Source organism: Medicago sativa, chromosome 2 (assembly GCF_051527215.1).
Source record: "Medicago sativa cultivar Bolivia chromosome 2, Bolivia_mono, whole genome shotgun sequence".
Taxonomy (NCBI): Eukaryota; Viridiplantae; Streptophyta; class Magnoliopsida; order Fabales; family Fabaceae; genus Medicago; species Medicago sativa.
Window position 1 is genome coordinate 80,859,137 of NC_140750.1, and position 64,156 is coordinate 80,923,292.

Genomic DNA, 64,156 nt, shown 5'->3' on the forward strand with positions numbered 1-64,156 from the left:
AAAGAGAGAAGACAGAAAAATGTCACGTGAGTCACTAAAAGCCAACATTTAATCACAGCCATCTATCTAATCCAATGGTCACGGTTTAATCCTCTCACGCTCTCATTTAAAAAGTCCTCTCATCTGAAACATCCCCTATATATATATATAAAAGGGCAACCCGGTGCACTGAAGCTCCCGCATATGCAGGGTCCGGGAAGGGGTCCCACCATTTGGTGTATTGTACGCAACCTTACCCTGTTTTTACACAAGAGGCTGTTTCCAGGACTTGAACCCGTGACCTTACGGTCACATGACAACAACTTTACCAGTTGCGCCAAGGTTACCCCTCCCTATATATATATATATATATATATATATATATATATATATATATATATATATATATAAGAGGAGAATGATATAATTTTATCAAAATCTAACTAATTTCAATTAATTCTTAAAAACAACAAGTTTAAATTAAAATCTAAATGTTGTAAATTTTTTTTTTTTATAATTTGCACAAGTTGACGCAATAAAAAGAGTAGTCTGATGGGCAGAAAGTGTCTATATAACTAGGGGTGTAAGTGGTTTGGACAAAACTGATGAAACAGAAAATCCAAACCGAACCAAACCTAAAAAAATATCCGACCTTGTTTGGTTCGATTCAAAATCGAACCGAACCAACCAAAACCGATATAGTTTGGTTCGGTTCTTGGATTTTCATTTTGAAATCCAACAAATATTTTTTATCTAATGAATAAAACCACTTTTATTATAAAAAATAACAAATTAAAATTAAAAGTTAGAATAGTTTATTTCTTCAAAAACAACTTATCTTATGCAAAACAGTTTATTTTAAAAAACAACTTATTCAAAAAAACTTATTTTATGAAAAACAATTTATTATGATCTCTTTTTAAAAATAGCTTATTCAAAACCGCTTATTTTATGCAAAACACCTTATTTTAAAAAAATAGCTTATTTTATGAAAATACCTTATTTTAAAAAAAACAGCTTATTCAAAACAACTTATTTTATGAAAAACAACTTATTTTAAAAACAACTTATTCAAAACAACTTATTTTATGCAAAACAGCTTATTTTATGAAAAACAACTTATTTTAAAAACAACTTATTCAAAACAACTTATTTTATGCAAAACAGCTTATTTTATGAAAAACAACTTATTTTTGAAAACAGCTTATTCAAAACAGCTTCTTTTATGAAAAACAGCTTATTGCTTCGTCCGTTTGTCTAGGATTATCACTTCGTAATGTCATTATAGGCTCTTTATCTTCTTGCTTTTTGCTTTATGTTTGTTTTGACTATGTTGTGAACCAGTTTTAGGCACACGGTGTGCGTAACTTCGTTTCCACTCCTTTTTAATATATTCACCAATTTTTCGCCTCTTAAAAGATTAATTTGAAACACCTCACCCCTAAGAAAATTAATTTAAAAAAAAAAAAATTAAAGAATCAAACCATGTTCACAGGTAGTAAGAAAACATGATTGAAAATATAGTAGTTGTTTTAATATTTAAATAAATAAATAAAATAAAAACAATAACTTCTTATAAAAGATAGGGGAAAGATCCGTAGATTAATAGCAAAAGGCATACGTATACAAAAAAGATAAGTTGCATTATAAAATCCAGAACATATGATAAGTGTTAATAAAAAGACGTAAGTTTAAGAAAAAGGGGGCTAGCGGGATTCGAAACTTGTCCCCTATTATTCAAAAGCTCTCCGTATAAGCCAATGTGTAAGTTAGTAGTGAGAGCTTGTTGAAATATGCCGTAAGCAGCTTATTAAACTGTGATAAGCTCTTTCTATTAATTTACCCAAACACATTAACAAAGGCTTATGTTGGTAGATAAGCTCATATAAGCTCAAAATAAGCCAAGCCAAACGGGGCCTAAGTTGTTTTTTTTAAAATAAGCCAAGCCAAACGGGGCCTAAGTTGTTTTTTTTAAAATAAGCTATTTTGTATAAAATTAGTTGTTTTGAATAAGCTGTTTCCAAATAAGCTGTTTTGAATAAGCTGTTTTTAAAAATAAGTTGTTTTCATAAAATAAGCTGTTTTGAATAAGTTGTTTTTTTAAAATAAGGTGTTTTGCATAAAATAAGCTGTTTTGAATTAGTTTTTTTTTTTTTTTTTAAAATAAGTTGTTTTTAAAATAAGGTGTTTTGCATAAAATAAGCTTTTTAAAATAAGCTATTTTACATAAGTTGTTTTTTTGGAAAGATCCAACAAAGAGTTCAAGTGGTTTCCTTAAAAAAAAGTTCAAGTGGTTTGGTTCGGTTCAAACGGTTCGGTTCGGTTCAAGATGGTTCGGTTATGGTTCAAGAACTGTTAATAAATTAACGGTTCGGTTCGTGAACCATTTAATGGTTCAGTTATTTTTGGTTCGGTTCGGTTCGGTTCGCGCGGTTCGGTTCGGTTCATGGTTCTTTTTGCCCACCCCTACCTTAGTCCATTCTGCAAATAAAAAACAAATTAACCCATTAAACTTTGTGTCAAATTCAAATTAAGGTATCAAATTCCAATTAGGTATCAAATCAGGATCCAATTGAAGGGAATCCAAAATAACATGCATAAGATATAACAATTGATGTATGAAACTAAAATTAAGTTATTAATCAAGTACCAGATTCACCTGAGAATCGCCTGTATCGTTGACTGGAAGAACCACCCACAACGAAATGGGTCAAAGATTTGCCGACATATCGTCAACATAGTTGAGTCGGAGAATCACCGTCGACAAAGAGGTTGGAGAATCGTAGGCATCGTTGAATCAGTGATGCTTTTTCAACCAGAGAAGAGCCATGCAGCTGGAGGACGATGGCAGAAGGAATGTTTCAAGAGAAAAGAATTAACGGGAAAGAGAGAAGACAGAAAAATGTCACGTGAGTCACTAAAAGCCAACATTTAATCACAGCCATCTATCTAATCCAATGGTCACGGTTTAATCCTCTCACCCTCTCATTTAAAAAGTCCTCTCATTTGAAACATCCCCCTTTGTTGCTATCGTTATTTTTTAAATTTATTATGTTTTGTTGGTTTATAATACATGATACCCCACGGACGGCATTTTTCATTGATGAAAAAGATACAAGGTGAATCTATGTATTTTTGTGCATTTAATTAATTTAGTTTGAGCAAATTACACATCAATCATCAGTGATAAGTTTTTGTTTTCTACATTAATTATTTGTCTTTTATACAAGTTTTTGTTTTCTACATTAATTATTTGTCTTTTATGGTAAAAGAGTTAAAACAAAGCTCAAAGATATAGCTAACAAGTTTTGATGATAAAAAGAACTATGTAGAATTTCATAAAGAAAAAATGTAGAGATGATTAGAAATAAAATAGTAGTACTTTACTGTTTCTCTTTGGTTCTAAATCTAGTCCTTATTACCTTCCTATTATCTAATGCTGCAGAATCATCAGACAACATTGCCATTTATTGGGGTCAAAATAACAATGAGGGTACCCTAACAGAAACATGTGCAAAAGGAAACTACAAAAATTACTCCTATGTAATCATAGCTTTTCTTAACAAATTTGGGAATGGAACAACACCTGAAATCAACTTAGCATATCACTGTGACCCTTCTTCTAATGATTGCACAATGTTAAGCACACACATTAAGAATTGCCAAATGAAAGGGATCAAAGTCTTGCTTTCAATTGGTGGAGCAGATGGAGACTATGGTCTAGCTTCCACTGATGATGCAAAAAATGTTTCTGATTACTTGTGGAACAAGTTTTTGGGTGGGAATTCATCTTCACGTCCATTTGGTGATGCTATATTAGATGGTATTGATTTTGATATTTAAAAAAATTCTATAGGAAAACAAAACCAACAACATTGGGAAGAACTTGCACGTTTTCTAAAGTCACATAACACTTCAACACAAAATGTTTACCTAAGTGCAGCACCTCCATGTCCATTCCCTGATGGAGAATTGGGCGTGGCACTTGAAACGGGAGTTTTTGACTATGTTTGGATACAGTTTTACAACAATCCTGAATGTGATTATAGCCAAGGAGATGTTAGTGTCTTGTTGGATTCATGGAAGCAATGGACGGAGTCGTTGAATTCGGGCAAAGTGTTTTTGGGATTGCCTGCATCCCCTGCAGCAGCAGATAGTGGCTATGTACCAGCTGATTTGTTATGTGAGATTGTACTTCCTGTTTTAAGGATATCGCGTAACTATGGCGGTGTAATGTTGTGGACAACATAATATGATAAACAAAGTGGATACAGCAACTACATAAAAAGTTCTTTATGCACACAACAAAAGTCTCCTGAATGTGGAGGAAATTATTGTCGCCACAAAGGTTCTTTTTATAGACTAAACTTGGGCATAGTTCTCTGGAAACTCTTTCTACTATTGCGAGAATAGTAGAAACAGTTTTGAAAGAAATGTAGTCAAGTTTTGTCATTTTTTTATTTGCGTAATAGCGAATTTATATTTATGTGATAACTCTTGTGCATGAAATTGGTTTGTTATTTCTTTCTTGCATATGCAAATAAATTAATTATGATCTTGTTCTATCAGGTAACAAGTGGTGGATATGGATCATCATCGGAGCGGGGGCAGCCCTTGCAATTTCTGTTATCTTCTGCTTAGGCTGTACGTTAAGAACAAAAGAGAAAACACAAGGTAATTTCTGACATAGTAAATTTTAAGCGCTGTGTTATCATTTTAAACAGAAGAGTTTTTTTTCTTCTTTTCATGTCAAATAATCAGTGGATGGAAAAATGATCCAAAAGAAGGTGTTAAATGAAATTGAAGGTAATGTTATAGAAAAAGAGGAGGAATAGGCAAGTAACGAGGTCAACACAAGTTTGGACTTCAACTTGCTTAACAGGCCAGTTTATGTAGCTACTAGATAAACATCTAATAACAGAATTATGCAGTAAAATAATTCAATGATGCAAAATAAAAACATCTCTCCACCCTAAATAAAAATTTGATGTGTTTGTGGCTTTTGTCCTTCATTTGTTGGGGGTAATTTGTTTTATTGAATCATGAGGAACTGGTGAACCTATCATCGATTAAAATATTTTGAAGAGTACCTAAAGTGGTTGAAGCACATGGCTTTCAGGGTTGCCTCCAGCAGTACCACAAATCCACAATCCCTTTTAATTTGATGCACATGAACTTAACCTGCCTCAAATAGTTACTTTTTCTCCCCAATTTCTTTATTTGGTCCACCTCAAATCATTCCCTATATCTGATTACTTATCCAGTTTGAGATGATTCACAACGTTTTATTTTATTGGAGTATCTATCTAATGTTTTATATAATAAAAAAAAAAAAGTGTGCGAGAATTTATGGTCGATTTTCGAACTTATAGCGAATAATTTGATATATAAAACTTTTAAAAATGTGTTGCACATACATGGTATGTTGAAGCGGAGATTCAAATTTGTAATATTTCTATATTTTACAAGTGTATGTGAGTTTCATAGTTAATTTTTTAAAAGAAAAAAAGACATATAATGTAGTCTTCCACAACATGACCAACGCATGTTTCAATCTTAGTTGAAAGAGATACTCATGTTTTCCAACATTGAATCTAATATGATCACTTAAACTGAAATGATCTACACGACAAAAAAAGAAGACGAGTTGTAAAAGGTGAATTCAATTCAATTATCCAAAACAAAGTCTAACATGTTGTGGTTGGGACTACCTAAAATAAAATGATCTTTTAGACATAGTGAGCGTTATTTTCGGCTAAAAGGATACAGAATAGGAACAAGCCATCATGTTACAATTGACGTGCCCCCACCCTACTACTAACCAAACATTAGAATGATAACCTAAAATCAAGCATCAACGAACTCGTGCCTTTTAACTTTGCAATTTTGGATAGCGTGAATCCACATTAATTCTGTTTGCAAAATACAAAAGTATAAGAAAATTCTCCTCACATTGATGATCACAAAGTAATGGCTTTGCATCTGCCTAGGGGTACTTGGCATTCTTAGGAAGGGAAGACAAGTTGACAACAATGTCGTTAACCTTTTTTTGGATGATAAAACCAATCATCTTAAATCCAACATCCACGGACTTAGGAGATACAACATTCTTATTCATGATCATTTAAACTCTTTGTAGAATGTTTGAAAGTCAAAAATATCAAACACAAATTGTATAAAATCACCGTTGATTGTCGGGACATGTTTTCTCATGTTTGACGATTTTGCTTAAACAAACCTTAATTTATTGTGTTATTGCTTTCCATATATTTCTTCCTCCCAAAATATATCACATTTAGTGTTTAAGATGTCTCGAATACGATTACTTCCGACACCGGTAACCTATGGAAAACCAAACAAATTATATTATGATTTCATTGAAGTTTTTTCCAACAACAAATTGTTGCCTAATGGTTGTCCAATTTTGTTTGCCGGCGTCAACGTACGTGGGAGCAAACACATTATCGATTGCCAATTGTCGAATTTCATAATCCCATTGTTCGTGGTATTTTTCTTTCATATATAATAAAAATGTTAACAGAAACTTGGGGCAGTTTTTGATACTACACATCTTATTCTTGCTTTTAATGCCAAAACATAAGAATATACTAGTGGTATATAATTGCATGCAAATACATTTGATTTATTTCACTTTACCGTGACTCTTGAAAAAGACACTGAAAATGGACATTATCAAAGGTTTAACAAAAAATAATATCTCCCTAAAAAAAGAATATGATCACATGAATGGATAAGGAAGATGAAGAGTATATTTTCTAAAGTAGAAACGTAAAATAAAAGAAAACCACATAATCCTAATTGCGTTTTTTATTTTTTGTGAAATTGCGTTTTTGTTTAATGCTTAATAATGTATTTGATTTATTCTTTTTGAAAAATATAATGTATGTATTCGATTTGATTAGTTTTAATATACTTTTTTTGGTCTATAATTTTTTACCCAATCAATATTAATTCAGATGCAAAAAGAGAAATGCACTCATCCAAATTTAGTGCACAAAATTACTGTCTGTTTTTATATATTTAGATAAAAGGATTGTGTTACTATTTCTTTTAAGGCTACATAGCTGGCAGCAGCTGCACAACCTTTTCAATAGCAAATTAGCAGCTGTATAGAGAGAGAACTACACACTCACATACACCAATCACGTCGCCTGCAGTCCGAGCGCAAGCAATATTTAATCCCAACCGTTTGTTTTGAGGTCAGATAGTTCATATCAGAGATAAACGCGTCACGTGTCACTGACACAATTAGAATGATGCATATTTAGCGGTTTCTTGCGTGAGAAACTTTTATAGAAGTCTCTGTTTTTTTTTTGTAACAACCACGTGCTCTCTAACACAAATACCCTTTCATTCCTTTCATTTTTCTTTCATTCTTTACGTCTTTCAATTTATAGATTCTGGCACTGACAAATTTCATGACCATTCCTCTTTTTCTTTTGTTCCAAAATGTCACATGAATCACCTATGATTCTTAATGGTTACCAATTCCAGAGAGACAACGCCTTTTAATTCTAGTAATATTCTCTCTTTTACATTTCATTTTCTATCATATCATATCCTAATCTTCCTCTCTAAGTTTTCTTTTTCCTCATTATAAAACCATTTTTATCAAGGTCTTTTTTCTTTTCTTGAATATTTCTTGATTACTTTTTTTCCTCTCTCCCATATTATATAAGGTTAACGTTCATTCTTATTTTCAGCCTATTTTTCATTTTCACCTCAACATAGCAATTAACAAACACATCAAATTAACACCCTCATTAATTTGGATCCTGTTTCAATACAATTCTCTCTCTGAGTGAAAATGTTTCAAGGATTGTTGAAACCAAAAAGTTATACGAAATGGTAAGCACTAAACACAAACAATGGTTTTTTCTTTTTCACCTTTTCTTCATTCTATATTTTATGATCTGTTCTTGTTTCTAATTTTATTTATTTATTTTGATTCTGGAAATTAACAGCAAAAATTGCTTGAAGTTGATAAAGACAAGATTAGAGACGATAAGGAAGAAGCGAAACGCGGTGCAAAAATTTCTTAAGAAAGATCTTGTTGATCTTCTTAGGAATTCTCTTGAATACAATGCATATGGAAGGGTAATCTTTAACTTTCTTGTAAATTTTGATTCATTCTTAATTAATTTTCTTTGCATTATTTGTTTCCTCTTTTTCACCTTTGTTTTCGGCCTGGATTGTAGCGTAAGGAATAATTCTTTTTCTCCAATGATTTGTTATTTAAAATTAGATTCGTCTCACAAAGATTCCTACGTCTTGCATTGTTATTTTATTTTATGCACATATAATATGGCTATGTGTTATATGTTCAGAATATGATTATGAATTATGTAACATGTATTAGACTAATTATATGTTTTTCTTCTGTATATGAAGAAACTTATTATTTTATCATAGTTAGCGAATTTGTATGGTGAACTGTTTGCATTTGAAAACAGGCTGAAGGGTTTTTGGTGGAGCAGAATATGTCAGCTTGCTACGAACTCATTGCCAAGTTTGCTGGATGCATATCGAGTCATGTTCGAGAACTTTCTAAGCAAGAGTACGATTTTCTTCATAATATATGTTTATGTAATTATGTATACATTCCTTAGGTCCATTAATTTCTATGCTTCATGTTTTAATTTTTACTTCAATAATAAACATGTTTTAACCTATTCAACAGCAATTGCCCTGATGAATGCAAGGAAGCCATACCTTCATTGATATATGCTGCTGCGAGATTTTCTGATCTTCCAGAACTACGTGATTTGAGAACACTGTTTCAACAGAAATTTGGGGATTCTCTTGATCCTTACACAAGTAAAGAGGTAACCAATGAGACCACTCTTTTATAGATCTTACCAATTCAATTTCTACAACTCTTGTACACTGTTTTCTTTGTTTACATGGCTTACTTGAATAATTGGTTTTCACTAGTTTATTGAGAGATTGAGGCAAACTCCTCCTACAAAAGAAATGAAGATCCAGTTATTGCATGAATTAGCACAAGAGCACTCTATCGAATGGGATAGGAAGGCTTTGGAGCAGAAACTTTATTTACCTCCTCCTGTTTTACATGAAGTAAATATCTTTCACCTATCATTGCTTTTTTTGCTATTCTAAAGATTCTAACATAAAGCTATGATTTCAACTTAGTCCATGTTTGGATTCACGGTATGTTTGGCGAAACCACAGTGAGACTAATTCATAGTTGAAACGCTAAAATGTAGTTTTTGCTAACATCATAGTGATCTGCCGTGGTTATGTCAATTTCATTGTTAATCAAAATATGCACTTAAAATTTGAGATCTCCTACTAACTAGTGATGACTTATTGAAAGGAGTGCTACTTTTTGCAGGAGAAAGAGAAACCAAACCATGATCCACAAAATGATCATGGTGAGGTGAAATTCCCAAAAAAAATTAATGATAACATCAAGCCTAAACCAGATGATTTCCAATGGAGGGTGCGAAGAAGCAATGAAAATGAAACTGCTAGCACTAACAGTTCATACCTTGATAGCAAAAAGTCTCGTTCAAGTTCATTCGAAAATGTATTTGAGGAGGAGGAAACAGAAACTAAGAAACCATTTTCCAATAAGCATGTACCACCTCCTTATGTCAAAGAAGTTAAAGGTGAAAGCAATTTGAAGAAAACAGTTGAAGCTCTACCTGCTGAAAAGCCGAAACCAAGATCAGTGAGAAGGAGACCTCTCAAACCACCACCTGTTGAAAATACAGTTAAAGATTTTTCTGAAACAGGTGGTGCATTGGATGAAGAAATGATATTGGATGGACTTTTAATGCGATACGTTGAGAAACAAACTCCTAATGAACCTGGCATAGGAAAAGAACGTGTAAAGGATCAAAATAGAAGGTATGCAAAATCAAGTTCACCTGTTGCTAAAACTTGGAGAAGAAAATCTCTTCCACAAAGAGAAACAAGTAGGATGGATACATTACAAGTCTATGATAGAGCTACTTCCTTAGTACCTGAAATGATGAGGACAACAACAACAGGGCATGTGCATCCTAGTCTACCAGATTACGAGGACTTGTCGGATCGTCTAGCATCTCTCAGAAGAACATGATACACTGATATTTTTTGTAACTTTGGATTCAATATTTCTTATGTTTATTCATTCTCCATATGGGTACTGTATAGACTCTATTGCTATGTTTGTATTATAAGATTTGAATCAGGATATATGATAAATTGATCGTCTAGACTATAGTTTTAGATCCAATGCGTATGTACAATTTTTTAAAAGGCAATGTAAGTGATCAGTTCTTCATTCTTACATCAATTCTCTAACATCTCCCTTTTTCAATTCAATCTTGCTTCTTTTATGATCACATCTCTTTACAATTTTATATATAGCAAATGCTCTCAAACCTTACATACAAACATGGTTAGCTGTAATGATTTTGACATAATACGGTCACCATGCTAATTTCAATGAATGCAATTTTGTAATATTTTAGTAGTTCAAATACAAGATTTGGTTTATGATGTTGATTAGGCCACCCCACTTCATAAAATAAAACTTGATTGTTGTTGTATAATTTGAATGGACGAGGTCAAATTCACGATTAGTATATGATTGAAAATTTTGCAATAATTAATTTTAAAGAGAGAACTTTAGAGTGATGCACAATCAACAAGTATCACAAAATTAGAAAAGATGGACCAAGAACAACTCTATCTTTTCAAGGTTTTTCTTTTCGAAAACTTGATATTCGACTCATATTTTTTTAAGTTATGTTATGGGATCTCCTTTTTGTTCCGAATCATGTTATGTAATCTATACCTCTCAAAATGAGATTTGAAATTTGGATTGCTAGCTACATAAATTTTAAGAGTTTAGTCTCTTCCGCTAGACTCAACCATATCAATTATGCATAGTATTTTATTCCACTTACAATGAAAGAGAATAATTTGATTAATATTTTATTTTACTCTGGTTCCTCAATTAGATTAAATTTTACAAAAAACAAACAAAATTTAAATTTGTTGAGCTGGACAACCACAAAGATGATAATTAACTTAGAGGTCCTCTACATTGCTTAAAGTTCAATAAAAACATCAATTTTCTCATAGGTTGAAAACATTAATTTCGTTAATTAATTATTGGGTTAAATATATTTATAGTCTCTATAAAATCACAAATATTTAAATTTAATCCCTATAAAATTTTAATAGTAATTTAGTCCTCCATTATATTATAATTTATAAGAATAGAAAAAAAAATTAATAGATACAATTAGTCTTTCAAAATAATCCATATAAAATGTTTGTAAAAAAATAAAATTATCCATATAAAACGAAGGAATGAATAATTTTTTTTAGGACTAAAAAAAATAGCTTATAATTTTGTATTTAACCCTTAATTATTTAAATTTTGGTATATGCAAAATGGAGCATTCAGCTCCGTCGCCGGAAAAAGAAGACGGCGGCGATGAGGAAGTGATGAGCGAAGTCCACCTCGGTTGCCCACCTAGATTCTCCGGTCCTCATATTTCCCGTTTCACCATTTCCCTTCCACCTCCTCACGGTAACTCTCATTTACTTTATACTTTGCTCTCAATTCAATTTTTGTGTAACGGAAATGCAACTCTAATTTTTAGATGTTGATCACAGAAAACACATCCTCGGTTCTAGAATTCGATCAAGATGGTGACCTTCTTTTACCTCGCCGCACCGGTAATAACTATTGTGTGAGGATTCAGCATAATATCACTTCTTCAATTCCAAATGTTGGCTTGCAGGTAACCTTTTAATGTATTAATTAATGCCTGTTTGGATTCACTTATTTGAGTTTATTTCCAGCATAAGCATTTGTGAGACTATTTGAGAGAACTTATGACATACATGTTCATAAGTTATTTTCAGCTTATTTTCATAAGATTTCCAAGATAGCTTTTCAAAACAACTTATGGCTTATATGGAAACAATTTAACTTTATTTTTTCTTTTCTTTTGTTATAGAAATAGCTTATATGTATGTGCTTAGGTTGTTTATCCAAACAATCCTTATTCCGCCCCTTTCCCTTCAGGTTTGGAGAGCTGAATTGGTTTTAACTGATTTTATATTGCATAAAGCATTGTGTTCGTCTGAATTTCACCAAGTTATTGCATTAGAACTTGGGGCTGGAACTGGTATATTCCTAATCACTTTCCTGTTTCTTACACTTCATAATTTTTGCTGTCAATTTTTTTAAGACTATAACTGAAATTACAAAACCTAAAAACTATGACTAAGAATTGAAAAATCCCTAAATCTGCTTGTATCATAACATGTTCAATCTAAAGCTCGTGGCTATGAAAATCTTCATCCAATGCTTAGATGCATGATTGAATTTAGCGGCACACATTCATGTTCACTGTAGAAATTAATGCATGAAAAAGTATTGTTGTCATTTGAATATTGGAGAATACAAACAATAACTAATATGGCATTATCTTTAGTTTTCCAATTGCCGAGTGTTTAATGGAACATTTGAGGCACTACTCGAGATTAGTTTAATGATCTGTGGAGAGGAATAATAATATCTGTTAATTTCAAAGAATTTCATCTTTTTTTATAAAGAAATATTTTTTTACGATGCTTACGATTTCAAGTTTTCAACTATGTTGCTAGGCCTGGTAGGTTTGTTACTTGCACGTACTGCAAACACTGTATTCGTAACAGGTAGGTTTGCTCTTCCCAAATCTATTGTATCTATTTACCTTGATTCATGTTTTCATGGAGCTCTGTTTGATTTCATTATGTTTCGTGATCTTAAGTATGATGACCTTATTAAAAGGCTGATGCTTATTTGATGGCAGACCGTGGGAATCAAATACTTGACAACTGTGTGAAGAATGTTCAGCTTAATCGTGGATTATTGAATAATCCAGCTGCAATTTTTGTACGTGACCTTGATTGGTTTGATTCCTGGCCTCCTAAAGCAAGAGTAGAAGAAGCTTCTCACACACAAAGGTAAAGTTCATTATTTTGATGAAATTTTTTCAAAAATAATTATTTGCTTCTTTCTTTTTCTTTTGGGGTTGGGATTGAGTTTGTAACTTGAGACAGCAATGTTGGTATATGTCATATGTTTTGCAATATTTTCCCTCCGGTTCATAATTTCCTTGGATGAACATAGCTACTTCATCTTTTTAAAAGTAAATCTCAGGTGCACATCTCAATCACTTTATGGTGTCATCCAGGTATTCTTGGACTTCTAGAGAAATTGAAGAAGCAGAAAATGCTTCTTTGCTCCTGGCTGCTGATGTTATTTATAGTGACGACCTGACTGATGCATTCTTCAGTACCTTAGAGAAATTAATGTCAAGGGGTTCGACTAAGGTATGAGTTAACTTGTGTTAAATGCTATACGCCTATCCTGTTTTGAGTCAGTATGGAGTATGGACAGGAACGTCATAGGTTGATCTGTTTTGAACCATGAGTGCAATATTCAGTAGTAGTTATTTAACTCAGTCTATCTATTTCTAGGTGTTATACATGGCACTCGAAAAGCGCTACAACTTCAGTTTTTCTGACCTTGATGTCGTTGCAAATGGATATTCACATTTTCGCAGCTATCTTAGGGATGAGGATGGTAAGCTCCCATAAGCACATAGTGTAGTCATGACTAAATGTGTTTTAGTGAGTTAATTTCATGTAGTCATTCATTATGGAATGCTCGATGTAACATTACTTATTCTTGCAGCAGTTGAAAGCTTCGAGTCTGCAACCATGCCTAATTTTGTGGGCAAGCAGATAGACATCTCTCAAATTCCACAGTATGTTAAAGAATATGAAAGAACACATGATGTCGAGATTTGGCAGATCAAGTACTGTGGACCAAGACATGAAACCTCAGTTAGCACGGGATAAAAGTTTGAAGCTGTATTCCATTATCAATGTTATTTATTTTGCTCAATTTTATGTAATTATTTAAAGTGTAGCTGTTTTTTAACTTCAACTGCATAGCATATTATTAGAGGACTTTTTGGCGACTTTTTAATTTGAAAAGTTATCTAACAAAGATATGGTGGGTATTGTTTTACCGACACATCTTTTGGTCTAATATAATGATGATTCATGAGAAAATGTTAGAGGGGCCAAGTATCAGGTTTGAGGTTTGTAGGGAATGTTTCAGAGGCCTTGTCATGTGTTGTCTTGTTTTGGCTCAGATTTGTTTCTGCTGGTGGTAACAGTAAACTTTGAGAAAGTATGGCAATAAATTAAATTCCCAGAGATTTCATTTCAGGTCGAGTGGCTCCTAATACAGATGTAAAGACTGTGTTATAGTAAGAACTTCTCCTCTTTAAATTTAACTGTCCATACATACAACTTCATTAAGCAGCTGTAAAGGAACCAACTTCGTTGCTCATTGACAAATATACTCTGGCTGGCATAACCAATGGAAACAATGACAGATCTTAAATCACCACTTTGAATCATTATTTGGCCAAAATTATTTTTACACGCCTTCTTCAGCACATTATTTTTTTTGGGAAATGTTAACCAGTGCCCCAGGGTCACTGGTTAAGGCCTTTAAAAGGTAACTTATCATGAAAAACGTGTAATTAGTGCATCGGAAATCGAAATGTCTGACTTTTTTATAAAATAATTTCTTCTTTTGGGATCTTAAAAGAGTGCCCTGGGGGCACTCGTTAACAAGACCCTATTTTTTTATGGGTTAAATATGTTTTTGGTCCCTATAAATATACCAACTTTTCGTTTTAGTCCCTCTAAAATTTTCCTTTAACTTTTAGTCCCTATAAAATTTTCAATTACTACTTTTGGTCCCTATTTTTAAGTTAATTTTAGTATTTTTTTTAATGAAATTGTGCAGAAATGTGTAGAATATTGTAAAAATATTTCCCCAAAAAAATTAGAATTTTTTAACAAAACATAAATTTAATATGAATTTTTAACCATCAAAAATATAAAAATTCATATTAAATTCATGTTTTGTTAAAAAATTCTAAAATTTTTTGGGAGAGATTCTTATAATATTATAAATTTTTCTGCAAAACTTTATTCAAAAATATGAATTTTTTTCAATTGATTTATTTAAATAATCAATTAATTTTTATTTAATGATTTTTTCTACTTATTAGTTTTTATAAAAAAAATATTTACATGTGGCATGCCATGTCATTCCAATGAGTCTAAGTGGCATCCAAGTGGCGCCCACGTGTTCATCACCGTTAGCCCAATCAGCAAAAATTGACGGCAGGAACCAAATACTCTGACAGACAAAAACGTTAGGGACCAAAAATTTAATAAAATTTAAGTAGGGACTAATGTTAGAAACACGCCTATTTATAGGGACCTTAAACATAATTAACCCTTTTTTTAATTTAAAAAAACAAAAAAATTTATTTTTTGTAATTATAAAAACAAAACAAAAATTAATTTTTTTATTTTTGTAATGAAAAACAATTTTTTTAATTACAAATAAATTTTTTTAAATTTTTTTTTACAAATAAAAAAATTTAATTACAATTTTTATTTTTGTTTTTTATTACAAAATAAAAAATATATTAAAAAAAGTTTTTTTAATTAAAAATAGAAAAATTACTTATCTTTTATTTTTTTAATTACAAAATAAAAAATATTAAAAAATATAAAAATGCTTCCACTTCAGCGTTGACTGGGTCAAAATTGGGCTAAGGAACCAAAATAAAGTAAACTTAGAGGGCCCGGAAAGAGTTGTTTTTTTAGGGGGCCAAAATCACAACTTTGAGAAACTTAGGGGGCTAAAAATGTAATTAAGCCTATCATATAAGATGTCGTTAGATTTGTCTCGATGAGTATTTTCAAAATATCAAATTTTCATAATTTTTTCTAATATATTATTCAAGATATTTAAGCTCAAAATTATGCATTGGCATACGTAATAAGGTCAACTGTGTCAAGTATTATGAACGGAGGGAGTAATTTTAATGGTATTGCTAACGTCCCTTTGGAGCACCGGACCACTCTTTAACCATCTCAATTTAAGAAAATATATTCATTTAAAAAGGTAAACTATTTTAATTTCAATACATAGAATTTACAATTTTTTTATAAAAACTTACTATTTTAAAGTGTTAAAGGGCTTCAAGGACAATTGTTAACATTTCCTTAATTTTAATATTACATTAAATATATATATATATATATATATATATATATATATATATATATATAAAAGCATTAAATAAAATATTTTGTCAAAAAATTATCAATATTTGTATTTTCAAAATATATGCACTAATTTTAAAAATTTCAGCAAAATAATTTAAAAATTGTTAAAATATGAATGAATGGCAACACTGTATAATCTAAAAAACAACAAATCACGTTTAGTTTTAAACATAGCAGGAGAAAAATATTCAGTGGAAAAGATTTAGATTTATAAAAAATAAAAGTATATCTAGGCACTGATACTGAACGATTTTAAAACACATGTGAACGACATGATACAAAAATTAGACACAAAAGCATGACAGGAATATGTATTTATTTATGAACTCAATCAAACTTATTTTTAACTATTTTGGAGCATGATATTTCCAAATCCCGGTTAATTAACAATTATTAACCATCTCTTCAAAAAAAAAAACAAATATTAACCATGCATCACTATTCTATTCGCTAATCCCAAGTAATTATCATCATCGATTCATCATTCATGGTGTACCAAGTATAACTACTGTACCAGTAGTAAAAGAGAAATAATAAAAAAGAGAAAAAGAAAATTTCTCAGTGAACAGAAACTCTTGTCTTTGTCTTTGGTTTTCTTCATCTTACTTTTTCTCTTTCTCTGCAATTCAACTTTTCTATTGTATTTTTCCCAAAATCATCCATCATACCAAAAAATTATTATTACTTGAAACACTACCATCATAGTTTTTTTCTCCAAACCCACTCACTATTCACTAATTCAAAGAAGAAATTGAGTAAATCAAATAAATCAAACTCAATGGGTTGTAATCAATCGAAGATCGAGAACGAAGAATCAATTCTCCGATGCAAAGAACGAAAGCGTTACATGAAAGAAGCTGTTTCATCTCGTAATGCTTTCGCCGCCGCTCACTCCGCCTACTCAACCTCCCTCAAAAACACCGGCGCCGCCTTAGGTGACTTTTCTCACGGCGAAGTCGCCAATCCTCAATCAACCACCACCGGCATCAGCACCACCATCGCTGATAATTCCTACATACCAGTACTAGTACCACCACAAAAACCCTTCGACATCCCTCTTCCTCCACCACCACTTCCTGAATTCTCTCCTACTCTTCAACGTGCTGCTTCCATGCCTGAAATCAAGATCAATAAGCCCGATCCTAGGCCCATGCCCAATCCCATTCTAGAGGAAGAAGATGATGATGATGATGAAGAACTAGAAAACGAAGGCTCTTTGAGGAAAAGAAGAACTAATAGAAACGTTGCTGTTGGTGTTGGTGTTGGTGTTGGTGCTGGTGGAGGTGTGAATAGTAATAGAAGATTAGAGGATGAAGAAATTGAAGCTCCACCACCTATGCCACCGCCTTTAGTGAAGCAACCACCGATTAGTAGTGATCATATTGGTAATAACAATCAAAGTCATCATCATCATCATACTATGTCCAATCCGAATCCGCAACATAATTCGGCTGCTTGGGAGTATTTTTTTCCATCAATGGAGGATATTGCAGGAACAAGCTTGAATGAAGAAGGCCAACATGGAGGAGGAGGAGTTACATTCAATAGAATGCAGCATACTGCAATGCCTAGTAGGGTTGGTATTGTGGAAGAGCCTGTTACAGCTCGAATGGGTGTTGGTGTTGAGATTCCTGGGCATATTCGTGAGCCTGAGCATATCCCTGAGGCTGAGGAAGTGATGGAGTCGCCGTTGCCATCGGGGTTGAAGATGAAGCAGATGCCGGTTACGCCTCCTTCGATGGAGGCAAAGAGGATTGTGAAACATAATAATAGTGTTAATTTGGTTCAGATATTTACTGATCTTGATGATCATTTTCTTAAGGCTTCTGAGAGTGCTCATGAGGTTTCAAAGATGCTTGAGGCTACAAGGTTGCACTATCACTCCAATTTTGCTGATAATAGAGGTACTCTACTGGGTTGCACTAGATAGAGACTCTGGAAATTTTGAAAATTGTTTGCTTTTGAATTGTTTCTCACTGCATAATTGTTTGATGATGAACTTCTAATTTTAACTGCTAATTTTAAGACAGATTTAGGGGAATGGTGTTGATAACTTAAATAGATTTTACTGTATGTCTAGCTAGTTTATTCAAAAAGAATCAATCTGTGTGTCTGTTCTATGTATTTTGCCTTTTCACAAGAGTGGCTAGACTTCATTGAATGTTGCCTTGTTTGGTTATGTCATACAAAGAGAAGACATGAGCAGGCACTAGTTATTAGGGTGGATAAAATAGAGGATAGTTCTAGAGTTAAAAGCAAAGGAACTACTCCCTCCGTCCCGGTTTAATTGACCTACTTTGGTTTTTCACACAGATTAAGAAAAGTGTATAAATAAAGGGGAAAGTGAAATATATTGTATTGGGAATGATAAAAGTAGTATTATTTAGTGTTATATTGTATTGGGAATGATGAAAATTGTATTGAAAATTGAAATGAGTCAGTTATTTTGGGACACTTTTTTTTAGAAAATAGGTCAGTTATTCCGGGACGGAGGGAGTATTAGAAACATCCATAAAGAACTATTTAGATTTAAATGATTTTTCATTAGACATGATTTATGAAATGGGGTTTCTGACTTTCTGTGTCACTTAGTTTATGTAGTTGACCCCTCATAGTAACACAAGTTATTTTTTGGTTTTTTGGTATAGGTTTCATATTAAATAATATTTATGGTTTGTTTTTTTTCTTATTGAAGGACACATTGATCACTCCGCAAGGGTCATGCGAGTTATTACTTGGAATCGATCCTTCAAAGGAATACCTAATTTGGATGACGGGAAGGATGATTTTGACTCAGATGAGCATGAAACTCATGCTACCATCTTGGACAAGTTGCTAGCTTGGGAAAAGAAACTTTATGATGAAGTTAAGGTAAGTTGACTGAGCCAAATGTTAAGTAATATGAATTTCGCTCGTTGTTTTTTTCTCTTTAAATTTTCACAATTTTCTTACAGAGTCGTGGCCATGCCATGGTAGGAGTTTTGTATAATCAAGTTGGCTTTTAACTTTCTTATGAAGTCATGCTTCTTTATATGTCAACATAAATGTATAAATCTGCTAAGTTTAGTTTCTATTTTCTCTGTCTGCCAGTCATTTTCCTACTGCTCTATCTTCGCTTGATTTTTTTGCTAAACATGCAGCCATGTGTGTGTTTGTGTGTATCTTTTCTTGATCTTTTCTGAATTTTTCCACTTCATATAATGTTGTAGGCTGGTGAACTAATGAAATTTGATTACCAAAGAAAAGTTGCCTCACTAAACAGGCTGAAAAAAAGAGGTAATAATTCTGAAGCATTGGAGAAAGCCAAAGCAGCTGTCAGTCAATTGCATACAAGATATATTGTAGATATGCAATCATTGGATTCGACAGTCTCAGAGATTAACCGATTACGCGATGAACAATTGTATCCAAGACTTGTTAAGCTTGTTGAAGAGTAAGTTATAATTTATAAATTAGTATTTATAATTACCCATGTCTAGTAGTCTTGTAGTTGTAGCCTTAAATGTGTGTTATTTTTTAACTTTTTCCTCATATTTTTCAAATGTTTCTTCATTCAAGTTTATAGTAATGTTTCCCTCATGGGATACTTGTTTAAACTCTATTTAAGTGAAAGTAAGTTGCATGATTCTTGTAGGGAAGCTGTTTATCTCGCAACACCATTAATACTTGAGTCCAGATCTGGATGAATGCACAATCATATATCCATACAGTACAAGCTTCTCTGCTAATTTTGATAGGTTTTTTCTTTTGACTGCAGGATGGCCTCTATGTGGAAAAAAATGTTATCTGAACATGAGAAGCAATCGGAGACTGTGACATTGCTGAGATCGTTGGACCCTTCCCAATCTCCTAAGCAGACAAGTGAACATCATCATGAGCGAACTTATCAGTTATTGGTCGTTGTTCAACAGTGGCATTTACAATTTGAGATGCTAGTCAACAATCAAAAGGGATACATAAAGTCCCTAAGTAATTGGTTAAAATTAAATCTTATCCCTATTGAGAGCAGTTTAAAGGAGAAAGTTTCTTCACCTCCAAGAGTTAGAAGTCCGCCTGTACAAGGTCTTCTCCATGCATGGCATGATCGTCTAGAGAAACTTCCCGATGAGCTTGCTAGGACAGCTATAGGAAACTTTGCTGCTGTGATAGATACTATTTTCAATCAACAAGAAGATGAGATGATTTTAAAGAGGAAATGTGAGGAAAGTCGAAAGGAACTTTCCCGCAAAACCAGGCAATTTGAGGATTGGTATCACAAGTATATGCAAAGGAAAATGCCAGAAGAAGTTGATCCAGAGGCTGAAGATGCCAATGCTCCTGATGAAATTGTTACAGAGAAGCAGTTTTTGGTTGAACAAGTGAGAAAGAGGTTAGAACATGAGGAAGCAGAATATGAAAAGCAATGCCTCCAAGTAAGGCAAAAAACTTTGGGAAGTCTCAAAAATCGCATGCCAGAGCTCTTCAGGGCTATGTGTGATTTTTCTCTTGAATGTTCTAAAATGTACATGGAATTAAGTTCGATATCGCAGCATCTGAGCCAGAACTCATCATGAGGTGCTTTGGGTATTTTATTATGCTTATTTTTTGTGGGTAAATTATTTTTTTCTTGGATATATGTTAAATGATATTACTCTTGAAATCTCTTGATTTGTGGATGAGCCCTGAAGATTAGGTATGGTAATGATAAATAAACTATATTTTAATTTTTATGAAATTGCAGAGCATGAAAGTTGAATGAATCGATGCCCTTATTGTTTGTTCATGTTTTCCATGTTATCATACGCCGTGTTGTGCTTTTGACCTTCGTTATCACATTTGTAATGAAGGTAGACCTACTGAACCCATTTGAACAATGTGCATACTGGTTGATTGAAAAAATGTGATTTATATTAACCGTTGTGCTAATTATTACTCGAGAAATTGATCATCCCCCTCCTCAAGTATTTTTTTTTTTTTCTCATGTCAAATCTTCACGCGAGAAGATATTCCCATCATTGAGTTTGAAAGGAAAAATCATTTGCTGTATTTATTGAATTTGCTAATTGCCAGGGAGGTAAAAACCTTCGCTAAAAATACGATGTACTGAAAATTAATCCACTTACATTTCATTACGTGTGAATCTATATACAAAGAAAGGAGACACACAATTTGAAGGAAAAATATCAGAGCCAAAAGAAAAGGGAAAAAGAAAACTGTGAACAAGACTCCAGATCAGAAGTAGAATAGAAAGGGAAACGTTGTAGTTATTTAGAGGTCAATGTATTATTACAAGGTAGTTAAGGGAACTTTTCTGTGACTGATGATGATTACATGGGAATATCACGTTGAGCAACAAAAAAACTTTCTCCCACCACCTGGTATTTCATTTCTTAAAGTTATTCCTGTAGGCTTTGATGGAAAAGCTCTTGCTAGTCTCCTTCCTGCATTTAACAGATAGAAACAACCACTTAACACAGATCCGTTGTTTTCTTACACTAACTTCAACTTCTAGGGTCAAATAGCAAAATACTACTGAAATCTGGTTCGTAAATTTTCCGATATAATTTTACTCAATAGTCCATACCGAACCTGACCGTTAGAGGAGAATAATTGAATAGGCTAAAGTGGAGATTCAGCACATAAGCCACATACCCATTTCATAGAAAAGCTCGTTGATGTTCTCAGCAGTCTTAGCAGATGTTTCCATGTAGAACATTCCATTCTCTTGAGCAAATTGCTCTCCGTCCTGCATTAGTTTAATTTACTCAAACAACTTACAAGGAAAAATAGAAGGGAAGAGGGATCTGTTGCAATGCTACTATATAATTTGAACCGCAGATTCCGATATGAACATCTGACCCAAACATGTCGGCACCACTAATGTAAAAAACATAGGACATTGATACCGATACATATTTGTTTGGAAACAACAAGGGAGAAGTGTGTGAAGAAGATTTAAACACAACCTCAGTTTCAACCTCTCTCTTTGGCTCTAAGTCACATTTGTTTGCTACCAATGCCATCACCAACTTCTGACTTCCTACAACATATGGTTATATGGTTATACTCAAATAGAAATAAGCTTTTCAAAGAACACTGATAAAAGATAGATACAAAACATGTTACTAATGCACATGCATACTATAGACATCTGGTCCCCTTTTACTAAGACCAACACATGTTGCTATCACAGTTTTAAATTTCCTGTGTTTGAGGTATTACCGTGTCTTTGCAATTCCTGAACCCATTTTTTCGCTCGAACAAATGTGTCCTGAAATAGAAATTTGGATCATAAACAACATTGTTGATCATTTTCGAATATAACAAAATGAATACTTACAATGCTAGAGATGTCATAAACAACAATTGCTGCTGCGGCACCGCGGTAGTACATAGGAGCCAAACTATGATATCTTTCTTGTCCTGCTGTGTCCCATATGTCAAACTTCACAGTAGCTTCAGATAATGATAATATTTGTGTGAAAAAAGCAGCTCCTATGGTTGGTTCCTATGTGTAGATTAATCAATATCAAGGTTACTAAACTCTGTTAATACTAATATGAATGAAGAAAGTAGCTTTCATTTAATGATATGAAATGGAAGTAAACCTGATTCTGAAAGAACTGGCCTTTAACAAATCTTAATGCTAAACTAGTCTTTCCTGTTCCCATGTCTCCAAGAAGTACCTACAAGAAGAGCCTTGTATATAAATTTTATATAAATCTGTAACTAAGATCCTAATAAACACATTTTTAGATAAATTTCTAACATAATCATGTTACGGAGATTGGACAAAGTTTTTCGTTTGCTGCCCAAGCGTGACACAACCCTTGCCTTTTACACGGGCTTGGAACCGGCTATGCATAGAAAAGCTAAACATAGGCAGGATTTTTTAACATAATAATACCTATAAATTTGATAGAGGAAGATCAATTACAGATTCATAAAAAAAAGTTTACAGGTATCTGAAAACAAAAACAAAATTTAGCAATAAGGTAAGACATACCTACCAGCTTGGCTTGAATGATCTTATTCCCCGGTCTTGACATACTAATAAGTTGCAAAATATTTTGTAGAAGTTGCAGAAAATGATGAAATTTGTAAAATGAAAGAGAGTACTTACTGTGTAGATCAAAGAAACTACTAGTTGCATTTATCATTGGGAATTTGGTAGAAAATAAGGTAAGAGACTAGTAGTTTTTTCTAGCTTTGACTGGTAGTTAGTCAAATGTATAGAGCATTCTAGCAAACAAGCAATATTGATTGGATTTGGTAGTGCAAATAAATTGCAAGTTAATATGTTGCTATACTTCTGAACATAAAAGGAAAAAAAGGCTTCAAAATTTCACTCATGCATTCTATGACTATGACTCTAGAGTCTCATAGCTAATTGAAGAAAGAAAGTTCCAAAAAAATCCAAACTTGGTTTGGTATCTTGAACCATGTATGTGGCCTTTTCAAAATGCTACTTGATTAACAGCGATCTATTTCAATTGAACTTTTTTTTTCCATTGATGAGTAATATAAGTAATCTATATACATTGATCTTGTAGGAACTAGCTAATCCAACGCACAATCAAACATGCAATTGATTTATATTATGACTTAAGCACATGAAGAGTGTCCGACCCAAAAAAACTAGTCGATTAAGTGAGAGAGTCTCCTTGTTTAAAGGAGTATATTGAACATGTTTGTCTACTCAATATAGAACTTCTAACAATTTTACTCTCATCTGAAAATATTGTTAACTAGTCTGTGTAAATGAAAATTGTCCTAATATAATTTACTCATAATTCATCAAGATTCAAAAATGAATTTGATTTAACTTTAACTAAACCATTCACATTCATTTCACTCAATTCTCCTTGGTTGTTCCGGACGGAGCCGAGACTCCATTTGAACTAATCTAATAGCAGGCCGGTATTCCAAGTCCCTTCGAAGTTGATGGTTATGCCTCTAAATAGGAGCCTACTAAATCAATTTTCAGTGATGTCCGTAAGGTCTAACTTAACAAGCAATGTCGAAATTATTAGACTAAATATTTTTCGTAATCACTCAAGTTCAAACCTGAAATCTCTATTTATGTGTTTGAGTTTTCATATGGTATTTTTCACTCCTTCAACATCCATGTGAATTTTTTTTTTTGAAATAATATTAGTAAAAACTTGAATAATAATCATCAAATTTAAAAGTTGTTAACAAAAACATAATTAAAATTTTAAGTTTATGTCGGTTATTAAGGTTTATATATAAGTTCTAAAGTTATTAACAATGAATACGTTTTTGTTCAATGTGTCTCTTTAAAATTTTAAAGTTTATATATAAGTTTGCATTAATTTATAATTTATAATTTTATAATTTTGTTAATAATATATTATCATCGAAGTTTTTGTTGTTTTGAGGATTTTATCATCGAAGTTATAAACTTAATATGCAAACTTGATAATCTATTTGTAATAGCCTTATTAAATTTGTATGAATTGTCCAGTAAGTGTAGCTCAGTTGGTAGGTACCAGGGATAACTTGTATAGGGGTCGGGGTTCGAACCCCGGATTCCCCACTTTTCCACACATAATGTGTGTAAATCTATCCAAATTTTTTTTTGTAATAGCCTTATTAAATTTGTATGAATTGTCCAGTAAGTGTAGCTCAGTTGGTAGCTACCAGGGATAACTTGTGCAGGAGCCGGGGTTCGAATCCCGGATTCCCCACTTCTCCACACATAATGTGAGTAAATCTAACCACTAGAACTTGACAAAAAAGTATGAATTACCTATGCACATTTGACTTGCTTTACATGTATAAGATAAGATGCAGTATCCCTCAAAAGAAATGTATAAGATGCAGTAGATATGATTATTTTCTTATGTTGCATAAATTCAGTTATGTAACGAAATTTGTCCCCTAAAAGAAATGTAAAAAAATTTGTGTATTATTATCATGACTATCAATAAAATATATATTTCTCATGAGTATCAGTGTATCACATAATATGTATGTTCTTTTGTAATATATACACTCGGGATGGACCTAGAAATATACTATACAAGGGGCTAAATAATCAATAATTAATTATAGAAATATATTTTTTGTTCTTCGATGTTTTTTTTCTTCTTTAATTTGGTAGTTTTTTTTTTTTTGGTAGTGTGATGTTTTTTTTCTCTAAATGACCGTAGATATTACTCATTTAGTCATTTCAATAATCTAGATTCTGGAGTACATTTAAAAGTTGTTTCTTCTAAAATAAAAGTGCATATATTATTTTTTGCTTAAATGCAATTTTGATCATCCTATTTTCGAATTTGTTAACTTTTGATATCTCATTGTATATATTGTTAACTTTTGATATCTCATTGTATATATTGTTGATAATATAATAATTTTTTTAATATATAATAAATTTACTTCTCTTTTGCTAAAATTTAACTTTTTTTAGGACTTGCAAATGAAATTACATCCCTAAAAAAAATATAAAATAAAAACTAAAAGAGATTAGTAGAGACTTGTGAGCCTACAAGCACTACTACAAAATATACATTTAACATCATAGGGTGTTTAGTTTTCACATCAGCACGAAAAATATCTGAAGGGAAAGATACACAATGTGAGTTTTTACATCAGTTGATATAAGTACATGAGGGGAATTCCTAGTAACATATAACATTTACATCAGTTGATAATTGAAATGAGGGGAAAAACACGCGGTGGCATTTTTGCAAATTTATTGAATTCTTTGACTAATATTTTTCACATCAGTGGAGAAAATCACTAGAGGGGAAAACCAATTTTTCACCCTTTTCCTTCTCAGATTCGTTCTCCCTCTCACAAAACCCTAGTCTCTCATCTCTCACAACACATATCGGTGGAAGAAGAAAAAAATCAGTAACCTTCTTCTTAGATTCGTTTCTCAGATTTGTTTTCCCTCTGGGCAAATCATTTTCGCCTATCACATCTCACACTCGATTTCTCTCTCACTGGCCCTCGTTTCACAGATCGGTTAGTATTGAAAATTTCGTTTTCGTTTTTAGTATTTTCAGTCGAACACGAATTCGAACTTCAAATAGTTTAAATAGTTTTGGTTTCACTTGCTCAAATCGTTTTGGTTTTTAATATTTCATAGATCTCGTTTTCGTTATTAGTATTTCATAGATCTCGTTTTCGTTTTTAGTATGTGGTTATGTTGTTGTTTTTAGTATTTCAAGTGAAACCATATTTGAGCGAAAATGAATAAGCTCTGTTTATTTTAGATTATTTGAGCAAAAACGTGAAATTGTAGCAGTTAGATGATTTATCTTTGAATTTAATGAAGTTTCTAAGTGATGTGAAAATTTAATAAAGTTTTAAGTGATTTGTGAAACTGAAAACCATCGATTATATTAGCTTCTTCAGGCAATTTAGGAACTAAATTCACGGATCTTTAAAAAATGACTAGTTTGATCAAGAATTTTTGAATTTATTGATTCAATTTGGAAGTCTGTTAATTTTAGAGATCAAATTACTCAACTTGTACGAGTTTAGGTACTAAATTGGTGGTCAAGTCACTTGTTCCATTTTGATGTGATTCTGTGCGTTGTACATTTTCCGTTTGTGTTACCAAATACTGTGGTCGATTTTGATTTATAATCCGGACTAATATGAGCTATTTTGTTTCTTTTTTTAGACTGAAATGATTCAAGAGTCCAACCTGTCCAAATTCAAATCAGAAGTGCAGAGCTCACAGGTATTTATTAATTATGAGTTATGAGGCAGTGCTTGTTTTGTGTGGATTTGAAGCTATGCTTTTTGGGCTCAAAGATGTCTTCATACTAGTAGTGAACATGCTAGGGCTGTACAAACGACTTTTGTGCATCATATATCATTGCAGGCAGGGGAGGCATCTTACTTTACTAATGCCATGCCATAAGTAGATAATAAGTAGTTTCTCTTCCAATGTGGTTGCCTCACTAAATTGTGACTCCATGTCTATTTACATTATAGTAGATAATAAGTAGTTTCTCTTCCAATGAAATCTTCTCAATGTCTATTATTGATGGTCTTATATAGGGTTCAAAAATTGGAATTTATGGATCTAACTGTCAACAATGGATTATCTCAATGGAGGTTTGTCACTTCTATTAAATCATTGCTTTCTTAAACATTTCTCTATTAATTGTTTCTTTTATAAATGTCATCAAAATTCATAATCATGTTGTTTATAATATTGGCATAGGCTTGTTCTGCACAAAACTTCATTTGTGTGCCTCTCTATGACACACTTGGTAAGTTCTTAGTTCTTACAACAATTGAAATTTCTTCTCTTTAACTTATGGTTCACATTTTTCCTGATTAAGTGCTTTTGATGCAGGGTCTGGTGCTATAAATTCTATCATAGATCATGCAGAAATAGATTATGTTTCTGTTCAAGATAAGAAGGATAAAGAGGTAATTAAGCATAAAGATTACTTTATTTTTCCTTGATACAAATATTTATTAAAGAGGTAATTTACTAGTTTCAATTTCAATATTGATATGCTCCAGCTAACAATTGAAGGCATTTATGTATTTATCTAAGTATGGTTGTTGTATGTTGCTACACTTGCAGCCATAGTGGGCTTCACTTCATTAACTGAGGAAGAAAAAGATGAGGCCACAAACGCTGGAATTAAACCATATACATGGAATGAATTCGTACAAAAGGTAGGTGTATGTTATTTAAGGAACTTACTACTATCATTTAATTTATGGAATGGTTAATGTTTCAACTTCTTTTTATATTAGCAATTTGGGAAAATTGAAAAATAAAATAATCCAACCTGAAAGGAGTGGTATAGGGGAAAATGAATTGTCTAAAATTGAGATTTCTCTAAGTTCAGTTCATAAAATATGGAAATTGCTAGAAGTTGTTTTCATAAACTCTCCTGATTCCGAAATATTCTCACAAGTGCTTATGTTAGTAGATAAAATTTAAAAAGTTACTCCAAACAGGCCCGTAGTTTATATCTGATCACTTATGTGCTATAAACTGTTTGGTAGTGTTTTCACTTTTCAATTGATTCCTTATATTTTGTTTGTTTTTGTTAACCGAATGGTTGGTTTGTTAACTGAATGGTTGCTAGTGTTCTCCCAAACAGTCTCATAAGTGCTTATGCCTTTTGATAAGCTGAAATAAGTTACTCAAATAAGTTTGTTTGCACATCAATGCTTGTAAGCCTAATGTGAGATTTATATAACCATATAGTGTAGTTTGAGGTAGTTATTTGTTCTCTGTTCTTGCAAAGTTACTTACTTCTTAGCATGTAATTGGATAAAATACGTCCATCATCATTATCAGTTGTCACAGCTTATAATGAATATAATATTAATGCTCTTTTCATACTGTTATATCTTTGTAATGTTCCACATGTTTATTTGGTCACTGAAATAGATAAGCATGTAAAGAACTAATATTCAATCATCTCAAGCAGCTTTATCCCACTCATAAGGTGTGTGGCTATTATGGCCACTTATCAGTTATCGGTGTATGTTTACTGAAGTTCATTTATATTTGTGGTCTTATTAATTCATTGGAAAATTGATGAATGTGTCAGTGTCATGTAAATTTGAAAAATTGCATAAATGAGAAGGTTCATCACATCCAAATCCTCTTTGTTTGAAATGTTTTTTATTCTTCTCCTTTGTTATGTGCAATTGTGATGTGAATTATTGCCTACAATTGATTGTAGTTGTTTGGCTCATTAATTGATTCTTGATTTTTACAGGTTCTAACCATTTGAGGGATGTGTTTGGCAAAGCTATGGGACTTAGTGACCAGGACATTGTTGCTTTGTCTGGTGGCCACACCATTGTATGTATTGACTTTAAACTTGTGTTTATTGAGTATACTATTTGTTGCATTTGATATTTTGATATTGGCATAATTATCAAAGTTTTAAACTATGGCTGCCTTGTGGTTGTGCATTTGATATTTTGATACTGGCATAATTATCTAAGTTTTAAACTATCACACAAATCATCAATCACCCTCTAGAACTTTTCCTGTTTTGTGGTGTAGCGTGAGAGTTCTTCATTCATTATCAAATTGTTTCATTAACATCACCGACATATCGAATTTTGTTGATTTATTATCAATCACCCTTTTTTTTAGTGTTTTAATTTTTTGGGTTTTGATTCAGGTTGTGTATTAGTTGATCAAAGCAATGGCTTTCAAAGAAATTCTGGTGTATGGATGTTTTATTTTATCTGATATGGACCTCTGCTTCAACAGAAACCTCATTAAGGTTTACTCTCCTAGATCATACTATTAAGTTTACTTTAAATGAAACTTATTTTAGTTGACTGAGTTGTATAATTTTGATCCATAATAGCTAGAACTAGATATTTTGTTCCCTTGTTATTGATTTTATATGAATTTGGGAATAAAAATGTTTGGTTAAGTTGTAATTATGTAATTCTGCTGTGGCTATGCTTGATTGGGGTATATATATAATTTGATAAATATATATTATGGCCAAAGATATTATAGCTTTACGTTGATATTACTATAATACAACTTCTTTGATTGTATTTATATATGCATGTACTTTTTTATATAAAAAATATTGATGTAGCATAAAAATATCCGTATGGATGTTTTATTTTATCTGATATGGACCTCTGCTTCAACAGAAACCTCATTAAGGTTTACTCTCCTAGATCATACTATTAAGTTTACTTTAAATGAAACTTATTTTAGTTGACTGAGTTGTATAATTTTGATCCATAATAGCTAGAACTAGATATTTTGTTCCCTTGTTATTGATTTTATATGAATTTGGGAATAAAAATGTTTGGTTAAGTTGTAATTATGTAATTCTGCTGTGGCTATGCTTGATTGGGGTATATATATAATTTGATAAATATATATTATGGCCAAAGATATTATAGCTTTACGTTGATATTACTATAATACAACTTCTTTGATTGTATTTATATATGCATGTACTTTTTTATATAAAAATATTGATGTAGCATAAAAATATCCATAATTTTTTTTTCTTATTTTTAATATAAAAGGAAAGAGGTCTAATGCTGATCTGGTAAGCAGTTTTAAAAAAAAAAGCATTTTTTTTTAAATTTTTTTTGGATTTCACATCAGTGAGTAAAAGGACTGATGTGAAGTATACATGTTTAACTTCAGTGTCTACCATAAAACTGATGTGAAAACCCTGCTGTTAAATTTTAAAGAGAGCGTACCACGTCAGTGCAATAAAGGCCTGATGTGGAAAAAAAGATTTCACATCAGTTCGTACCTGATGTAAAAACATGTGAACATACCACATCATATCACTTTACATCAGTTGCCACCTGATGCGAAAAGTGCTTTTCAACTGATGTAAAAACTCATTTCTGTAGTAGTGAAGATGCCAAATACATGCTCTATCATAATTCACTAGACCAAACCTTTTGAAAGTCTGTTATTTTTAGATGCTATCAATTACATCCATTGAAAGACACATAACACATATGTCTAAATTTCTTGTAGTGGTTTATCTTACTTATATATTTACTTCTTTTTTTACAAGTTACTTATATATTTACTTGATATCTCCATTGTATTTACTTGAAATATCTCAACTCTAGTTATCAAATGAGTAAATATAGTCAACCTTAGAAATTGTAAATTCTTACAAATACTCTTTGAAATTAGAGAAAATGCAAAAACCACGTAAAGTTGTTAATCGTCTGCCAATTTGTCTCTTCTGTTAGTCAACATGACGTTGTGACCATTGACTGATGATAGGAGTTTAATTGAGTCACCATTGACTGTTGATAGGAGTTTAATTGAGCTGGATACTTTTGAGGGTGATGTGTTGGTGGGATTTAATAACGAGAAGTCCAAAGAGTATAGGGCTTACACTAGAAAAAAGAAGAAAAATAGTGTGGGAAACGTGTGAGTGGTGAGCTGGTAGATAGTAGTAGATTCCCCGTGTATGAGTGAGGGGAAGGAGGAAGTTAGCTTTGCTTTAGGCTACTGTTTGGATCGCTTGGAATCCACCCTTGATGGATTGAATGATTCTTTAATCGCTGAGATCCACTGCACTTTTGTGTCCAAGGAAGTTTCCCAAAATAGTGGTGTCTCGGTTCGTTCGTCCCTTAAAGAGTTCCGGCTCTGCGAAGAATGTGGAGTTGTCGTCCTTCACCGGCGATGATCTTGTTGCTTGGATAACTCGTGCTAAGAAGGGCCACCATCCATTGTGTCAGAGAGTATCATAATGATACGAACTCATGTACTTATCATGCTTACTTTTTTTTAGGAGGGGCTGCGCGAACGCAAACCCCACTGGAACAAATTATAATGTAGTTCCACCATTTAGGTAGACCTTAGACTAGCACCCAATGAAGGTCACTTGCCTAGGCCATGGGCCTTCTTGATCACCCATTAACCCATTCAGGTAAGTGATCATGCTTACTTCATGTTTCCACTGCTGGGCTAATGAAACGTCTAAGTTATATTTGTACAAATGTAATATATATTGTATTACTTTATTAGTAATTTATTTAGGTTTTTTTCTTACTTTTTCCTCATCACATCACATCTATTATGTTTTCTTCATTTTTGTCTTGTTTTTCTCGCTAATCGTTAACGATTATGCTTATGAACAATATGTATCTATTATTGATAATACTACTCATTCAAATTTTAATTGGTAAATATTAGAATAAGTCAAATAATTCGTACAAAAAAGAATAAATTTAATTGGTAACATTGACATGAATGAAACATTGACATGTCCAAACTTTTTTATGAGAATAAAAAATCAACATTTTATAAGACGAAAATGTTTGCACCCCTGGTTCAATGTCCTGGATACGCCACTGAGTCCTTGTATACTATATATACTTGACTTGTATCAGTTTCAATACAATAAAAAATACCACATATTTCTGCATGGTATCAGAGCAAAAGATATGAACCATAGCTAAATCTAGCACTAGCACGTTTTTTACCCTTATGGATCATTACACTCTATGCACTCATTCTTCACAAATTCCGCCTATAAGTACCCACAAATTCTCATTCCATCATCTCACATTCTCATTTCTTCTATAATGTGTTTCCACCGTTATGCTTTCATGCAAAAATGTTACTCTAGTATTTTAGGGATTGTATGAATAGTCAATGGACATGGTGCCACTCTACAAATTTGCACATTTATTCTAGGTGTAAGGTTGATATGTCTGGATGTAAGGTTAATCATCAAAGTCTCATTCATCGTAGAAATGAACAAACCTTACCCCCAATGTCCTTCCCCCTCCATCTTTCTCTCATTCCCCCTCAATCATCTTGTACCACAGATTATATAGATGGACATAAGATTAATCATTGATGTTCTGAAAAAATGGAAAATACAAAATTTCAGATTATATAAGCCAAAATTATGTTCGGGTTACATAATCCAAACAAAAGGTGTTTTGGAAAGAAAAAAAGTAAAGCGGCTGGAAAACTTATAGGGTGGAAAAAACAATACTCATTAATCTTTTTATTGTTTGTTAATTGTGTTGGTATTTTGACCCAGGGCCAGACCTTCGAGAGCGCAAGAAGTTCAACCAAGCCGGGCCTCTAAAAACTATGGGCCTAAAAAAAATTAAGTATAATACCCCCCCCACTTAAATTAAAAAATTACATGTTACTTCTTTTTCTTTATTCGGTACACGTATGAGTTTTTTCTAGACTCTAGTTCTACTTAAATTTGATGCTATCAAACCACCATCAATTTGTATAATCACATAATCAGTCAATTTAAAAAGCTATTTCATTGAAAGAATCACAACAACCATTTCTTTTTCGCATAAACCATTTGTTTTCCTCTATCACACGACGTATGAGTGACATTCCAAACGATATTGTTAGGTAAATTTCACCTCTCTTTCACTTAATTTTATTTTGTTTTGTTTCATGTTTAAAAGTTCTTCTGATTCTGATTTTTTAATGAAGCTTAGCTACACACAAAAAAAATTACGTTTTTATTTTACTAGGGCCTATTTTAAAAAGAGAGCCGAGCCTTCTATTTCATTGGAACGACCCTGTTTTGACCCAACGTCCAAACGTGATTTTCTTTTTGGACTTTGATTATTATTTTTTTATTTCAAAAGAAAAGACAAATATTTGAGCAAATATCGATTTAATTTATGATAATAACCCTTATCATCAATTTTTGTTTAAAAAAAAATTGAAAGGTGAAAAAAGACATTTAACCTGTACTTAAAACACAAGCAAAGTTGATGACTTAACTTAAGAACAATTGAACCCAAAGAACAAGAAAGAAAAGACAAATCAAACATAGACACGTACAAATTAGGAAACACCACCACAATTTCCTACACCAAACCAATAATCAATCATCAAATTCAAATTTCAGTGTTCAGATTGTTGTAGATAAAATGCAATGCAATCATTATCCAAAACCTTAAAAAGCTCCTAAAGAAAAACCATGAAAATCTCAAAAGAAACATGTTACACTTACACACATCTCCTATGGCCATGCCAACCTCGTACAGATCAAACTCACGTTGTTTTTTCAAACCGTTTTCGAGTTACATGCACGTTGAGCCTCTTACTCTTATTCACCACCATGTATATTTTCTATCCGTCAGATCCATACCTCAAGATCGTACGGTTGAAGCTGAAGAAGATTAAGGTACATCGTGTGCCGCATATCACCGTAGATATCTCCATGCTCTTCACGTTGAGAGTGGAAAATGTTGACGTTTATTCCATGGACTTTGGTGCTGTTGACGTGGCGGTATCTTATAGAGGGAAACCACTTGGGCACGTGACTTCGAAGAATGGGCACGTGAGGGCTATGGGATCTTCATTTGTGGATGCTGATGCAGAATTCAGTGGTATTGGTGTGTTACCTGAGATAGTGTTGTTGTTGGAGGACCTTGCTAAGGGTATGATACCCTTTGATACGGTTAGTCAAGTTAGGGGCAAAATGGGGATTCTATTCTTTTACTTTCCCATTAAGGTAAATCATTTTCTTACTTCCAAGTTCTTCATAATCATATGTTGCTTTTTAGTGCTTCTCAATTATTATTTTTTAATAATTTGAGTTAGGTTATAGTTTATGGTGCTAATTTATGATAATTTTCCCAATAATAGGCTAAACTATCATGTGCGGTTTTGGTGAGTACGATAAATCAGACAATTATCCGTCAACACTGTCTTCATGAGGTAAAAATTAATTAGTGTTTAGAGTTTGATTGTGATACAATTTGTTTGAAATTTGCTTCTTTAATTAAAATGAGGATTTACTTTAATGAATTGAGTGTAAAATTATAAACCAAGTGGTAAGGTTTATTTGTTAATGGGTTTCACTTGAAGACACATAGTTTGGAGTACAAGTTTTAACATTGACTAAAAGAATTATTGGTCATGTTTTATTTAATTACATTCGAAACGAATTTTTATTTACTTGGTCTCTTTCCGGAAGGAAAGATATAAGTTTAAAATTATTATACTGTTGATAAAAAAAATATGATAGACAATAAGACTAAGCTAATGTTTGGTTTGGGAATTAGAGTTATAAATTTTGTGTTCCAATGCACAAACCAAAGTGACATTGAGAAGCTCCAATTTGAAGAGTTGAAAAAAACGTATGTTTGGTGGGTATCTTGTGTAAAAACAAACACAACATAATACAATTTTATGATTTGATTTTGCATGTGTATGTGTTCGGGTCGATATTTATCACAGTCTCATTTGTTGATTCTTCAAGCAATAACACTTTAAAAGAATTATTTTGTTAGTAAATGAGCTTATTTAAATAATGTACCTGATTTTTCTGTCGAAAAAAAAAATTATGTACCTGATTTTTTTTTTTTTTTATGATTTTACTTCAGTGATGTGATGAAAAGAAGAGCCACCAGTGAAGAATGATCAGAAAATGTTAGACCCGTTGTATATATATATATGTACCACTACCACCCATTTAAATAGTTGGTACTTGGTACCCCAATGCTTGGATCAAAATTGCATATATATGATTTATAATCATAATTGGAACATCGATAAAGATTAAGTTATGTAAATTATGTTGATAAATCCTTAAGAGTAGTTTAATCAACGCTTTAAGTTTTAACATAATTGGTTATTATTTCACGGATATCATCCCAATGTTGGGTTGGTGGCCCCTATTTTAAACGTATATTGCATCAAAAGCAAATTGTCACTTTAGTCCATAACTTTGCAGCTCACTGTCACAAAAGTCTCTGACGATTAAATATAAATTAGTCACTGACTCTGCACTTTCGTTATCACTTTAGTCTCTGGCGTTAAATAATTTTGTTAACTGATGATGTGACACAAGTTATACATGACATATGATGTGTCACATGAACTAAAGTGAAAGTAGAAAATTGTCACTTTGTCACTTTGGTCCCTAAACCAAAAATTAATATCCCCAGACTGAAATTCAAATCTCTAAATCATAAATTTCTAAATGTCATTTAATTCTCTCTTTTGTTCAAAATCAATCTTCCATTATACACCAACTTATTCTTAGGTCTCTGACTGTGCATACTTACTATCAGTTAGGTCCCTGTTTATATCATTATTGCATTCAAACTAAAAATTTGGGATTTGCATTTTTTTAACTTTGAGTTATCTAAATATCTTTGTGAAAAAATATATAGAAATATGAAGAAAAAAAATGTAATATAGAGAATGAGAGATGGTGACTTAACCTCTTTCTTTTTTTGTCAAAATAATAATGAGATTATATTACTAAAAGTCAATGCAACCAACTTCATCTCATTAAGGCGGTTTTACAAAAGAACTACTCATCATATATCCATCTCTCTCATTTTTTTCATTTTCTTTTATGTAGATGAATGCCTTGACAATTTTATATTGTGATCGACTAATATAGTGAAAGAAAAAAATATAAGAAATGCTTGAATTTAGAGGACTAATTTGACATCACAATTTTTATAAGATCGAATTGGAGAATTGCTTGAATTTACACAAGTATACACAGGCAGATTAAAATAAGTTGTGAGTATGAAGAGAGATTAACAAACTCTTACATTATTTAATAACTATTTATAAGAAAATATTTTTGAAAGTAAAAACGAAAAAATGTTTGGTTAGAACAACAAAGAAACTCGAATACCCAAGAGTATTTGGATGATATGTTTGATTAGAATAATTGTAGTTGAGTGTAGAAGATATTTCGATCCACGCAAAAAATAAAGAAACTCAAATACACATAATACAATATTATTATCTTAATATATGAGAAAGTAAAAAAAAATTCTTGCAACAAATAATAAGGAAATCTTAATATATGACGAAGGAAAAAAATTTACTCGTCAAATGATGAGGAAACTCAGACAAGTACCGTACGTACCTGATACGAGTGTTTTACTATTTTACAAGTCACATGCTTCATAGATAGATGGTAGGATTGTGTTAAAAATTAAATTTCGTTAAAAAAAGTTTTGTTTTGGAGAGGTTTAGAGTGTTAAGAAGTTTCATAAGTTAGTGAATATCAAAATTATGATTAAACTTATAAATTGTGGGGAAAAAAAAATAAGAAGATATTTGAAGGAGTTTAAGTTGAAATAAAGGAGGGTATGTGAGCATAAATGGGGTGGATTGACAACGAGTTTAAATTGAGAATGAAAATAACCGATTATGTTAAAATATATGAAAATAATAGTTTATATTTGAAATATATGATTGACAACGATTTTTAATTGTTCTTGTCAAAAAAAAAAAACGATTTTTAATTGTTGGTGAGAATTTTATTATTTTTCAAAGAGTGAGTAACTCTCATCTAAAAAAACATAATGAGTAACTCTATTTTCAATCCATCGGAGGTACGTTCTTTCATTCAGAGCCTTTTTTTTCTTTCTTTCTTTCTCTTTTTCATCTCGATCTAGGGTGCGACACGGTGTGGCACTCGTTTTTATTCCCTTTGTTGTTGTTAAATTAGGTTATGTGTGGCACACTATAGTAGACACCCACTATAGAGTCGATGGCGAGATATCTGATTATTTTATTTTTTTCTTTTCATTTTATTAGGGATCTAAGCAAGCAGCCATTTCAAGAATGGAATATAATTCTGATGAAGAATTATGGCGTGAGCTCTCTCAATGCAATGGTGGTACGTTGTTTTGCACCTTTACCATTGTCTTCTTATTATTTTTTGATGAAATCAATATTCTTTTTAATCGATCAATACACACAAATTATGCTAATACATCTATAATCAATGATATAATTTTGATTCAAATAATTCCATTCTCTTTGAAAAAAAAATAGGGTTAGTTATGCAAGAAATCCCTACAAATATGAATCACTTTGATTTTAGTCTGCGTAAGAACAATTTCTCTCGATTTAATCTTACAATTTGAAAGTACTTTTAATTTGGTCACTCAACTCATCCAATTTTTCATTTGAAAACGTTGATGTGAGTTTTTTTTTTTAAATTGGTTATTCAAGCAATTTTTTTATTTGAAAACGTTGATATAATATACTGACTTGTGATTCTTTTTGGATTCCAGATCAAGAATAATTCATGCTTATTCTTGATCTTGAACCCAAAAAAAATCAAGAATCTTCTTCAACTTTATTTAAATTTTTTTCATCCCCAAAACAAATCTACAAGATCTGAAACAATGAATCGAAATTCAGACAACATCAAGAATTCTTCGAAAGATCTGAGTTTTATGGGCATTTGTATGATTTCGGTCTTAGAAATTATTATTTAGGGTCATATTCTTCATTCCTCTTTACCCTAAATCCCCAATTTCATTAACCCAATGATTTTACTTTTTTGAAAAAAATGATTAAAAATAACAAAGTGTTTAATTTGTGATTAATATTGGGGAATGATTAGTTGACATGAGATTAGCCTAGTCACGTAAGTCATGTCATCAAATTATGTCAACGTTGTCAATTTTTTCCATGAAGGACCAAATTCAAAATATTTTGAAATTGCAAGGGTAAATTAAAAGAAAAACTTCTTACAATAACTAAAATCAAAATGATCACCATTTGCAGGACCTTTTGCACATTAAGTCTTTTTCATATGATATCTATGCAATGCATATTGAGAAACACTTGAAAGAGTTCAAGCGATAGCAAACACACTCGCATGCATATATTGAGAAATTTTATCATTGAGCTCTAACATTAATTTGTTGAATACGTATATCCTTGTGTGAAATATTGGATTAAAACAAAGAATTTGATTTGCTAATATTTAAGATATAAACATAATGCAAATCAAGTAAATTTTAAAATCTTTCATGCAACATTGATTGGTACTTTACTTGAGAACTTTATCATCTTGACAACAAAATTTCAAGTGCTTTGATTTCTCTTTTCACCTTGCTAGTGCAGTGGGCTTATTTTGTTTCCAACAAAAATCTAAATTAACCGAGTGTTCACCTTAATTTTAACCATTTACTATACATGTGACTGTGATTATTATTATATAACCGATTACTACTAGGGAATGTTTTGTATCTGTTGACAAAATATGTAACTACATTTATAAATTTGATCAGAACCAAAGTTGTCAGAGCTGGAAGTGTTACAAAAAGAGCATGATGAAAAACTTTCCAAAATTGAAGAGCTGAAGAGACAAATTGAATCCACAAAGCAGCGTTTGGAAAAGAAAGGGGGCACAAGGGACAAAATGGGAAGTTTCAATGCCTTAAGCGAGAAATATAACAGTGTTAGAGAGGAATACAATGCAATTCTAGCTGAAAGATCAAGTGGCTCAAAGTAATTTTACCTCTCAAGTTACTGTATTAGCCTCGACATTTATTTTTATTTGGTATCGCCTGTACTGACCACTATGTTATTTGACATGATTTTTTTAGCTTAAGACAAGGAACCTTGAGAGCATCACCACCTATCTACTTTCAACCAACACCATCTTCAAGACCACCTCCGATCGGAGTCCCCGTCCCAGAGTCTGATCCAGGAACTACTTCAGGAACGCGACCTCAAAATCCTTAGTATATTTCAATGGAGTTGGAACAATGTTGTTGAATACAACTATGTGAAGAGCTTTTTTTTTTTGTTGATTGCATTTTGGATAATTTTATTAAAGTGTGACATGTTATATTCGATGATGTATTTTGGATGACTTTTCTTGATGATGTTTTTGGATGACTTGTTATGGTGATGAAATATGTTTACAAACTTAAGCATTATTACTATGATTGTGTTTATGAGTTATTATTGCATGTGTTGAAGTTTTTTTATTTAGAACCAACGTGAATTTTTATTGTCAATTTCAAGAAGTATATTTTGCACATAAGTATAAAATTTTGTGGGGATTTTGCTTAACTTCCTTTGTCACAAAAACTGAGATATCAACACATATTAGCTCATGCATTCATTTCCAATCAATGATCTTGCACACACAAAACCCAACTAAACAGTGCAATTTTTTCATCACCATTGCTTTCCAAATATCATCACCACTAAGCACACGCAAAATGATCTTGCACCACACAAGTGTCTTTTTATCATTGAATCAATAAGTCACACCATATATCATTTGATTTAATGATGAAATTTATCGATCCAATGGTGTGTTAGATATAATATTTGTCTTGCTTTTCTTAGAGGAATATTTGTCTCACTTGTGCATCATAGAATTGACTTCTATTTTAATATAGACAAAATTATGTTTGCGGTCCTCTAAGTTAGACCTTTTTTTTTGTTGGATTGTTCAGGTTTTGTCTTACTCAAATTAGTTGTTTATGTTATGTTGCAAAGCTCATATACTTCAAAATAGATGACGTACCGACATCTGATATGTATTCTGTCTTGACATCTACCTGATACGATCCGATACATTCCGGAAGAGTAATCGACGATTAAATTTTATTTTTTTAAAAAACAAAAGTCTGTTACGTTTTAGATACATCGGTGATACACGAGGGATATGGCGGTGGAAAACCAATACGCGCGGAATAAGTGATGTTTCTATTATTTTTAGGATATATGTAATTGACTAAATCATGATATTCTCTTGTTGTTCTATGTTTTTTTAGGTCTAGGTTTTGTGCATGTTTTTTTTCCTTTGAGTTTTACTAGATAGTTTGTATTTTGAGTTTTAATCCTTAGTATAAATTTAATTTTTTTATTAAATTATCATGGTCGTATCATATCTTAAATTTTAAAATTGTCTCGTATCAACATATCGATACCGTATCGTATCAAGTATTTGAGTTTCATTGATGTTATGTTTTACTTTCACCGTAAGTCATTTTAACAAATTTTATTAAAAAAATTTGCATGTGAAATTTTAATATTAAAATATTTCACATAAACATTTCATATTCGTCCATTTCCTCTCCCCGTTCACTTCTTCTTTTAATTTGAATTTCAAAATATGAAAACCTTTGAACCATAGTACCTAATTTTTTAGATAAATGTCTCCATTCAAGAGCAATGGCTCAAATTTATGAATCCAAAACTACGAGTAATCGATCTCTAGTTTGAAGCGTAATAAATGGACACTTGAATCATTCATCTCTATGTGTGAAACAAAAAAAATTGTAGTTCACACGGTCACGAACTATAACATAAAGAACAACAGTGTAAGAAGAGCATAACTTAAAGACTACGTGTGCAAATGAAACATAGTATAAAGGATCAATTCGAGACGAACTTAATTGACCAATCCAAAATAAGAGTCAACCTTAAAAGACCGCATACTTAATTTTCTGTTTGATATATTATAATAAATCTTGTCATTTTCATCTCATAAGTACAATTCAGTTGCTGACTGCACTAAATTTACATTTGAGATGATAGAACATGGGTTCAAACTACAATTTTTCACTTATTCGCACTTAGTGTGTATATTTTGGCACCATACTCATTTAACCACACAAAAAATATATATCATAATCTGTACACCAATAGATAAGAGGTTCAAATTAGAGACGTAACATTCTTTGCATGCTCCCTTAATTCACTACGCTAATAGCTCAATTTGCAGCTACATCTAATATTCTAATTAGGTGCACCAGGATAAACATAGTAATTTCTAACATTGTGGAAACAGAATCATACTTTAAATATTTACATTTATTCTAATCCCCAACCTCTATACCATTTGAACCACACACTCAATGTGATAGTGGAATTTTGATTGCTATATATCATCACAGTAAATTAAATGCTTTTTAAAACTGCTGGTAACCATCAATTGCTATAGAAACCTAACCTTGTATAAGGTCTAGTAAGCTGGTACAATAAAGGTAGCAAGTGGTGCTAATCAAGTGGCTAAAAACTGAATGAGATTCTTACCTCGGAAAAAGGAAAATGGAAATACCTCAATTATCATATTTCACGTAAAAGTAAATGCAACATTTTCTTCGTTAGGCTGAGCTAATTCCTTTAAATTTAATAGACAAGTTAACGTGGTTGATTGTGCTCTAATTAGAGTCGCCTCATCATAATCTCGTTGTTCGTTATATATTGATATTCTTACTTGTAATGCAGAAGAATTTGTGGTGAATAGATTTGATTTTGGGTAAATTGTTATGTAAAATTGATTCTGATTAAAAAATAAGTTTAGAGTAAAATGGTTTTGGTTTGAAACATTCATATGAAACCTATAATATAAGTAACTCACGTTAAAGTCTTCCAAAAACCTATAATAAAGTAGTAAAAAGACTCGATAAAATGCTTAATAATATATCATATGACATTGAGTCATCAATAATTCTAAGAAATTCAACAAGAGAAATTCATTAGACTTAAACCCAATCACTCACATGATTAACCACTTCCCCCAAAAACACACAACAAACACAAATACACATACTACACTAACCCAACAAAAATAATAACATACAAACACCACTCATCTACCACTTCATCTCATCATCTTCACACATACACAAATCAATAGACTCTAGGAGGATTTATGGGTAACCTAAGATCTAGAGGAAGGAGAAAGGAAGCTAGGAGGATTGCTTACTTCAATTCATCATCTTAATTCACCACCACTTCACACAATCATTACCATTTCAAGTTCAAATTCTGAATTTTTAACCTTAAGGTGGATGTCTCTCAACAACAACAAAAAAATCTTAAGGTGGATTCTCCTTCCAACATGCATAAGCGGGTAGGGGTGGGAACAGGCCAGGCCGTCCGACAGGGGCCTACGGCCTAGCCTATTTAAAGCCTAACTCGGCCCAGCTCGTTTATTAACAAGGTCAGGCTCAAGCTTTTTATAAGGCCTATTTAATTAAACAGGTCAGGCTAAGGCTTGCAAAAAAGCCTATTAAGCCCATCAGGCCGGCCTATTAAGCTTTTCATATATAATATATCTTCCATTATTGATATTTTTGAAGGTTTTTTTTTCATAAACACAAGCCTTCATATGATTGGTTATTTAGTTGCTGATGTATTGGTGTGATTAGACCTTCGTAAGAATTAATTATTTAGTTGCAAACATATTTGTGTGTTTTAGGCCTTAATAAGTTTTTATCTATTTAGGAGTAGGCTTACATGTGTTGTCAGGCCTTGGCATAAAATAGGCTTTTAAATAGGCTTTCAGGCTTCATCAGGCCTTTAAAAAGGTCAGACCAGACCTCAAAAATGAGCCTATGACGGGTAACAGGCCAGGCTCGGGCCTATAATTTTTTAAGTAGGCTAGGCTTAGGCCTTACAAAGCCCGGCCCGGCCTAGCCCATATCCACCCCTATAAGTGGGGTTTAGTTTAAATTTGGAGATTTTAGTTCTACACTAAGTTTTCATGATTTTGGGCATAATCTTGACAGGTTATCAAACCCACGAACATAGACTCAAAAGAGTCTATAGACTCGACTCGTAAACTTAACTTGCAAACTCGTGTTAATTTATGAAAAAATAAAATTAACTTAAAAAAATATGTATGTGGCATATAAATGACATATATATTTATAATAGATCACACCAATTAAAATTAAAATTAAAATTTCAAAACCCATAACAAACTTTTTTAACAAAAAAATAAAATTCATATTAGAGCAAGCAAAGCAAAGTAGAAAAATATGTAAACAATGTCCTACTTCCTTCTTAATTGACTAATATATGTATACAAAAAAAAAAAAAACATAAAACATACTCCCTCCGGTCACACTTATAAGCAAAAAAGAATTTTTAAGATTCATTTTTTTTTTGAATAAGCTTTTAAGGTTCATTGAATACATAATGTATTTGGTCTATATATAGACCAAATACATTAAATATTGAATGAATCTAAAAAGTATTTTTTTACTTACAAATGTGACTGGAGGGAGTATATGCTAATGGCTTTAAAAATCCAAAGTTTGTGTGAAATCTTGTTCATCATCAAAATCACCATCATCGTTATCTTCACCAACATCCTGACTATCATCATCAAACTCAGCCCCACATAAAACACCTTATTCATCATTATCCATAACCTAACTTGGATTATTTTAAAGGTCATGTTGACTTGTGTCCTAAGGGCACATGTTAAGGAACCCATAATGAGCAACTTTTCATTGGAAAATATGATAATATAACTTTTAAAAAGTTGACTGCACGGCTTTTAATACATATATTTCTATAATAAGTTCCTTAATATGTGCCCTTGAGGGCACAAGTTAACATTTGACTTATTTTAACCTCCACCTAATTCAACATTGCCCCCAACACCACTTTGCACGTCATTATTAGCAACATGACAATATCAATTTCCACAATATTTCGTTACAAAACAAGATAACGTCATCGATGAAGAAAGAAGAAAATGTCGTCGATGAAGGTGAGTATGACCCGAATTTTTCTATCTTTGGTGAGAGTGAAATTTTTGTTTCTAAATTGAGAGTGAGATCTAAAAAGGAAAGAGAATTCTGGGTTTTTTTTCCTATCAAATTTTGTTTAATTTGAGTTTCTTTTCAAAAAGAAAATAAATTGTTTTTCAAAAATAAAACTCATGGACTCATAAACTCGTCACAGCTCGTGAGTCTGTACAAGTTCGCGCGAGTCTATCGGATCTACTAGAAAAATGATTCTTTGTGCAATTTCACTCGTTTTAACCTTCCAGACTATTAAACTCGTACGAATATGTTCACGAGTTTGACAATCATGATCTAGAGTGATGAATGAATTGTTCTTGCTTGTATTGTCCATGTAGTTGAATGTAACTGAATTGGTGTTAATTGTGTAATTTCTTGTCATAAAATTGTATTAGATAATAATTTATGGGTTTAGTTTATTTTCTTTCTAGAAAATTCGGATGGCAACAAATTCGCTAGGCTAAATTTTCCCGGCTAATTCCATGTCATGTGCTATAAAATGTCACTAATCAAGATAACGTCCTTGACGCGTTCTTTACTAGGCATAAAACTGGAGCATGTTAACATGCTAAACTGCCATAAAAACACTAACAGAGATTCAAGTTTCAACAATTGTGCTAGTGTGAGAACAGATATCTTCAAAACTACAAAGTATTTAAGTGGAATCTGAAATTTTCTGTGTAGTTTTGAACACATCTTGTTCCCAAACCATTTTCTAAACCCTATGGTTAAAACTTTAATGATGTTTAATAAAAATGCATAAACTATTAATTTTGATGGTCTCAATAACATATTAAATAGTTTTAGATTTAGTAAAAATTTATACACATGATTATGATATAAATTTATAATCTAACAGTAAATATATCAAATAAAATGATATTCAACAGTGTAACATTACATTGGTGTAATATCTCTATTCTCTTCCCTCCCTCCAATGAAAAGAAAAGAAAATTCGTCCGCCACTACCTTCGATACCATAAATCACTCATAAACTAAGTCTATATATTTTGGTATATAAAACCTAGGATGAAGGGATGGTGTACATATATAACGTCCAAAATAGGAAGAATTAAGATAATAACACTTATAAATGAAATAAAATAGAACGAAAATGGTCTTTTTTCTTTCCTTTTCACATTCATATTTTTTTTATATTAATTAATTAATGGGTCTTTTTTTTGGGTCTTATTCTCAAGGGTTGACTCTCCAATGATATTTTTAAAAAACTTTTAGTTTGTTCATGTTGTATTCATTTGTCAATTTTTTGACCGCTATATTTAGTTTTTTTTATTTCTTTGTATAAACTATATTTTTTATTATTGATATTAAATTAGATTTAAAGTTGACCAAAGTTAATTAAGTGATATCAAATATGGTTCATAATAAAATATGTTTGAAACTCTAAATAGTTTATAATCTTTTTCCCAATACATAATCAAATTCAAAACTCAACAATCATGATTTCGTTACGAATTTCAATTTTGTCATAAATAATGTTTGGTAATTTGATTCATAATGCTCAAAAAGTCTTGATCACATCCCTTGGCAAGAAGCAAAGGACAATAACTAGGAAGGATAAACAAGCAAATTACTCTATTACGCTATTAATATTAGCTTCATTATTGTGTGTGGAGGATAGAGGGGAGAATAGACCAAATTGATCGACAAAATTTTACAACGTAGCCTATGTAAGCCCAAGGCGAGATTAGGCTATTTCAAAAGAGCAATGATATTTGAACATCCATTTAATGATAACTTTGGTGATAATTTTGTTTTTCTCTCTTTTTATTGGTAAAAAACAATGGAGAGAAAAAAAAGAAGAGAAAGGATGATAATATCATGTGAGTATGAAAGAGAAAGTCGTCAAAAGGTTGTTACAAAATGGTTTTACAAATATCATTTCTCTTTTCAAAAATAGACGGATCATCTCTTTTCTAAAAAATTATTTAGTTAAAAGTACGAAGCTACATGTTATAAGAAAAGCTTTTTAAGTCTACTAAATAGGTCTATTTAAGTATATGTAATTAATGTCGAACTTTCAAAAAGATCGTAACATTTTTAACTTAGATTAAACTCAAGCTTTGCAGAGTTTAGCCTAACCAATTTCCAATTAAGGGGAAAGGCAAAATGTGTTAGACCTAAAAGTCCAACATGTTAAATTATTAAGGCAGCCACCGTAACACCCTCAAATCCTACATGTGATATTTAGCATTAAATCAATAGATAAATACAATATTCAAGGTGCTACACTTTCAATAACTCAAAATTCATGCATAGTTTGGTTTCATTAAAATTTCACAACGGAATAATAACAAAGTTTTCAAATATCTCAAGGTCTCAACAACATGCCTCAATTTCAGAATACATCAATTAAAAACTTCAGGTCCACAACATAATCCAACAGATAACATAAAAATAAACTCCTGACCAAGGTCCTAATCAAAGCCTACAACTAGACTCCAAAAGCATTAAGAAAATGAGGAAGCGTCAAGCTAGTCCTCGGTACTCACGCGGACTCAAGCGTCCTTAACCTGCTCGTCTACACCATTTTACAATGGTGAGGCGACCAAAAAACCACTGGAGGGTAAAATTACATGCAACATAAACAAACTACGAACTCAAGCATAATATATTAGGATTTCACATCATACATACAATCATCTTCCTTATAATACTATGTTTACATGTAATCTCATTCAATATATCAAGTAGATGCAATAATTCTCAAATCATTAAGCATAGGATATAGTCTCAATAATATAACAAGTATTCAAGTCATTACTTCAACAACAATTAAATTCATAGTATTCATACTTCATCATGCATAAGCATCAAATCATATTCCACCTATACTTATATCTACATGTTATAAAGTCAACAAGTTTTCACTAACGTTTCATAAGCACATAATCATTTCAACGACAATTAACAACTTCAAGTTGACATATAATCAAAATAAGCATCATTCACATCTCAACTTAACAAAACTCATCTTCAAACATCACAACTTCAATTGGACATATTAACAAATAAATACACCATCACATCTCTTCTCATCAAATAACATATCATTACCATTTACATCTTCAGTTACACACGTTCATCATAAAAATACAATATTCACATATATTCTTACCAAATTATGTCAAAATAAATACAATCGTCATCTCAAGAGTATAGACAGGAAATTAAAATCATCATCATCAAAGAAATCACCAAGTCAAGTACATATAATTCACGATTCATCATCATCACCAAAATAATCATCATTAAATGAAATCACCAAGATATGTTCTCATCATTTTCATTTCATCACCATCATCACAAGTGTACAAGTATCACCAAAGGACGAATACAATCATGTACATATCTCCACAAACATTCACATAATCCACATAACCAAGTATGAGATATTTCACATAGACTCAATGCATGTAATGTTCTAGACACGACTTTACATGCATGTGGTACCGTTCTAGATGTCGGAGGTCTATTACTGATTGATCCCTGCGTCACTGGATACTGAAGTATCCTAAATCTCGTTACTGGATACCGAAATATACTAAATCACATCACTAGATACCGAAGTATCCTAACACCATGACTAATGAATGCATGAACATATGACTCATCAATGCATACGTTCATACAAGACCTCATCATCATTAACATCGTCACTTTACATACATGTATTCATCATCATTATATACATATATGTTCATCATCAAAAATGTTCATCATCAAAAATGTTCATCATCAAAAATCATCATCATTAATCATAATTATCATCAATAATCATCATAAAAAAACCATCATCATTATCAATAATCATCGTCAAAAATCATCATTAATAATCATCATAAAAAAGCATCGTCATCATAATCATAATCATCAAAAATCATCGTTAAAAATCATCATCAATAATCATCGTTAAAAATCATCATCACCATAATCATCATAAAGCATTTACCACATCAAAGAAGCAACATCTCTTCATTTAGCAAAAATAACATTTTAGATGATTAATCATTTACACCTAGTTAATCAATGTATCATGCATATATCAAACACAAATTCAACTATTATTCATCAACTTATCATTATCACATAGTCATTCACAAATTAACATAACACGATTCATCATTTATTCAAAGTCCGTCTAATTTTTCCAAAGTTCGTTTATTTTCACATATTTCACCAAAATCAAGTTACATGCTGACGTACATCCTTATCAATCCTACATGTTATTTCTATGTAAATCATCACAGTAGTTCAAACATAATAACATCGTTTCACTTGGAAAAACTCTATTTCATTCTAAGCAATTTTCATATATCAAGTTTCACGAAAAATGCAGCATGGCATACATGTAGTATTTTCATCATAACTCAAGTTCTAAAAATGATAATGAAGTCAAACCAAATTCAAAAGAAATCTAACATATATATCTACAATTTTCGTGTTTACACCAAAACCTAGTTCAGAACAGAAAAAAGTGGAAAAAAATTGTTTTTCCTAAGCCTGGGAAAAGAACACGACCCTGCCGACTATTGATCAAAATATATGCCCTTACTCCTCAAATGGCCAAAATACCTTTTATCTTAAAATGACCAAAATACCCTTAATTCATCTATATCTAATAAAATCCAATTAACCCAACAATTCAAATACATCAAATAATTAAATAAATAACAAATCAGTTAAATAACTAATTCTAGTGAAAATCATGGTGTTACCGCCACTACTACTTGAAAGAATCTTGGAGAAAAAACTTGTCTTTGGCATAAGCTTCGGCAGCCAATGCACTAACAATCTTTGCCTATTAATGGATTTCAAGAACATATGGCCATATGGGTAGAGGTTGATTCATCCGTGGTTGAAAAAAAATAAATTAAAAGCATTGACACTCCACTATGAGTATTTGGAATTTGAATTCTTTAAAGAGAGTAAAGTGTGAAAAGAAAGAAAAAAAAATCAATTATTATAATTTAACAATTTCGAGATTTGTTAAGTTGTATATACAATATCTAGTGTTAATTTATTAATTCATTGTTGATATTATTATTTTACACTTTAAACTTTATAGTAAGTTGTTCACTTTAAAGTAGTAGGATAGGATATGAGTATTTGAGACATAAAATTGAAGGCACATTTTTCACATAGCCTAATTTCAAAACTGTATAGTTGACGAGTTGGCTGAATTCACAACACTATAAAGTATAAAAGTCCATGTATTGAAGAAATATATTTGGTTATTGGACTTTCGTTCTTTCTTTCTTTGTTTTTTAAACATAATGTATGAACCATATATTACAAACCCCAAAACATTGTAATGGATTAGATTGCCATTGCGATAAGTCGTGATCGAAACCTTTTACTTTGGATTTAATCCACCACCGAGATTGAATTTTTATAAGATCAATCATGGATGGTAAATTCATATCCTTCCGAGCAAAAACAACATTGTTGCGAGTTTTCCAAATATTACAAACAAATGTCAACCATATAATATAGAATGAATCTTTCGGTTGCACTTGAGAAACTTGTAGCCCTTGAAACTGAAAGCATGACCCATGACATCATTAACAAAACCACAAGATAACCCTAACAAACTGATGAGTACCAAAATTGACTAAAGAAAACACATTCCAAGAAGATATGACGACGATGATATTTTCTAACACATCTTATCAAGTTATCTCTAGTTGAAAGACGATTGTTCCATAATCTCCAAACAAACAAAGAAAGTTAACGAATAGAAATATTTTAGTAAAAAAAAAAAAGTTAATTTTGCTTGAAAAAATTACTCTTATTCTCAATACTCTAACCTAATTTGCCTGGAAAAAAATCTCTACTACTACTTCACCTACGCAAGACCATGTGTCTCTCTTATCTTCCCATCTTTTTATGGGTAAATCTTTGAATGAGAATGTATCTTTAATAGTATAGTTATTCTTATTCCCATATAAAAAATGAATATTTTGGCAGAATTGAATATTTTTGGGACCGATCAAAATGAACAATGTGCTCATTTGAAGTAATAGAGAACCGATAAAATATGGGAGGACATATTTCATTTCTTTGGTTGGTCAAATTCCAATAGCCGTTAAACGTGATAGTGGGTTAGATATTTCTTCTATTCACTTTTCTATAAATAGGTCAACATGGTCATGGCACATTTTTAATGGGGCTGGATGGTAGATTACTAGATTAGCACAAGCTGGTCCAGTTTGCTACCACAAATTCTTATTCTTGATTTTACACCATTGAAATAAAGAACACTCCAAAAAGTCATTTCTCTTTCATGAATTAGTTCTCCAAGCAAATTGCATTCACCGTAAAAAGTATATTGTCCTGCAACTTAATTAAAGGAATTAGAATTTCCGTACTACACCTAAAATTAAGGATTTTCTTGTATAAGATGTAAATAGTTTGTAAAGTGTGAATAGTTGATATTTCATTCACACCTATTATTGACATTATTCCTTATTCACTTTAGAGTGCTAAATTTCCTATTGCTTATTATATACATCTGGAGCCACTTCTAGCTTAACCTTCGCACTTCTCTAGTGGGTGATATTCACATTTAGTGGTATAATATATGGTAGTATTATTATATTTCAGTTTTCAACCACTTAGATTAACACTACCAGTAAAAACAACACACACTTAGACAAAGAGGATGTCTTTCATCTTTTCAAAACTACAACAAAACATATTGGCTACGTACGTACCATACACTAATAAACATTAATCATCGAAAAATTGACGCTTTTATTGAATATTTCTGCTTCAACTTGAATTTATACATCAAATCATGATGTTTAAAAATTTTATGTTTTTTGTACCAAAAAAATAATTATGTTTTAAGACGAGACTCTGCTCCCAAATTATCCATACAAGAACTTTTTTTAGTATAATGGTTAATATTAAAAACAACAAATTTACTTAATATTTTAGAATACGAAACATGAATAAATTTTTCTTGTAAAGAAGAATTCATGAGTAATATTTAACTAACAATTGAGATTGACTAGAGGTATAGTGATCTTTTTTGGACATCATGTCATTGGTGCAAAATATTTATTGGTTAGCTTTGTCTACTATTGTCTATCTATAATATTCAAATGAAAAGGTTCATCTCGTAAATACAGTCTTGCAGATAATTATTTAAGATGTTTATTTGTAGGAATCTAAGTTTAAATCTAGAATTCTTCACTAAACAATAAGATGTGTAAGTTTAACCACTAAATCATTGAAAAGAAATACGAACACTCTAATCAATCTAATATTGAGAGAAACTCCTGTAAGTGTATAAGACTGTAGTTGTAGCAAATTAGCAAAATCCATTGAAACTGATTGGTCAACAAAAAGAATATAATTTTTTTAAGGGAAAAATAATATAATTTAATAAATCATTAATGACCATTGACAAATGAAATGCACGCGTAAACATCAGCCGCACTAGACAAGTTTTATAAACTTTAGTATGAGCAAAGCTATATCTCTAGAAAAAAAAACATCAAGAATTCTTTAAGAATAAAAAGCAACCAATCACAATGCACTATTTGCCACAATTCAAGGAGGTGTGACTGAAAAATAGGAAGTGGACAAATAAATTATGCAATTAAAACTTGCCACATGTGTCTTGAAAAATTCTTGATGCTATTTTTTTAGATAAACTAGTATGGAAACCCGTGCCAAGCACGGGCTAAAATTTCGTCATACTTAAGACAGAGGATATTGTGATATATCAAATGCAGTTCAAGCTCAATATATACAACAAATAAATGAAAAAACTCATACTTAAGTTTTAATATTTTGGATGAAAAGTTTGTCAAAAAAAAATATTTTGGATGAAAATGTGGTATCATTCTCACATGTGTGGTTGAACCTTCTCAAATGTGTCGATTCACACCCGTGGTTGGTCCTTCAGAAGGCCTAACAGTTGTATGATATCTCAATTTAACATTGTGAGAGAGTGCACAGACGTGGTTCTTTGTGGTGGATCACGAACACATATAGTCTGACATTTAACAAAGAGATGTGAATGTATCAAGTGAGTTAAAATTCCAGTGTATGTAGGAGTAGATGTTGAACTACATATAAATGATATGACCCATACACCTAATGTCTTAAAATTTTGGGTGAATATGTGATGTCAATCTCAGTTGTGTAGTTGTTTTTAGCCTAATATGATTCAATTGTGTAGTTGCTATTAGCCTAATATGATTATGCAACCCAATAGTCTCTAACGGAACTCTCAACATTATGATAAATTATTTTGTTAGTTTTTGGGATTTGTTTAAATTTTAGTTTCTGGATGTCATTCGCTTTCATGCAAAAAAAAAAATATAATCTCTATTATTTCAAATTGCTTCACTTTTGTTCTTTGGTAGGATCTGACGATGGAAAAGTGTAAATGTGTTCTATTGAGTTGACAAAATACATGTTTATTTTATAATTTGAATTGATGTGGCATTTTTTCTTTAATGAGTATACTATTTAGGTAGCATAAATACCAATAATCTCCAACTCCTTCAACAAATCTGTAAAATTAGCAACAACTCACTATTTCCTATACTCTCGCGAATGAAACTAACATTCCTTAATTTTTTTTCCTTATCATTTCTCTCTCATGTTCTAATTTCTTTTTATTGCTATTTTTTTTTTAATTTACTTTCTATCTTTTCATGAAATAAATGAACAATCCCTAAAAAAAATTAACAAAAATATTTATCTATGAAACCGCTACCAACTCACCTTTTTTTACCAAGTTGTGCCTCGGTCTAACTTTATTTGACTTTATTTGGATTCAATTGTAGATGTTGAGAAATGTATGAATGATATGATCAATGTCTTAAGGTTTTTGGTGACGATGTGGTGTTAATCTGATTTGTGTGGTTGCTCTTAACCTAATGTGATGATACAATCCATTGTAGGCTCCCTCTGAACTCTGAACATTACTATGAACAGTTTGGTTAGTTTTTAGATTTCATTTGTTTAATTTTTATATCCAATTTAATTTTTTGGGTGTCATCCGTTTTAATGCAACATTTTTTAACCAATTTCTATTATTTAAATTCATTCGATTCTGATCTTTGTTAGAATTTAACCAAATAAAAACGCTGATGTGTTATGCTGAGTTGACAAAATACATGTTTATTAGACATTTTTAAATGTTCAAACATTTTTTTAATTGTGTCTAATTTTTTGGTAAATTAATAACCCATAAATCTTCAACTCCTTCAACATACCCATAAAATCACCAACAATTCGCTCAATCTAAAGTTTCTTTTTCAATAGACATATTTCTCAATCTCAAATATATTTTTCATCTTCTTTCTTTTTCTATTTTTCATTTTCTCTTTTCGCGAAAGAAAAGAACATAAACCTCCCTCCATTCGATTACAATCAAATCACCTTTTTGACCATGTTGTGTCTTCGTTTAACCTTATTTGACTATGTCACATAATTAAAGATGCGGAGAGTCACACACTTGAGGGTGAGATGTTAATGTGTCAAATTTGAGTAAAACTTATACAATGGATGAAAGAGTAGATGTTGAATAATATATAAGTGAGATTATCAACATACATGGATCTAAAGAATTTAAATGAAAATGTGGTGTCAATATGAAATTTGACAAAATATGTGTTATGTTGAGTTGATAAAATACATACTTATTAGACATTTATAATTGATGTGACATTTTATTAATGAGTCTGATTTTATGGTAGCGTAATTATTCAATAATCTTTAACTCCTTTAACAAACTCATAAATTACTGGTAACTTACTATCATGCCTCATCATTTATTTCGTCTTCTTTATTTTTTGTAATTTACTTTCTCTTCCCTCGTCATTTATTTCCCTCATGAAAGAAAAGAGAAAAACATCTTTTGTAACTTACTATCTTCCCTCATCATTTCTTTCGTCTTCTTACTTTTTTACCATGTTGTACTGACACCTTATTCGGCTATTTCACCATATCATAGACACAGAGAGTCTCACATTTAAGGGAGAGATATTAATTTGTCATGTGTGATTTAAAATTTTATATTAGATGCAAGAGTAGATATTGAGCAACATGTAAGTAAGATGACCAATATACCTAATGTCTTCAGTTTTTTTGATGAAGACGTGCTGTCAATATCATTTTTTAGGGTTTCTTTTAACCAAATATAATGATCCAACCCATTGGAGACTCCCTTATAACTCTGAACTTTATGATGAACTGGTTTGTTAGTTTTTTGTTTCCATTTGCTTAATTTTTTTAATAAATATAAAAAATTATTTCAAATAAAAATTCAAAAATTAGAATAATTTAAAAAGTGAAAATAAAATTACATTCATAATATACATATTGATGCATCCATGAGAACCATATCTAGATAGAACGGATGTGTGTCACAGATGGCATCATGAACGAACCAAGCATGAATGATTCGAACAACTTTGCTTCATGATTCTATGACCGAATTGATCTCAGAGAAGTTATCGGATCTTGGTGTAATGACATTTTTTTGGAGTTTGACAACATTCTTTGGAAGAAATATGCATGTGAAAATGATGAAAGAAACATATACTATATATAGGAAAATATTGGAAGCAAGTTACATTTTAAACAAATAAAAAATATGATGTGAAATTGGTTAATTCTAAAATGTTTAATTGGCTCACAACATAAAAAGTGACGCATGTTATACTCTAATTGATTTACATATTAAAAATTGGTACTATGCTATAATTTTATTGGTTCACTTGTGTAATGTACAATTCAACATATAAAAACTTATGATGATTTGCTTAACTCTGACCAGTTAAAAATTAAAACAAAGGATATATGGTTTGATTTGATTGGTTGAAAAAAATGATCAAGACATTTTTCTTCACCTAACAGTACTTAATCAATGATAATTGATTATAAATACAAATTTTTTGAACAAAAGTTCCATGTATATCACGTCAAATTAAAGTGAGATTTTTTTATATTTTTTGATGCTTAATGTTATCAATTTTCCCATAAAAGAAATCACGTATTATAGGAGTGTACCATTTTCATTTATTGTGAATTGAGATTTGAATGAGTTTATAATTTTTTTTTAGTATTCTCTTTTAGTCATTTCAAGTTTTATAAATTACATAAACTAAAATAAAAAAACATCAAATAAAATGGAGAATGTGAAGATGTCACATATATTTTTGATTTTAAGTAAGAAAAATGTTTATTATATAAAGAGTAAAGAAAAATAATTTACGTGTTCATTCTTCAAAAAAAACAAATTACGTGTTCAATAATGTACAAAATAGGAAATTATGTGATGATGTTTGTAATAACTTAGAATATGATGCAAATATACAAAAGCATGTCATTTGATTGACTTATTATATAAAAATGACACATCTTACATTGGAATTAGTTTAAATAATAAAAGGTGATGATTTAATAAATTATTAGCTATACGTTTTTTTTTTAAAATACCTGTAATCTCTATTTTAAAACATACGTTTTTTTTAGCTATACATTTTTTATGACACGAAGAAATAATTAATACTCTTTAGAAATTTAAGATGACATGTGTACTTTTGAAATATGGAAAGGCTTTTGTTAATAGAGAGATTAGTTGTTAGATTAATTTTTTTCTTTATAAAAAAAATTAATTTTTTTCTTCTTTGTCCAAGTTTGTACCAACAACCTCTAAAATCATGGAAAAAACACAATCAAAGAAAACCAATAAATACGTTGAATTAAACAATTGATATTACAATTAAATGGTAACATGATTTTGCATCTTTTGTAAAACAATAAAATGAGACTACTCATAACATTATAATTAAATCAATTGTATAATGAATAATTTGACATAATTTTAGGATCCGTTTTTTTTTTAAACAAATTGACCATAAATATTTTGAATTAATTTAATTTTATAAGCAATTCAATGGTCCTTGCAATGACATAGACTCATATCAATGGTCGTTGCAATGACATCAATTGTACATTTCTTATTTGAGAAAAGAAAAAAATGGAAATTAAAGATCAAGGAAAAAGTGTCACGTCAACATGCTATGTTATTGTTGAAAGTTGAGAGGAAAAGCATTTAACATTTTGCTTGTTAGGAAGTTATATTTGTTCGACCAACAAAATTTACATTTGGCTTTTGTCATTTGATTGGTTGAGAAATCAAAAAATGATGATAAGTTGATGGCTGTCATTGAAACATGGTTAATAAGTAATCGAAAATTCATTTAGTTTTGCCAATTATAAGACTTCTACAACTTTCCGCTTATAAATAAGGTAATTAATAAAAATATTAATGCATGTTTACACACACATTATCTTGTCAAATATATCACATGTGTAAACTTTTTTATGAGGTGTATTAGTGTTTAATGCTCTTTAGAATGTGAAGATGTCAGATGTACTTTTAATTTTTAGGAAGACATTTGCATATAATAGAGATGTCTTCTTGTGGTCTGTCAAAAAACTTCTCAAATAAAAAAACTAAAATATTACATGATAAAAAATACACGTTTAGATAGCATGAACCAAAAAAACCATCATTAAATAGAATCAAATTTGCAGTACATACCTTTGCAATATCATTTTTGAAAAAAGGAATTGGTGTAAAATATGATGAAATATTTAATCTGATTATTCTTAGAAAAGTAATAATGCACGTTTAGTGGAAATCATATTGTTTGATTATTTATACGAAAAAGGATAATGAGTATTTATTCCCTAAAAAAAAATTGGTATTTATGTGTCTTGATATTTTTATTGTGTGTGTTAATCCAACAGTTCCTAGGAGAAATGAACTTTACTAATTCAAATTTCAACCGCGAAGTAACTAAAATTCAGATTCTCTCAAAAAATTATTTATTTGATGGAGTTAATAAACGACTTGAGCCAAAATACCTGATTTTCACTTTATTAAATTATAGTAATTACAATTTCAAAATAAATCAATTTAATTTTTCAAGTTTGTAGAAGTGTTGTGAAAGAATTGTTTTTTTGTAGAAATGATGGATGAAGCGAAAATTATGGAAAGAGTTAAATATGGAGTCGGTTTTAAAGCATTTGTGACTATTAGTTTTAATAATAGAATGAATGCATTGAATACAAAAATATGGATTTGAATAAAACAATTAATATTTTTCTCTAAAAAAACATAATAATTTAATAATCTTTAATTAGGATATTAATTTTAATAATTGTATGAATTCATTTATATATTTAATTTGGATAAAGAAATAAAACATAAATGATTACTGGGTTTATTATTTTTTAAAATGCACTTAAAATTTTAGGATAGCACCTTGCTCCCTTTTAGTTAAAGAAAAATGAACTTTTTACCCAAAAAAATAAATTAAAGATGTCATAAAAACGATTTTCTTTTTTGACATATATAGAAAAGTATCATTTTCCTCTCAAACAAAGATCATTTGAAAGATGTCACTCCAAAGTTATCAATTCAATCTGTTTTGTGAAAATGAGATGCATTTCTTCTTGTCTATTTGGTTTCCATCTCAAGTATAAATTAGGAAAAATAAAGAAAAATCAAATATAATCACCAAAGTAAAATATAAAAGAGAAAATTATCAAAAGTAAAATAAAAACATAAGAAATATAAGAAAAGTTAAACCAAGAAAAATAAATATATAGAAAAGGTTGTGAGTATCGAGAGATTAAAATAAAACAAAATGGTTATAAAAATCCTCGATAAATTTTTTGATTGATATGTGATGCATTTCTTCTTTTCTCTTGATTGACTTCCATGTCCAAACTAAAGATCTGGTCAAAAACAAAAAACTTATAAACACAAAAAAAAATTGAAAAGAGAGAATATGAATAAGAAAACAACAACATAAGAAATCACAATTTAATGTAACATAAGAATAAGAAATGTTAAATAAATTAAACAATAAAACAATAAAAAATAAGAAATAAATAAATAAATAAAATAAAAGAGAATGGGGTTGAAAGAAATGATTTTTTTATGGAAGAAAGAGGTATATGAAAATAATGAAAATCAAATTGTCTATATATAGGAAAGAATATGTCATAATCAACTTTGATTGGTTGATGAAAAATAAATGAGTCATATGTTTCATTTTGATTGGCTAATAGAAAATGAATGAGTAAAGATCCATTTTGATTGGTTGATGAAAAAACATTAAATGAGATGGAGAATATGAAGACGCCACGTGTACTATTGCTCATAGATGTATGCTTTTGTATTATATAAAGATAACATTTTCCCTTTAGTATACTATCCAATTTGAGATTAATTTGTATAGCAGGACTTGGTTATCAAAAACACAAACAAAAAATACTTAAATAAGAAAAAAAAGATAAAAGTAAAAAAATTATGTGACTAATTTTTTTTTAAAATTTTTTTTCATTTGTGTATGTGCCCAAACAATTTTTATTTGAGGTTGTGTCCAAATAAGACTTCCTCTAATTTGCATCTCGTGACTTGGGTAACACTCTATAGCTAGTTTTAACACATGTATCAATTAGTTTTTAAAATATATCTCTATAAATATAGATGTGATGTTATTTTATTGATTACATGTGTAAAAATATTTTTACAATGTTTGATGTACACAAATTAAACCCTAATAATTTGTCATAAATATTCTCTTTTATACATTTTTCTTTCATGATGACATTTCTATGTTTTCCACACATCTCACTATATTCTCATTTTTTCCGAAGTCACGTTACTTTCTTTTAAACCTCTGGTTTCTTTCCACTATTCTCACATCACATGGGGATCGAGTGTGAGACTACCTGGTATAGCACTAGTTAATGAGTAAGAAATAGACAATTTTTTAAGAGGCTAAGAAATAGACCTTAGTAATAATACTGTCTAATGTCTATTATTGAAAAAGAAACAACTATTACTTTTTTGGAAGTAATATAGTGATTAAAATTCATTTTTTAAGGTGAATACGTGTCTGTAATTCGAACTTCGATTCATACATATTATAATGCGTCATCCCTATCTATCAATTGAGATATGTTCACTTGGACTAAAAAATAACTAGTATTACTTTGTACCAAAAAAAAACTATTAGTGGTTTTAAAATTTACACTTTTAAATAAGTATTTCATAGAGAAATAGTTAATTACTAAATAATAATTTATATTACTCATTTATTCAGTCATAGTAAAATAAATACAAAATAAAAAAAATGTGGTATTAAAAATATGTTTGAAAAAATGAAATAAATTAATATCATACACCCTCCGGTAACTATTACAAGCAAAATTTAACATTTTATGATCATTCAATAAATGATGTATGTGGTATATATATTAAAGATCACATACATCATTTATGAAATAAATTTAAAATGTCATTTTTGCTTATAACAGTTAAGGGTGTTCGTGGGTGGGTTTGGGTTGGGTTTGGCCAAACCCAAAACCAAACCAAATAGGGTACTTCGGTTTGGGTGAGGTAAAATAACCACATGTTATACTATTGGGTGGATTTGGGCAAACCCATTAATTTTTTGGTTGGGTTGGATTGGGTAATGGGTTACCCAACTTATTTTTTTTTATTTTTTTAATATCAAATGACTAAATGACAAGTTTTCATGATTTTGTTTTAAAATGTTTAACTTATTTTACTGTAATTTTATGCATCATAGAATATCAAATAATAAACTTCATCATAAAATACTTGCAACAAAATAAAGTTGCATGACATAAAATTGCATTAGTATCAAAATAACCAAAAAGATCAACATATTAATTTTTGACTAGTATCTTTTGATTTTCAATATATAGGGTACAATGTGTATGTTTTAGAAATATAACTTTCTTCTACCCTATGAAAATAAAGATAAAAAATATTAACATTATTGGGTAAGTGGGTTTTTTGAGTTTGGACCTAGTTTTACCCAAAACCCATTTATTTTTATGGGTTTTCCATTTTTAGAAACCATACCCATCCAATTACTCAACCCAACCTATTTTTTTGAGTTTTTTGGGTGGGTTTGACCGGATTTTCTGAGTTGACCCAACCCATGAACTCTCCCCTAATAACAGTGACCCGATGGTGTATGATTGGAAGAATTTATTTAAATTTATTTGAAATGCTTGTGATATAAATACTAATATGCCGGTATTGTAAATTTGAGATATCAAGTTTGATTCTAACCATAAAGAATTAAATATGTTTTTGGTCCCTATAAATATACTAACTTTTCGTTTTAGTCCCTTCAAAATTTTCCTTCAATTTTTAGTCCCTCAAATATTTTCCATCTTCACTTTTGGTCCCTCATTTAAAGTAAACACATATGTAGAATTCATATTTTTGAATAAAATTTTGCAGAAAAATTCATAATATTATAAGAATCCCTCCCAAAAAAAAATTAGAATTTTTTAATAAAACATGAATTTAATATGAATTTTATATTTTTTACAGTTAAAAATTCATATTTAATTTATGTTTTTTTTAAAAATTCTAATTTTTTTTTGGAAATTTTTTTTACAATATTCTACAAATTTCTGCACAATTTCATTAAAAAAAAAAATACTAAAATTAACTTAAAAATAGGGACCAAAAGTAGTGATTGAAAATTTTATAGGGACTAAAAGTTGAAGGAAAATTTTAGAGAGACTAAAACGAAAAGATGATATATTTATAGGGACAAAAAATATATTTAACCCAAAATAAATTCTTTTAAAAAGTTTTGCAAATTTATAATTTAATCTAAATTTAATTATGTTTACTTAAATTGACCGACCTATTAAGCCTAAAAGTTTTTTCATAGAACATAACATGATATTTTTGTTAAATAGACTTCTAACAAAGTTTCAGTCTTTTCTATTTACAATAAAAGTCTGGTTTGACTTGCGTATGATGTAGGTTAGATCGTAAGGCCTTGTCAATCAGACTGATCTAACATGAGTTTTCCTCCCAACTAACTCTTCAAACAACATATTTGTGTTATCAACATACACAATTCACCCGATTTGGGTAACATATCCTATAATTTAAGATAAATGTAGTACTCCCTCTGATTGTTTGTATAAGAAACAATTCACTTTTTATTTTCATTGAATAATTGATGTATCAAGTCGATGATATACTTTTTAAATGCGAGCCTCTAAAATTCACTTTTTAAATGTGAGTCTCTATCTTAATCAGGATTCAAACATTTGTTTGTTTGTAGGAGGCTAGCTCATTCTCTTTTTCTTTCTTTTTTTATCAAATAAGCTAATGACTATAAATTCTTTGATTTGGTTAAACTCACAGACAAGATGCTAGCTTATTCTACCGGACTCGATCTCAATTGGCAAATTAATCGGACTTTAATAAAGTTAATTTGATAAAAAGAAAATACTATTATCGTACTTTCATTTATAATTATATTGTTCTTCTTGTTCTATAATTATATTCTTCTTAATTTTTCTAACATAATAAGACAATTTTCGTGTAACATACGTAGCACTAAATTCACAATTATTGCTGTCTCGCAAGTTTCATCTTTGTGTTGTAAGTTTCATGTTTATCAGTAAGTTTTCACCAAGTCAAACGCATTTAAATGGCCTACAATACATGTTGGGAAGGTCATTTGACAATAATAATATTCTCATTACCATATTTCTCACCTTTTTTGTTAAAAAAAAAAAAATAGTATATGATGTTGACTCATTTATATAAAAGATATTTTCAACACATTGAAACTATATTTTTTTCCTTTCCCCGTGATAAAAAAGTGTATCAGTCAAAATAATAAAACAACAAAATATGGAAAAAGAGTATTAATTTCTTTTGGTATGTAAACACCATCATCCTTATTTTTAATCACCCCAATCCTCACTTCATCACCCAAGGTTAGGCAATTGTAGAACAATATGCACAATTAGAAGAAATGTTAAAAAAGATTACTGGTCAATATCAACAAGTTCGCATGCATCTTGTCCAAAAAGAAGTTCTTATTCAGTGAATCAAAATATACTTTTTCTAATGGCATTTGGCAAGAAGCATGATTCTCAACTCAACCAAGACCATGCGTTTCACCAAATTCTCCCCTAACTATATTAACTTAAAAATAATACATAAACATAGATTTGTCAACTAACATTATATTTTTTATATACTATTTTTATTATTATTATTATTGTTATTAGTATTTTTTTTCTTATTATTTTATTATCCTCACTCCCCTCTTTTTCCATATCCCTTCTTCTATTTATTTATGTATAAACCACACTCTTCACCTTGAAATTTTTCATCACTCATTCCATTAACCTTATTGTGATCAATTCACAAACAACACCATGCCTAAGAAGCTTCAAAAAACCCTTCAAGATTACCTCAACAAAATCAAAAACAAAAACCCACAGCCTCAAATTCGATTAACCAAAATGCTCTCTGGCTGCAAACATCCCAAAACACCATCTTTTTCCTTGGATAACGGCAGAAACATATCATCCTCAAACGCCGTTAACAACAAAATCAATGATGCTGCAACACTAGCTGACGTTGACCGTTTTCTCTTTGAGAATTTCAAGTCTCTATATTTCAAAGATGATGAAGAAACAGAACAAAACAACAACAACAAAAACAAAAGAATCTCGGATGAAAAAAACAACGAGGAACCACCAAAACGTATTGGTGGTTCCTGGTTGTTGGAGTCACCGAGATTCATTACAACACCACCTCAAGATCTTTGTGGCTCAGCACGATTCTTCGTGAAACCAGGTAACTCAGGATCATTGATGGAAGATGCACTGTCTCTAACAAACAGTGATGAAGCTGATTCGAGTAATTCGAATAATTCAAATTCATCATCAACAGCATCACCTTCAAAAGAGGTTATTGTAGTAAACCATGATGATCACAATCATCACACTCTTCCTGAGAATTGTGTTGCACTGTTATCATATTCTCCGAGTCCTTACGACGATTTCAGGCGATCAATGCAAGAGTTGGTGGAATCAAAGTATGGTAAGATTGAAAACAATCAAAGGAAAATTGATTGGGACTTCATGGAGGAGATTTTGTTTTGTTATCTTAATGTTAATGAGAAAAAATCTCATAAGTTTATATTAAGTGCTTTTGTTGATCTCATCACTGTTATGAGGAAGAATTCAGAGGCTGCTCCGGCGAAGCCGTGTAGCGTGAGAACTGTTAGGATTGGTAGGGAAGTCAGGAAGAAGAAGACCAAGCAGGTTACCATAGAATTTGGTTCCTCTTAGTTTTTTTTTTTTTTCTTTTTTTTGTTAGCTAATTTTCATGAAATAAAAATATATATTAGAATAAATGTATTAGGGAGGGGGATTTTTTTTCTTCCAAAAACAATCCTTGAATATTGGAGTCTTATGTCAGGATCCAATGGTCCTTGTGTTAATGTTATGCATAAAACTCATGCTTCAAAAGCATGTCAAGTTTAATTTTTGTAAACTAAAGTATATCTCTTAGATTGTTGTCTATGGTGTTACTACTCAACTTTAATTAGTCTCAGCAGCAGTTGCACTTGAATCATACTTCAATTTATACAAACACAAAAATTAAGGTATATCTATGTTTAACAATATTTATTTAAAACATTCAAAAACCTGTGCCGGTTTGAGATTGAATTTCCAATTAAATGGTTAAAAAAATTAACATAGATCGATCAATAGGTATGGAAAACTGTGTTGAGTTTATAATTTTAGGCATTACATGTGGTAATTAAGGTGTACAAATTATGATATTGAGTGATCTTGAAGAAAGATGTCGTTAATGGTTTTAGCTTTTGTAATATTGCTGATTTTGTGGATTTATGAAAGATGTTGCTTTTCTTGATGATCAAATTTATCAATTTTTTTTTCTTTCTTGATGATCAAATTGTTTATCGCATGTTCCCCGGTGGTATACGATACTCTCCCTCGTTTGCTTGTTTGTTTATATACGGTAATTACGTTTCAAATGGTGCATATCATGAGAATATGATTTATTATATATTACAAAAATGGTTAACATACGTAATTTAGAATTAGATAGAATAGATAGAAAAAAGTACACAAATATTTCTTGACCAGTCCCATTCTGATAAATTGTAGAGTCAAAAATAACTTGGAAGTTACTATTTCTTGACCAGCCCCGTTCTGATTAATTTTACATTGACATAAGTCAAAACTAACAGTGTGCACTTTTTTAAATACATAAACAAAG

The 64,156-nt window shown here is 30.8% G+C and overlaps 7 protein-coding genes and 2 pseudogenes across 10 annotated transcripts; 7 read left to right on the forward strand and 2 right to left on the reverse strand.

The window, feature by feature from the left end:
- Positions 1–3,336: 3,336 nt before the first annotated feature.
- On the forward strand, positions 3,337–5,152 carry LOC146951346 (hevamine-A-like; annotated as a pseudogene). Its single transcript, XR_015027874.1, has 3 exons — positions 3,337–4,327; positions 4,549–4,653; positions 4,741–5,152. The product of XR_015027874.1 is annotated as a hevamine-A-like (transcript).
- A 2,220-nt stretch (positions 5,153–7,372) lies between these two features.
- Positions 7,373–10,297, forward strand: LOC146951347 (Regulator of Vps4 activity in the MVB pathway protein). Its single transcript, XM_085747311.1, has 7 exons — positions 7,373–7,517; positions 7,704–7,848; positions 7,965–8,097; positions 8,454–8,557; positions 8,681–8,825; positions 8,935–9,078; positions 9,356–10,297. The coding sequence occupies exons 2-7, from the start codon at positions 7,808–7,810 to the stop codon at positions 10,085–10,087; spliced, it is 1,299 nt and encodes a 432-aa protein (XP_085603437.1). The 5' UTR covers positions 7,373–7,517; positions 7,704–7,807; the 3' UTR covers positions 10,088–10,297.
- A 1,106-nt stretch (positions 10,298–11,403) lies between these two features.
- On the forward strand, positions 11,404–14,056 carry LOC146951348 (Putative methyltransferase family protein). Its single transcript, XM_085747312.1, is given in 9 exon segments — positions 11,404–11,551; positions 11,625–11,646; positions 11,648–11,765; positions 12,053–12,155; positions 12,637–12,687; positions 12,825–12,978; positions 13,209–13,347; positions 13,495–13,600; positions 13,712–14,056. Coding segments are annotated over 9 exon segments (999 nt in total). The 5' UTR covers positions 11,404–11,412; the 3' UTR covers positions 13,879–14,056.
- A 2,689-nt stretch (positions 14,057–16,745) lies between these two features.
- On the forward strand, positions 16,746–20,896 carry LOC146951349 (protein ALTERED PHOSPHATE STARVATION RESPONSE 1-like). The gene is made up of 4 exons (XM_085747313.1): positions 16,746–18,086; positions 18,878–19,053; positions 19,392–19,615; positions 19,940–20,896. Exons 1-4 carry the CDS (start codon positions 16,961–16,963, stop codon positions 20,733–20,735), a joined length of 2,322 nt encoding a protein of 773 aa, XP_085603439.1. The 5' UTR covers positions 16,746–16,960; the 3' UTR covers positions 20,736–20,896.
- Positions 20,897–21,265: 369 nt separating this feature from the next.
- On the reverse strand, positions 21,266–23,336 carry LOC146951350 (ras-related protein RHN1-like). The gene is made up of 7 exons (XM_085747314.1): positions 23,172–23,336; positions 22,770–22,847; positions 22,502–22,669; positions 22,384–22,432; positions 22,128–22,201; positions 21,814–21,907; positions 21,266–21,602 (listed from the first exon to the last, which is right to left on the reverse strand). The coding sequence occupies exons 1-7, from the start codon at positions 23,319–23,321 to the stop codon at positions 21,502–21,504; spliced, it is 714 nt and encodes a 237-aa protein (XP_085603440.1). The 5' UTR covers positions 23,322–23,336; the 3' UTR covers positions 21,266–21,501.
- A 2,603-nt stretch (positions 23,337–25,939) lies between these two features.
- Positions 25,940–29,635, forward strand: LOC146951351 (long chain acyl-CoA synthetase 1-like). Its single transcript, XM_085747315.1, has 8 exons — positions 25,940–26,157; positions 26,822–26,881; positions 27,205–27,261; positions 27,371–27,419; positions 27,506–27,582; positions 27,743–27,837; positions 28,899–28,984; positions 29,313–29,635. The coding sequence occupies exons 2-6, from the start codon at positions 26,828–26,830 to the stop codon at positions 27,746–27,748; spliced, it is 243 nt and encodes an 80-aa protein (XP_085603441.1). The 5' UTR covers positions 25,940–26,157; positions 26,822–26,827; the 3' UTR covers positions 27,749–27,837; positions 28,899–28,984; positions 29,313–29,635.
- A 1,798-nt stretch (positions 29,636–31,433) lies between these two features.
- On the reverse strand, positions 31,434–31,579 carry LOC146951352 (U1 spliceosomal RNA; annotated as a pseudogene).
- Positions 31,580–33,448: 1,869 nt separating this feature from the next.
- LOC146951353 (uncharacterized) lies at positions 33,449–39,354 on the forward strand. Of its 3 annotated transcripts, none has more exons than XM_085747316.1 (5): positions 33,449–34,148; positions 34,283–34,354; positions 37,208–37,289; positions 38,698–38,917; positions 39,016–39,354. In XM_085747316.1, the coding sequence occupies exons 1-5, from the start codon at positions 33,612–33,614 to the stop codon at positions 39,152–39,154; spliced, it is 1,050 nt and encodes a 349-aa protein (XP_085603442.1). In that variant the 5' UTR covers positions 33,449–33,611; the 3' UTR covers positions 39,155–39,354. The 3 variants fall into 3 exon arrangements, with proteins under 3 accessions (XP_085603442.1, XP_085603443.1, XP_085603444.1); XM_085747317.1 differs by having other exon boundaries at positions 39,022–39,354; XM_085747318.1 differs by lacking the exon at positions 39,016–39,354 and having other exon boundaries at positions 38,698–38,921.
- A 22,867-nt stretch (positions 39,355–62,221) lies between these two features.
- Positions 62,222–63,432, forward strand: OFP14 (ovate family protein 14). The gene has a single exon (XM_085747322.1). The coding sequence runs from the start codon at positions 62,278–62,280 to the stop codon at positions 63,196–63,198; it is 921 nt and encodes a 306-aa protein (XP_085603448.1). The 5' UTR covers positions 62,222–62,277; the 3' UTR covers positions 63,199–63,432.
- Positions 63,433–64,156: the final 724 nt, after the last annotated feature.

What these genes read in the sequence shown, in the direction of transcription:
- LOC146951347 (XM_085747311.1), top strand. Translation starts at nt 7,808, where the DNA reads ATGTTTCAAGGATTGTTGAAACCAAAAAGTTATACGAAATG. An exon ending in AATACAATGCATATGGAAGG is followed by an intron (nt 8,098 to 8,453) that starts GTAATCTTTAAC and finishes ATTTGAAAACAG; the next exon opens with GCTGAAGGGTTTTTGGTGGA. An exon ending in ATCCTTACACAAGTAAAGAG is followed by an intron (nt 8,826 to 8,934) that starts GTAACCAATGAG and finishes GGTTTTCACTAG; the next exon opens with TTTATTGAGAGATTGAGGCA.
- LOC146951349 (XM_085747313.1), top strand. Translation starts at nt 16,961, where the DNA reads ATGGGTTGTAATCAATCGAAGATCGAGAACGAAGAATCAATTCTCCGA. An exon ending in AACTTTATGATGAAGTTAAG is followed by an intron (nt 19,054 to 19,391) that starts GTAAGTTGACTG and finishes ATAATGTTGTAG; the next exon opens with GCTGGTGAACTAATGAAATT. An exon ending in CTTGTTAAGCTTGTTGAAGA is followed by an intron (nt 19,616 to 19,939) that starts GTAAGTTATAAT and finishes TTTTGACTGCAG; the next exon opens with GATGGCCTCTATGTGGAAAA.
- LOC146951350 (XM_085747314.1), bottom strand. Translation starts at nt 23,321, where the DNA reads ATGATAAATGCAACTAGTAGTTTCTTTGATCTACACAGTAAGTACTCT. An exon ending in TCAGGAATTGCAAAGACACG is followed by an intron (nt 22,202 to 22,383) that starts GTAATACCTCAA and finishes CATATGTTGTAG; the next exon opens with GAAGTCAGAAGTTGGTGATG. An exon ending in CGAGCTTTTCTATGAAATGG is followed by an intron (nt 21,603 to 21,813) that starts GTATGTGGCTTA and finishes TGTTAAATGCAG; the next exon opens with GAAGGAGACTAGCAAGAGCT.
- LOC146951351 (XM_085747315.1), top strand. Translation starts at nt 26,828, where the DNA reads ATGATTCAAGAGTCCAACCTGTCCAAATTCAAATCAGAAGTGCAGAGC. An exon ending in CAGAAGTGCAGAGCTCACAG is followed by an intron (nt 26,882 to 27,204) that starts GTATTTATTAAT and finishes GGTCTTATATAG; the next exon opens with GGTTCAAAAATTGGAATTTA. An exon ending in GCCTCTCTATGACACACTTG is followed by an intron (nt 27,420 to 27,505) that starts GTAAGTTCTTAG and finishes CTTTTGATGCAG; the next exon opens with GGTCTGGTGCTATAAATTCT.
- LOC146951353 (XM_085747316.1), top strand. Translation starts at nt 33,612, where the DNA reads ATGAAAATCTCAAAAGAAACATGTTACACTTACACACATCTCCTATGG. An exon ending in GCTCTCTCAATGCAATGGTG is followed by an intron (nt 37,290 to 38,697) that starts GTACGTTGTTTT and finishes AAATTTGATCAG; the next exon opens with AACCAAAGTTGTCAGAGCTG. An exon ending in GAAAGATCAAGTGGCTCAAA is followed by an intron (nt 38,918 to 39,015) that starts GTAATTTTACCT and finishes TGATTTTTTTAG; the next exon opens with CTTAAGACAAGGAACCTTGA.
- OFP14 (XM_085747322.1), top strand. Translation starts at nt 62,278, where the DNA reads ATGCCTAAGAAGCTTCAAAAAACCCTTCAAGATTACCTCAACAAAATC.